General features: G+C 38.3%; 2 protein-coding genes across 2 annotated transcripts; both read right to left on the bottom strand.

Annotated features, from left to right (window-relative positions):
• Positions 1 to 44,100: 44,100 nt before the first annotated feature.
• Positions 44,101 to 51,985, bottom strand: LOC107814464 (transcription initiation factor IIB-2). The gene is made up of 7 exons (XM_016639885.2): positions 51,463 to 51,985; positions 49,350 to 49,374; positions 48,435 to 48,564; positions 48,215 to 48,345; positions 47,983 to 48,071; positions 44,997 to 45,073; positions 44,101 to 44,625 (listed from the first exon to the last, which is right to left on the bottom strand). The coding sequence occupies exons 1-7, from the start codon at positions 51,810 to 51,812 to the stop codon at positions 44,492 to 44,494; spliced, it is 936 nt and encodes a 311-aa protein (XP_016495371.1). The 5' UTR covers positions 51,813 to 51,985; the 3' UTR covers positions 44,101 to 44,491.
• Positions 51,986 to 62,777: 10,792 nt separating this feature from the next.
• LOC107821873 (transcription initiation factor IIB-2) lies at positions 62,778 to 68,266 on the bottom strand. The gene is made up of 7 exons (XM_016648328.2): positions 67,766 to 68,266; positions 66,705 to 66,729; positions 65,061 to 65,190; positions 64,852 to 64,982; positions 64,673 to 64,761; positions 63,533 to 63,609; positions 62,778 to 63,318 (listed from the first exon to the last, which is right to left on the bottom strand). Exons 1-7 carry the CDS (start codon positions 68,107 to 68,109, stop codon positions 63,179 to 63,181), a joined length of 936 nt encoding a protein of 311 aa, XP_016503814.2. The 5' UTR covers positions 68,110 to 68,266; the 3' UTR covers positions 62,778 to 63,178.
• Between the last annotated feature and the right edge of the window lie 3,823 nt (positions 68,267 to 72,089).

The raw sequence follows: 72,089 nt of genomic DNA, 5'->3' as shown, positions 1-72,089 counted from the left end.
ACATACCTGACGAGATTGCCAAAGAAGTTGAGAACTTTGAGAACAGACCTAAGTCCAACCTGGATGAGACCGAAATTGTCAACCTGGGAGATGTAGAAAATGTCAAGGAAACGCGAATCAGCATTCACCTACCTCCATTAGAGAAGAAAGAATATACAAAATTTATAAAGGAGTATGAGGACATATTCGCCTGGTCGTATAATGACATGACTGGTCTGAGTATGTCTATTGTGGCTCACAAACTGCCAACCGATCCAATGTGTCCACTGGTAAAGCAAAAGCTCAGAAAGTTCAAGCTTGATATGAGTTTGAAAATCAAGAAAGATGTCACCAAGTAGATCAACGCTAAGATTCTCAAGGTAGTAGAATACTCGACATGGTTAGACAACATTGTGCTAGTGCCAAAGAAGGATGGGAAGGTCAGAGTTTGTGTCGACTACCAGGATCTCAACTGGGCCAGTCCGATAGATGACTTCCCTTTGGCAAATATACACATCCTGATCGACAATTGCGCCAAGCATGAGCTACAGTCATTCATAGATTGCTTCGCTGGTTATCATCAGATCTGGATGGATGAGGAAGATGCTGAGAAAACGGCTTTCATTACGTCGTGGGGAGTGTACTGTTACAAGATGATGACATTCGACCTGAAGAATGCAGGGGCCACTTACATGAGGGCCATGACTACCATTTTCCATGATATGATACACAAGGAGATAGAGGTATATGTGGATGATGTTATTATCAAATCCAAGAAGGCCATTGACCACATAGAAGATCTGAGAAAGTTCTTTAATAGACTGCGGAGATACAACTTGAAACTAAACCCCGCAAAGTACGCATTTGGGGTTCCTATTGAGTAATTGCTTGGGTTTATTATGAGCCGCCGAGGAATAGAAATAGATCCATCGAAAGTCAAATCCATTCAAGAACTACCATCGCCAAGGAACAAGAAGGATGTGATGAGTTTCTTAGGAAGGCTTAACTACATCAGCCGATTCATAGCACAGTCTACAGTTATCTGTGAGCCAATCTTTAAGATGTTAAAGAAGGACGCCGCCACCAAATGGACCGATGACTGCCAAAAGGCCTTCGACAAAATCAAGGAGTACTTGTCAACACCACTAATCTTAGTCCCGCCCGAGCCAGGTAGACCCTTATTGCTCTACCTTGCAGTGTTAAATGGAGCTTTCAGTTGCGTTCTAGGGAAGCATGATGAAACAGGGAGAAAGGAACAAGCCATTTATTATCTCAGTAAGAAGTTCACCCCGTACGAGGCCCGGTATTCTCTATTGGAATGCACCTATTGTGCTTTGACTTGGGTAGCTCAGAAGCTGAGACATTACTTCTGCGCCTATACTACATATCACATATCGGAAATGGATCCCTTGAAGTACATCTTTCAGAAGCCCATGCCCATCGGCAAGCTATCCAAGTGGCAAATCATGTTGAGTGAATTCGACATTGTTTACGTAACTCGGAAATCGGTCAAGGGACAGGCACTGGCAAACCACCTTGCTGAAAACCCCATGGATGGAGGATACGAACCCCTGAAAACATATTTTCCTGATGGAGAGGTATCATTCATAGGAGAAGACATTGTGGAATCTTATAACGGTTGGAGAATGTTCTTCGATGGAGCAGCAAATTTCAAAGGAGTTGGCATAGGAGCAGTCCTAATATTAGAAACCAGTCAGCATTATCCGGTATCTACCAAACTCAGGTTCCCCTGCACCAACAATATGGCCGAATATGAAGCCTGCATCTTAGGACTCAAAATGGCCATTGACATGAACGTTCAAGAGCTGCTAGTGATTAGAGATTCAGACTTGCTATTACATCAGGTACGAGAAGAACAGACGACCAAGAACTCCAAGATACTCCCGTATCTGCATCATGTACAGGAATTGAGAAAGAGGTTCATGAAAACGGAATTCCAGCATGTTCCCAGAATCCAGAATGTGTTCGCTGATGCATTGGCTACCCTATCATCTATGATACAACATCCCGACAAGAATTTCATTAATCCCATTCCACTAAAAATCTATAATCAACCAGCTTATTGTGACCATGTTGAAGAGGAAGCAGACGGAAAGCCTTGGTTTCATGATATCAAGGAATATTTGGAAAAGGGAGAGTACCCGGAGCTAGCGAATCCTACTCAGAAACGCACACTTCGGACCAACAACTTCTTTCACATCGGATGAATTCTGTATAGGAGGACTCCTGATTTAGGATTATTAATATGTGTCGACGCAAAGGAAGCATCCAGGCTACTAGAGGTAATTCATGCTGGGACCTGCGGTCCACAAATGAACGATTTTGTCTTAGCAAGAAGATACTCCGGGCTGGTTACTTTTGGATGACTATGGAAACGAACTACATCCAGTATGTACGGAAATGCTATGGCTGTCAGATACATGCATACATGATAAAGGTACCTCCAAGCGAGCTCAACACGACAAGCTCACTGTGGACGTTTGCCACATGGGGAATGGACATTATTGGACCAATCAAGCCTGCTGCTTCCAATGGCACAGGTTTATCCTAGTAGCCATCGACTATTTCACCAAATGGGTCGAAGCAGCATCTTACAAAGTAGTGACTAAGAAAGTCATTGCAGACTTTGTCCGCGACCACATTGTTTGTTGATTTGGAATTCCAGAGTCAATCATTACTGATAATGCCTCCAACCTCAACAGCGATTTGATGAAAGCTATGTGCGAAACTTTCAAGATCAAACACAAGAATTACACAGCCTATAGGCCTCAAATGAATGGAGCTGTAGAAGCCGTCAACAAGAACATAAAGAAGATATTGAGGAAAATGATAAAGAATCACTGACAATGGCACGATAAGTTATCATTTACTCTTCTGGGGTATCGTACCACAGTCCTCACATCAACCGGGGCAACCCCCTATATGCTGGTTTATGGTACAAAGGTTGTCATTCCCACTGAGTTAGAAATTCCTTCCCTAAGGATCATACAAGAAGCCGAGATCGATGACGCGGAGTGGTTAAAAATTCGTTATGAGCAACTAGCCCTTATAGACGGAAAAAGAATGAATGCAGTTTGACATGGTCAACTCTATCAGAACAGAATGTCTAGAGCCTTCAACAAAAGAGTCAAGCCAAGACAGTTCGCACTGGGACAGCTGGTGTTAAAGAAAATTTTCCCGCATAAAGATGAAGCTAAAGGGAAGTTCTCTCCCAACTGGCAGGGTCCATACATGGTTCACCTGGTTTTGATAGGAGGAGCCCTCATACTTGCAGAAATGGTTAGAGAAGTCTGGCCAAAGCCGATCAATTCAGATGCGGTCAAGCATTACTATGTATAGTCTTTATGCTTTCCTTATATGATGTAAATTGAAATACGCCTGACCTGATTCCCGTTTAAGAGAGGATACGTAGGCAGCCCTATAGGTTCGGTCATAATTCAATAAAATTTCATTTTACCCCGCAATTGGAAACTGGGGCAGAATTTTGAGGAGGACCCTCAAAATTCCGAAGTAATTTTAGTCGATCGCCTCAAGAGCAACAGTCAGAAATGTCAACCCATCAAACTGGGGCAGAATTTTTGAGGAGGACCCTCAAAATTCCGTAGTAAGAGAGGTTCCAATGTCCTGAACTATGTCACAGTCGTCAGTTCATCTAAAAGTTATTTTTTAATTTATGCCATACTTTTACAAAATCATGCGATTATTATTGAAACTACTTTGTTTAGCAATGCTACCCCAATAATATAGACGGTATCACCAGATCAAAGTTGAACGAGTCAAGCAAAGCTAGTTGGGATACGAACTAACCTTCCCCCTTACAAAACTCATGATTTTTCTTTGGATGCAGGCACTAGGATTGCGAATTCATTAAACATACTGTACGCCAACGGGACAAACATTGTTCAAGAATACGATTCTCAGAACCGTTGCACTTGCCAACATTTGCTATCAGCACACACCAGTGACGTTCTGTATGTCACAATGCTCCCAGTAATCACAACGCCGTGATCGGCTATCAGCTAAGAAAACTCTACTGTCAGTTGTTATCTTATTTATTGCATAAGGCTACCATTCTGCCTTCCGAGACTAAACTCTGTCTCCATATGCATTCGCATTGCATAAGGTTACTATTCTGCCTTCCAATCTACATAAGGCTACCATTCTGCCTTTCGAGACTAAATGTTGTCTCCATCTACATTTGCATTGCATAAGGCTACTATTCTGCCTTCCAATCTGCATAAGGCTACCATTCTGCCTTCCGAGACTAAACGTTGTCTCCATCTGCATTTGCATTGCATAAGGCTACTATTATGCCTTCCAATTTGCATAAGGCTACCATTTTGCCTTCCGAGACTAAACGTTGTCTCCATCTGCATTCACATTGCATAAGGCTACTATTCTGCCTTCCAATCTGCATAAGGCTACCATTCTGCCTTCCGAGACTAAATGTTGTCTCCATCTGCATTTGCATTGCATAAGGCTACTATTCTACCTTCCAATCTGCATAAGGCTACCATTCTGCCTTCCGAGGTTAAGCTCTACCTCCATCTGCATCTGCATTGTATAAGGCTACTATTCTGCTTTCCGAGGCTAAGCTCTGCCTCCAATTTTCTTCGAAACTAAGCGCTATCCCAACCACTATTTATCTCCCTTCTCTTACGAGCTAAGCTCTTCCCTTCAATTCGCAAGACCTAGCTCTGTCTTGTCCACATCATACTACTGCATCCTTCATGGGCTGAAATATCGCCAACTTATCCAAAGGCATCATCATTCGGAGGCACCATCTTCATAGCCCGAGAACACCATATCATGGCCTAAGGATCTCTTTCAATCTTTTGTATATCATTATTCAAAGCGTCATGGTTCGGAGGCACCATCCTCATAGCCCGAGAAGATCATCTCATGGCCTGCGAATCCTGCATCAAACAACCCATGGCCTAGGACATTATGGTCTGAGGACACCATTCCTAACCGTCCAAAGACAACATTCATGGTCCGACGGAAATTTGCATCATGTTTAAATTTATGCACATTATACGCTTGTATTGCTTCTATTTGCAGGTAAGACGGTGATCAACAACTATCCCAACAGGAGCGATCCCGCTCCAGTTCCCTCAAGCCATATCAAACCTAACCATTTCCATAAGTCGTTCACTCACCCAGCCCTAGATGTTGCGTCCGTTCTTGAAATGGCTTCATCGGTATACTCCGCCGATGGATCCTGAACTACATACGGCCTGATTTCTGGGATATGTAGGAAACTCAGAAACCAGGGTGCAGCCTAAATCTCTTCAAACCATTTCGCTCGGTCAAAATTGGACATCATATCTTTACCCGACAACTCTTTCATCCTTCTCGGGTAAAGAGGGGAAGTTGTTGATACCCAATATTTCCTCAAATTATTTTAAATTTGCATATAAGCCATCAAAATTAGGTTTTCATAACAATTGGTATTTTTCTATAATTTCCTTATATTTTAGTAATTCATTTTTTATGTATCCAGTATTTTATCCCTAATAATTAATTATAATATTGCATTATAGATGATTTCAAAAGCATTTCTTGATTTAATATATCATTTTTTATCCTATTAAGACCAAATGTATTTCACAAATTAGCTAAATATGCACTATCTAGTTATAATTGCAATGACTTCGCAATTATGGCCTAATTATATATTTTGTGCTATGTTTTTACTCAATAATTAGTCATTTATATTTTAATACTAATTAATCATTTTAATTTAGTTTATTAAGCATCAATTTAATTTTTTATAATTATTAGCCATTTTTATAAATTATTTATCTATTTTTATGGGGTATTTAACAACTAGCCATTTTTAAATTTCAATTCTAGCCTAATTAACCCAGACCCCTAACCCAATAAACAAGCCTAGTTACCCAACCCAAACTTAAAATCTTACCCGGCCCAACCCTCGTTCGATCTGAGCCGTTGATTAACTCAAATCAACGGCCCAAATTAATACTTACAGTATTAACCCCTAAATGAATACCCCCTTTCTCATTTTTCCCCCGTCTCACTTCTCACCCATCTCTCGGAATCCTCTCAACTCTCTCTAGAACCTTCATCTCCTGAGCTCTGTCTCTCTCCTCTCCGGCCATCTCCTCGCCTGAAACCATGATGTTTCCACCTCTTATCGGCCTTATGGATCCGTCTTTCACACTTGTGTCACCGGTGGTGGATCTCAAGTGACCCTGAGGGCGGTGCACTCCCATCTCCGGTCTCATGCCATGTTTTCCGGCCACCTATGGCCGTTCGAGTAAGATCTCTACATTTTCCAGCCAAAGGCCGGTGATATTTTAAGCTCTCTTCTCCTCCTTTGGGTTTTCTCTGGAAACCCTAGCTTTAAATCCTCCGATCTTTTTAGATCTGTGATGGATCTATGTGTCTTTTAAGGTTCTCACCTGTTTTCCTTAAAAGATTTCTTTGATTTCAAACAATTTCCTTATTTTCCAGACTAGGGTTTCAAAACCTTTTGCAAAAACGATTTCTATCTGATTTTTAGCAATTACTTGGTGACTTTTAGCATGTTTAAACATCAATCGAGTCTTTCCTTTTGCTCGATTCATTTTTGTTAAGAAACCCTAATACTTTTGGGTTCGATTTGAAGTTTGAGTCTTTTTGTGATGTGTTTGCATGTCTCTCATGATCATTCTAGGTTTCATGTATGTTCTATATGCTCTTGTGCTTCCTGCTCTAATTTGTTCTTAGGGTTTCTCTGATTTTGTTCAACACATGTTATTTATCGTTTAATAGGTCCGACTATCTGTTTTATTGATTGTTCACATAATAATTTATACTGATTTTTGTGTAATCTCCTTAGACCTGCGATATCTTCCCTGAATTTGTGATTTTGTGTATTTTCCTTGTAATTTTGTACTGATTTTTCAAATTGCTTCCTTACTTTTGTGATACTTTCCTTAGTTAGCATTGATTCCCTGTGATTTTTAATCTCATTCGTGATTCTTTGAACTAACTTTCAGAATTAAAATTGTACTCTACCTTATTTATGTGCACAAATATGTTGTTAGTTATTTAACGTGTACTTTCCTTATTTGAAAATATTTTGTACTTAGTCCTTATTACATGCTAAATGCTTTTACTACTCCTATTATGGTAAAATCAGTCTTATAAGTAATTCTTTTCCTAATTTGATACAACTTGTACCCGTTTCAACTATGACTCCCTAATTGAAGGGAGTCCGGGTCTTTAATTGATTCTAATTTGTATTATTTCTATAATTGTTCTAAGTCAATACTTATTACCTTATTTTCCTGTCTGTTCTTAAACTATAAATACTCTGCCCTCTCTTTAGCAAAAGAAGGAACAATTCCACTGTTCTGAACTCTCTCTTACACGCATACATACTCTCTTGCTTCTTTTGTTGTTTACTTGATACTCAGTCGGCTGCAAGCCAAAACTAAGTGATTACACTTCTCTACTGCTCTATTGTTCTACTGCTCTACTTCCCTTCATTGTACTGCTCTTCACTCCTCACTCTGCACTTATTCTCTCATTTTTACTGGTATGTTTTCAGCTTAACTTACAGCATCTAAAACAATATGTTTCTATTTGTATTGCACTTCCTTTTGTTTCTCTTATGCTTCTACTTGTGGTTCTGATTTCTCCCTTGCAATTAGCATGTCTATTTTGCCATGTGATTACCCCTTCCCTGTAATTCAGCATGTCTACTGCTTTCTTACATTTTCTACTAATATTCTGCCTTACCCCTAACCCCCAATACATTATAAGCATGTGTTCGTGATACCTAGTTACTATGTAATCCTGAATCATTCCCCCTAAACCTAATGTGTACCTCCGTTTAGCACCTTTTAATCTAATACTGTTAAGCTCCTGGCATGAACACTTTGTGATAGACTACTACTATGACTATTTAAGTTCTGTAGTACTTCTCTGGTGTTAACCTGTGTGCAAATATGCTTTCACATATGAACCACTTGTCCCCAATTCCTCCTTTCCTTGTTTGTGTTTGAACTATGTATGTTGATTTGGTTTTGAGTTTCTAATTATCCTGTTTCTTTTCTTCTTCAAACTGGTTTTCACCAAGGCAAACTCTTCTATTGCTTTCCAAAACTTATTTCAAACTAATCATTATCAAAAATGTTTCCAACTCAACTCTTTTAAATCTATGTCAAGCACTCTCACATATACTCTTAGATGTCTAGGTTCTGCCTCCTTAATATGTGACTGCTTAGGGACCCTTGTGAGCTCCCTCAGAACTCTGACACATTAAGTCTGGCTCTTCCACACTGCACTTACTCAATTTGGTTATGAATCTGGGTGTGAGCACTACCCGGGATCCTTTGAGATCCTTAGGGAACTCTGACACACCTGGATCATGTGACAGGCTGTGAACCAATGGAATTTGAGGCATTCTGGAGATTCTGGGCCTATTAGTAGGCTCCCTATAGTATAACTTCTTCTTTTATTATTTCAATTATGTAATTTGTGCAAACGGTTTGTCATAATTATTGTAAAAACTCTTTGGGGATGGATAGTGAAAAGGGATGGGGTAAATATGCATGCTATAGTTGTTAAGAGTAGAAAACAAGTTATTAGGTTTATATTCCTAATTGCGCAATAGAAACCATGCTTAGGATTCATACATGCATTAGAAACCATGCTCTAGGAATTCTGCATATTCTGCAAGCATTTTGTATTTTTCATATGTGCACATTAGATACCCTGTTTTAGGATCTTGTTCACACTCGCTCAGTCACACCTAGTTAAACTACTGATGCATGAAAAAGGGACATAAAACAGTCTCGTGTTTGATTATCCCGTTTAAGTAAAACTGGTCACAATCCCTGTATGTCTTTGGAACGTTTAGAATAACATGCTTTAGGTAAAATAACTTCCAAACTGTTTTAATAATTCTAGTAACTGCTGCATATTACTTTATGCTTAGGCAAGTCTTAGGTAATCAACTTCAAATAAAATCAAAACCATCTTTGTGATTATTGTTTGACTGTCATCATGTTAAAATTAGTAGGCAGCCTGATTAGAACTTCCTATTTGAGTTATATCATAAATTTGACTATGCTATTATCACTTTGTTACCATGTTTAGGATCTGAATTTAGACCTTAATTGTGTATGAGCCATGCTTTTTATGTGTACTGTGTGCAAAGGTATATTTGAGCCTTTCATTTGTCTTCCATGCTCCCCTACTATTTGAGCCATACTTGTTTATTTGCTAATTGTACAAATTCACAAAAAACTCTTTGGCCGAGAACCACACTAGCGGATCGTGAGGGGTGCCTAACACCTTCCCCTTAGGATAATTTCAAGCCCTTACCCTGTCTTTGGTTACCAAACGTATTTATAAATGAACCCTATAGGTGTCCTAACGCACCTTAAATCGTTAGGTGGCGACTCTTCAAAATGTAAACCCCTATCCAAAAGGAAAGAGTTGTTCCAACCAAAATGTCATAAACCCGATTTCGCGAGAAAAAAGGGGCGCGACACCGCAGACCGCACAAAATGAAGTGCGGCCACAAAGAGGCTACCGTGGACCGCACAAAATGCACTGCGGTCCGTACTGAGGTGGGGTTCAGACTACCCACTCTCTGAATCTATGCACCGCGGACCACACAAAATGCATTGCAGTCCGCATTGAGGCACCGCGGACCGCACAAAATCCATTGCGGTCGCGGTCCTCAAATGTCAGCTTTCAGAACTTAATCCACCGCGGTCCGCACAAAATAGTAATGCGGACTGCACACAGGTATTGCGGACCACACAAAATCCACCGCGGTCTGTGGTGAGTGCCCAACAACAACACTAACCTAGGGTTCAAGTTTTGTCCATTTTTAGTCCAAATTGTTACCTATTAATGATTCCCTAGGTTTTGCATCAGTGTTGTAACTAATTATTCCTAATTAAACAGGATTAACTAACCTATGCTACTAAATTAAAAGAAAAACTAAGAGAAAATGAAAGTTAAAAGAAAATAGCAAAATTAAATAACTAAAAAGGAATTCAAATTATAAGAAATGAGATGTACTGATGATTAATCGAGACTAAACAGTTGAATTCGTGCAATTTAGAGAGTGAACAGTAATTTTTAGGCTTCTGAGAGTAAAAAGATCGAAAAGTTCAAATGGAGGTCCTCAGGTCCTATTTATAGAAAATGGTCCTGTCCCCAGCTCACCTACCCACCGCGGACCGCACAAAATGGCACCACGGTCCGCGGTGCTCAAAAACATGAAGCACTAGGAGATTGGCCACTGCAGACTGCAAGAAATCTAGTGCGGCCGCAGTAGTCCACTGCGGACCGCACAAAATGCAATATGGCCACGGTGGAAAACCTCAGAGACTTCCTACTTTTGACAAATCACTCTGCGGTCTGCATTGATTTCTTGCCCCCGCACAAAGGCCTTTGCGGTCGCACAAAATGTAGTACGGTCCGCATTGCAAACTTCAGAGAGTGATCATTTTTCAACTTGGTCCTGCACTGCATCAACACAATCCTACAACATCTCACAACGAGTCAGTCCAAAAATAAATCCTACACTGAAAAGAGAATCAAAGAAAAACAAAAAGAAAGACATATGGGTTGCCTTCTAAGAAGCGCCTGATTTAACATCGCGGCACGATGCAGGTTACAATCAAATCACTTTAGATGAAGAAGTACCACCACGTGGCTTTCATCAATCTTGCCCAAGTAGTGCTTGACCCTGTGCCCATTCATACTAAAAACCTCACCATTTTTGTTCTTCAAGTCAAGTGCACCAAACAGGGTCACAAACACCACTTCAAAAGGTCCACTCCATTTCGACTTAAGCTTTCCCGGAAACAGATGTAACCGAGAATTGAACAAGAGAACCAAATCACCCACTTTGAACTCCTTGCCACGAGCATATTATCATGAAGGTACTTCATCTTGTCCTTGTACAAGGACGAACTGGAGTAGGCATGGAATCGAAATTCATCAAGTTCATTAAGCTACTACACACGAAGATTTGCTGCCATATCCCATTCAAGATTCAGCTTCCTCAAAGCCCACATGGCCTTGTGCTCTAACTCAACCGAAAGATGGCAAGCTTTCCCAAACACCAACCGATACAGAGACATACCAATCAGAGTTTTGTAAGCAGTCATATAAGCCCATAAAGCATCATCCAACTTCTTTGACCAATCAGTCCAATTTGCATTGACCGTCTTTGACAATATACTCTTGATTTCTCTGTTTGAGACTTCAACTTGGCCACTCGCTTAAGGATGATAAAGAGTAGACACTTTGTGGTTGACACCATACTTTGCAAGCAAAGTGTCAAAAGCTCTATTACAAAAGTGAGACCCCCCATCATTTATGATTGTACGAGGAGTGCCAAACCTTGAAAAAATACTCTTCTTGAGAAATGCAACAACACTCCGGGCCTCATTGTTAGGTAAAGCCGTGGCTTCAACCCACTTTGAAACATAGTCAACCGCCACAAGAATGTATGTGTTCCCACACAAGCTAACAAACGGGCCCATAAAATCAATGTCCCATACATCAAAAATATCAACTTCAAGGATGGAATTGAGAGGCATCTCATTTTTCTTCGAAATTCCACCCGCTCTTTGACATTCGTCACACCTCTTCACAAGTTCACTTTCATCTTTGTACAAAGTTGGCCAATAAAATCTAAAACTAAGAACTTTGGAAGTCGTCCTCGCCCCGCCATGATGGCCACCATAGGGAGAGGAATGACAAGACTCCAAGATACTCAATTGCTCTTCCTCCGGGACACACCATAGGATCACACCATCCGTGCAAATCTTGAACAAGTATGGCTTATCCCAATTGAAATCCAAACTATCACGTTTGAGCTTCTTCCTTTGGTTAGAAGAGAGCTCACGTGGGATTATACTAGTCACAAGGAAATTAGAAACGTCCGCAAACTATGGCATACCATTCACCGACACCGAAAGGAGTTGTTCGTCGGGAAATGAATCATTGATCTTTAGGACATCACGAGGCCTCCCCTCCTCCTCCAAGCGGGACAAGTGGTTCGCTACTTAGTTTCACTACCCTTCCGGTCCACAATCTCCAAATCAAACTCTTGAAGTAACAAGACCCGTCACATCAATCTAGCTTTGGAATGTTTCTTCGTCATCAAGTACCGGAGTGCGGCATGATCGGTATGGACTATGACCTTGGCACCTATAAGATACGGCCGAAATTTCTCCATTGCGAACACAATAGACAAAAGTTCTTTCTCGGTCACCGTGTAGTTCACTTGAGCATCATTCATTGTCTTGCTCTCATAGTACACCGGATGAAACATTTTCTTCACTCTTTGACCCAAAACCGCCCCAACCACAACATCTCTCGCATCACACATGAGCTCAAATGGCAAGCTTCAATTAGGTGTGGTAATGATATGAGTGGTGGTCAACTTGTGCTTGAGAATTTCAGAGGCTTGCATACACATCTCATCGAACACAAACTTGGCATCCTTTTCCAATAACTTGCATAAGGGGTTCACTACCTTCGAAAAGCCTTTGATAAATCTCCAGTAGAACCCAGCATGCCCAAGTAAACTTCTAACTCCATTGACAGAGGTAGGGGAGGGAGCCTTGAAATCACATCAATTTTTGCTTTGTCCACCTCGATACCATGCTTTGAAATTTTATGCCCAAGAACTATGTTCTCTTCCACCATGAAGTGGCATTTCTCCCAATTAAGAACAATATTGGTTTCTTCACAACGAGCTAACACTCTATCAAGATTTTTCAAACATTCCTCAAATGAATCACCCACAACACTAAAGTCGTCCATGAACACCTCCAAAATATCTTCCACCATATCGGTGAAAATGGCCATCATACACCGCTGAAATGTAGTCGGTGCATTACACAACCCAAAAGGCATCCTAGAAAAGGCAAAAGTGCCATATGGACAAGTGAATGTGGTCTTCTCCTGATCTTCCGGAGCAATCAAGATTTGGTTGTATTCAAAATACCCATTCAAGAAATAGTAGAAGGCACGCCTAACAAGTCGGTCTAACATCTGATCAAGAAAAAGCAATGGAAAGTGATCCTTACGGGTCACTTTTTTCAACTTGTGGTAGTCCATGCATACCCTCCAACTTGTGACGGTTCTATTAGGAATCAACTCATTTTGCGAATTTGCAATGACGGTCATATCACCCTTCTTCTGTACACATTGCACCGACGAAGTCCAAGAGCTATCAGAGATAGGGTACACAACCCCGGCATCCAACCATTTGATCACCTGCTTTTTCACAACTTCTTGCATTGCCTCATTCAACCTCCTTTGATGTTCTAAGGAGGGCTTTGCATCATCTTCCAGAATAATCTTGTTCATTTAGAATGCAGGGATTATTCCCCGAATATCAGCTAAGGTCCATCCAATTGCCTTTTTCTACTTTTGGAGCACCGCCAAAGTGGCATCAACCTGCATGTTTGTAAGACAAGAGGAAAAAATAATTGGCAAAGCTGAACTAGGGCCTAAGAACTCATACCTGAGGTGTGGAGGTAGCGGCTTCAACTCCAACACCGGAGGTTCCTCAATTGAAGGTTTTGTTGGTGGAGTCTTCCTATTATTAAGGTCCAAAGATAGTTTCCTAGGCTCATAAGAGTAAGAGCCCATTCCACGTAAAGCATTCATGCACTCCACTCGGCCTTCATCATCATTTACATCAAGATTCAATAATACAACCTCTAGAGGATCCTCCACATTGATCATTGCACTAGTATCATCAACTATCACTGCTGTGACAAGGTCCACAAAAGATCACACCTCAGAACTGTTGGGCTACTTCATTGACTTGCACACAAGAAAGACCACTTTCTCATCACCCACCCGGAAGGTGAGTTCCCCTGCTTCTACATCAACTAAGGCCTTCCCAGTAGCAAGTAAAGGTCTTCCTAATATGATTGGAACTTCATAATCTACCTCACAGTCCAAGATCACAAAATCAACTGGCAAGATAATTTGTCCACCCGGACAAGAACATCATCAATAATACCCAATGGTATCTTCATAGTTCTATTCGCCATTTGCAATCTCATGAAAGTCAGTCTCGGTTGCCCAATACCCAAAGTCTTGAAAACTGAGTAGGGTATCAAGTTGATACTTGCCCCAAATCACATAGAGACTTAGCAAAATCCGCTCTCCCAATGGTGAAAGGAATGGTAAAAGCACCGGGATCTTCAAGCTTCGGGGCCATTGAATGCACTATTGCACTAACTTGGTGGGTGGTCATCTTGATAGTTTCACAATCCATGGATCTTTTCTTTGTCACCAATTCTTTCATGAATTTAGCATAGCCCGTCATTTGTTCAAGAGCCTCCACCAAAGGCACATTAATGGATAAGCTTTTCATCATGTCAATGAACTTTTTAAACTGATTCTTATTTTTTTGCTTCGCGAGCCTTTGAGGATAAAGTGGAGGTGGCCTTGGAAAAGGAGCCTTGGCTTTAGGCATAACTCATTCTGAGTCTCCACCTCGACATCTTGAATATCAATCCTCACTTCTTCATTCACATTGTCATCAATCACATTTTTAACCACCAAAAGAATTTCATCTTCTTGCAACTTAACTTCATCGCTCAAAACTACTTTTTGCTTGGAGGCATTCATATCACTGACTCTTCCACTTCTCGTAGTCACCGCCATCACATGATTGTTCCTACCCTTTGGGTTAACTACCGTATCACTTGGTAGTGCCTCCTTAGGGAGAGTATTCAAGGATTGTGAGATTTGGCCTAATTGAATCTCCAAGTTTCTGATTAAAGTATTGTGGGAAGACAACTGAGCATCAGAGTCCGCATTCTTTTTCATCATCTGTTCAAACATCATTTCAATTCTCCCCATTTCGTTGTTGGAGGAACTAGGACCTTGGAATGGAAATGGGGGTGGATTGTTCGGTTGTTGGTACATTGGGGGCCTTTGAAAGTCTTGCCCCCGATTTCCTTGATTGCCATTGTTCCAACCTCCCTGATTGTTGTTACCACCCCAGTTGTTGTTGTTGCCATTCCAATTACCCTGATTGTTCTGATTATTGTTGTGATTGCCCTAATTGGAATTTTGGTTGTTGTTCCCCCAATTCTTATTCCCTTGTTGTTGTTGATTGCCCTAATTGCCTTAGGGTCTCCATTGTTGTTGGTTGGAAAAATTGCCCCTTTGGACTTGATAGTTGTTCACGTATTGTACTCTTCATTCTGCCCATCATAACCATCATCTTGGAATCCACCACAATCATTGTCAAATTGATCTGAACTCCCTTGGTTCTGTTGTCCTCTTTGTCTTCTTTTGTTCACTAGCATGTTGATACCCTCCATAGCATTCACTTGGTACGGATTTTGAACTTGTTGCAACTGTGCCTTTGCTAGCTAATTCATTGTAGTTGTCAGCTCTGCTATAGCCTGCCCATGGTCATGTAGCTCTTTGTGCAAGTGAGTGACCATGGGGTCACCCTGTGGCACATTGGCTCTACTTTGCCAAGCGGAGGAGTGTCAGCCATCTCGTCAAGAATGTCACAAGCCTCATCATACGACAGCTTCATGAAGTTACTCCCAACAAGTTGGTTCACTATGCACTTGTTTGTTATGTTAATGCCCCGGTAAAAAGTCTGTTGGATCATCGCCTCGGTCATATCATTGTTGGGGCATTCCTTTACCATTATTCTATAGCACTCCCAAATCTCATGTAATGGATCGGTAGGCTCCTGCTTGAAGGCTAAGATCTCATCTCTCAATGCTGCCATGTGCCCCGGTGAGAAGAACTTTGCAATGAACTTATCCGCCAACTCATCCCAAGTAGTGATGAAATGGTTGGAAAGTCGCTCAAGCCAATCCAATGTCTTCCCTCTAAGTGAGAAAGGGAAGAGTCTCAACCGAAGTACATCCTCGGACACATTAGTTTGCTTGCTCCCCCAACAGGTATCCACGAAACCCTTGAGATGTTTGTAAGCATTCTGATTGGCAGCGCCCGTGAAATACCCACGCTACTCCAACAATGTCAGCATCACTGTGGTCTTATGACTAGATCCTAAAAGGGTTTTGTCCAGTATTTCCTCGATGAATGTTCTCGGGTCATCTACGACCTTTCTCTGGCCAGCCATGGCTATTCGAGTCAGACTTTTGACTCTCCTACTTATATCGATGGTTTTCAAGGCCTTTCTCATCACTTGGGGTTCTTCTGAAACCCTAACCTCTAAGGTTCTTTTGATTTCTCTTAGATCTGCTTCAAATCTATTTTTGCTTTGGACTTCTAAGCGTTTTTCTTGAAGTTTCTTTTTAAAACTCTGCTTTCAAAACCCCTTATCTTTTCTGATTAGGGTTCTTGTTAAGTTATTTCAAAACTTTTCTCTGATTTTTGACATGTTTTGCTATGTTTTCTCATATCGTTCTTCTACCTGAGTTTGCATGTTAAAAGCCCTAATTTCTTTTGACTATTTACTAGACGAATGCTTGTTTGCTTGAGTTTTGTCTGATTTGTTTGTTTATCCTCTTTTAAAACTGTACTAATGTTGAAAATCCTATGGCTTTTAGTCTGAGACTGTTCGTTTAAGTGCATGACTCGATTTGAAGTTCTTTATTTCAAAACTTTTTATTCCTTTGTATGATTCTTCTGACTCTGATTTCTATCATCTCTAAAACTGGATTATGCTCGAAACCCTAATTTTTAAGAGGGGGTTTTCCTCACCTGCTACTGTGAGATCTTCGCATGCCTTTGATATTCTATGTTTTCTTCACTACTGATTCAATGTGACTTGACCTTCTAGACTATCATGCTTCGAATGTTGCTACCGACTGAATTTTGTGCTACTATTGTATGTTATTTCCTTTTGCCAACAGGCTTGGCCTCGCATGTATCGTGTTTATGCACCTTATTTATATGCTGAGTTTCCTTCTTTGACTGATCTTCAAACTTGTGACTGATTTCAAACTTTTCCTTTATGAAATTCTAATTTCACTCGCCTGTTAAGGTTAACTGATTTCTTTTCCTGTTTTTCCTTACTGAATCCTTTCCAAAATTAGAGTATGTATGTACCTAGACTCGATTGCTTACTTAATATTTTACTACTTCTTTTATGGCAACTGTCAGCCTGCTGACAAATTGATTTCCTTCCTTATTTTGAACCTGTCACTGCCCGTTAAGCAAGTGATCCCTTAATTAAGGGCAATCACTTGTATAATTGATTCTGAATCATGATTGTTTCCATGTTTGTAGCTTATTACCTCTCTCTTACTCGTTTTCAAAAACTATAAATACCACGTACTTCTTTTCTTTCAAGGACACGAACACAAGGCATAAACACTTGAGTTCAAACACGCACTCCACTAAATCTCTCTTTTTTCTCTGTTACTACTATATTGCTGCCTTACCTAGCCGGCTGAAAGCCAAGGTTAGGCTGTGGGAAACTTGCTTATTTTTCTATGCATTTGCATTTCTTACTGGTATGTTCTAATTAAGCCTCTGCACTAATAACAATATGCTTATTTATTGTTTCTTGCATCCTTGCTTGTCTACTGTTTGTATTTAACCCAGTATCATTATTAAAGCATGCTGTAACTTCCCTTTTTTCCTGTTCTGAATTAATGTATATGACTTGTGAATCCTAAATTCCTACCCCAATGTGTTTAATTCTTGTGGTTGGATTGGGGCATGACAACATTGGACATTGTTGTGCATGACCCAAACCTTATTCCCCTAGGATCATAACCTCTATGTTTATCTCATATGCTGTGATTGGGTTACAGGCATGTCAGCACATCCCATTGATGTGCATGCCCAATGCTAACCCATACCTAAGTGTATAGGCTCATTGCAATGGACTCCCAATCCCCTGACCCCTTTGTATGAAATTGTTAACTCTAAAAAATGCTAATGGTTGTCTCCCTATCATCCCTTCCCCTCCTCTATTGCCTCAGTTCTTGAAACTCTGTTTCTGCACTTTAACCATCTTCTTAGACTTAAGTTCTGCCCTCCTTATGTGACCCCTGCCTTGGGACCCATGAGATCCCTCTGAACTTGGACACATAAGGGCTGGCATTTCCACACTGCACTCATCCCTATTCTAGTTATGTAACTTGGGTGTGAGCACTTCCCGGGGTCCTATTGAGACCCTTAGGGAACTCTGACACACTTAAGTTCGAGAAAGGCTTTGGATCAATGACATTTTTGATGTGGTTTATTACATAACTCAGAGAGGAAGTCAAGAATCAAGCTTCCTCTGGTTGTAACTTTTCTTTGTACTTTTCTGATGTAATTCACTATTTCTAGTTTGTAATAATTTGTAATAAATATTTGGGGGCTGGCTAGGGAAAAGGGTTGGGTAACTATGTATGCTCAAGAGTAGAAAGCATGCCTATAGGACTGTTTTAAATTCTTTGTGTTCAATTCTGCATTTTTGAGACACCATGTCTGTAGGGTTTATCTCAATTCCTTTCATGATCAATTTCACACCTAGATGACCTTCCTATAGGTCTTATTTAAATTTTGCACGCCACTTAGATATCATGTTTTAAGGTTCTAAATGGCTACGAGTAAGTGTCATGTTCGTGAGGTCGAAATCAATATAACATATAGAAATCATGCCTATAGGGATTCCCAAGTAAATCTAGTTCATTTCCATTCACATTCAATAGTAGATATCATGCCTATAGGATCTCATCTAAACACTTAGGCAAGCCTTAGAGTAATAACCATAAAAAATTGAATCTCACTTTGTTAATTGCTACAACCAGCAGGCAGGCCTGATTCGTACTTCTTATCTGAGTTATGTAATAAACAGATCTGCTTCAATAATCAAACTCCTCTCCTCTTTAGTATTTTAATCAGACCTAAAAAGTATGTGCAAGTCATGCTAGTTATGTGCTTTTGTTTAAGGAGGTGTATATGGGCTTTTATCTGTTTATATGCTTTCCACAACATGCAGTATGTGTTTTGTATGTCGCCTTAGATATTTACCCTTTGAAACCAATAAGCCTAATATCCTTCCCCTTTAGGAATAGTAGTTCTAAGATCCTCCGGGACTGATAGGAATGGGACAGGTAATAGCATGCAATAGTAATCGAGACCAATCTGCGCTTTAATACCTTAACGGGTGGGAAGGATAAATATGGATATGATGATCGGTGCGCTAATACCACGTGTATCCCCTCTTTTGAGGAGTGTCATACCGGGTATCGCATTGATGTGATCCATATTAAATATAAACCTAGGACCCTCTTTCCCTTTATTTGCAATCCCTTTTTTTAAAACTCTTCTTTTAATTGTTCTTTCTTTTTATGCGTTTAAATCCCCTAATATTTGAGCCCATACTTGTCTATTTGCTAAATTCACAATAAATTGTCTGGCAGGGAACACCACTAGTGGATCCCGAGGGGTGCCTAACACCTTTCCCTTGGGATAATTTCAAGCCCTTACCCTATCTCCTATTATTCAAATGAAACTTAGAATTGAACCCCATTGGTGTCCTAATGCACCTTAAATCATTAGGTGGCGACTCTTCAAAATTGCAAAACCCAGATCCCAAAAGGAACTAGTTGTCCCATACCAAATGTCATAAACCCAATTTCGCGATAAAAAGGGGGCGCGACAGCATGGCGACTCTACTGGGGACTTTAGGCTTTTACCATTTCAGACTGTTATTGTGAATTTATACCTCTTTATGTGGCAATTACTTGTTTAATTTCTTTAAGCATTCAATTCTCTTTTCAATTGCAAAACTGACTTGTCTTCTTTGTTTCTTTCCTTTACTACTACTTTAAATTATGAAACTGCTGTATTTACTGCTTTCTTAACGTGCAAATACGTGTCAACATGCTTTTAATTATTGCATAATCATGCTCAACATCATATTCCACTCGTTCCCAAACAAATACCATAGCAACTACTATAATGAGTGGTTGCTCTCTTCCTATATTATTACCCCTAAATTTGGAAAAGGCATATTTGCGGTAAAACCAGTCGATCAACGGTGTAGTCGATAGTTTCGTGCCTTTCCCCCTTGATTTGTTCGCTCAAGGGTACTAGTCTAAAACCCCATAGAAACCTCACTCTATTTAAATTGTGCATGCATCATGGTCAAACCTAGCCGAGTCAGTATGTTGTCCGCATAATGACTCTTTAAGATAGCCTTATCCGAAGTCCACTGGGTTTCCCTAAACCCAAACGGACATCCCCATGTTCTGTGCATTTATTTGGAGAACTAAATGCTTCATGCTAATTGCTGGTATTAAATAGTCGAGTCTGGTGGGGGTAAGGGCCTAACCTTATTTGTCTTGCAGAAATGAGGCACGAAGTCCCTAGATTCGGCATGGTCACCAACATCTACCCAAGATTGCTAAGCTGGTGGAATCATCTTCACTCCAGTGATCAAACTCTTGTTCGAAAATATTTGGGAAATCTGCCTTGTCTCCTAGAGATCCAACCTAACAACAAGATCATAGAAGCTGCTACTTTGTTCTGGGATTGTGAGAGGGATGTATTCTTCTTAGGGGACATTGAGATGACACCCTTGCTAGAGAAGATAAGAGGATTGGCCGGTATGGTATGGGAAACTCTGGATTTGTTAATGCCTGAGAACCGCAAGGGTAGGGGCTTCCTCAAAATGATGGGTTTGAAGAAGAACCCAGAACTGCCATGTTTGAAAGAATCCTACATCCCTTTTAACTATTTGTATGAGAGGTACGGGCACAGCAAATCCTACCATACCTATCCTGACGAGTTTGCCATCACATCATTGGGGCACATTCACCGAAGAGTCTTTGTATTCATGTTTTGTTTCCTAGGGTTGATCGTGTTTCTAATGAAGAAAGCAAGAATCCACACCAGGCTAGATATGGTAACTAAGACTCTAATGGAAGGAATTGGTGGGCAACCCTTCAGCATTGTGCCCATGATCATTGTGGAAATATACCGAGCCTTGGAAAAGTGTCAACAAGGAGCCAAACACTTCGAAGGCTGCAATTTTCTACTTCAACTCTGACTCATGGAGCATCTCCAAAGGGGTGAATATCAACAAGAGATTCAGCGAAGGGACTGGGATGATCATATCGCTTTCCATCATCCAAGGCGAATGAATTACATGCCCAATAGGTTCGCTCAGCCAGAAGATACCAAAGGATGGGTAGAGCTATTTAACAATCTAACTGAGGACCAAGTACAATGGATGCTTGAGTGGTTTCTTACCGAGGAATTCATCGCCTGATCCAGAGATGCACCTTTCTTGATATTGATCGGCCTCAGAGGAACATACCATTGCGTCCCTCTCCGGGTTATGAGGCAAGCTGGTAGGAAGCAGGTTATACCAGGGAAGATGAGTCATTTCCGGGCTGACTTCCAGAATGAGGACAGTCCTTATAAGTGCCAAGCTCAACATATGTGGCACTGCAAGATCGTCATGGGGAGAGATACCATCGAGCCAGAAAGATACCACGCTGGCTGCCCTCCCTACTATTCAGGCTGGTTGGAAGATAATCACGATGGTTTGGGCCAGCCAGGGTTTGCTAGGGGCCATAGGATCATAGATGAAAGGGCCGAGGCATAGGTCAAATACAACCAACTGCGCAAGAGGATCCGTGAGTGCGAAAGTGAGCACCGGACATACAAGAAGCCAACAAGAAACTGATTGAGGAATGGAAGGATATGGTTGTCAGTGCCAACAAGCCACTGGAATAACTGGAGCGAGGCATAGTGGAATTAGAAAGAAAGTTTCTCAAAAGGGTCGAAGACTGCCAAAATGATAAAAGAAAATAAGGCAGACAGCTAGCCAGAGCCTACCTATTGCTGGGACTTCGCGAGCTGGAAAAGCTGTTCGACAGAACTAAGGATGCCGAATCTGGGGAAGGTCCTTCTAGGACCAAATAGATAGGAGTTTGTCTTTTTTCTTTATAAAATAAGGCCAATGGCCATTAGTGACATTTATTTCCTATTTGTTTAGTGTCGATTTGGGATTCGTCTTATTTTCTATCAATAAAATGAGGCATTTAGCATTCTAAGTTCTCCAAATTAATTTATCGCTAGGCTTACCTCAAGCACAAAGAGGTTCCCAAATTAGGAAACGTTTTACATTCTGCACTATGTGTTTAAATATTGCAACATTTTTATGATCCTCACTAACTTGTTACCCTTTTGTTTTTACTTTTGTTTTATTATTCCCCTCCCTAAAGGTTAGTTTGTGCACTCTGGCAACATCATCTTATTCCACGAGATCTAGGGGCCCTCCACCCACTCCTCCTCTTAGTCCTGTCAAAAACAAGAACAAAAGGAAGATGGAAGATTTGAACAATGTCAGAAATGAGAACTCATCTAAACGGGTAGAGGTCACTCATGGTCATGGTACTCAGGTTTCCAAATAAAATGCATCCCAACTCAAACAAAGCTGCTGAAATTCCAAGAAGAACTTGATCAGGTTCGGAATCTGGCAAATCTATCATTTTCCCTCACCACTCCAGATATCAATTTCCTAAATGCTCAGAACCCCACACCATCACAGAATATCCCAAAGCAACAAAACCATCTCGCACCTCACCATCACTGCAACACCTGCCATACCTCAAACGACACCCCGTTACTCATGCCAGAACTCCAAAACCCCACAAATGACAACTTTCACACACACCATAACACCCTTATCTACGTGGAGACTATGCCACAGTCTACCCAACCCATCTCAAACACACCCAAGTCTGATGACAAGGATTTGCTCATCAGAAATTTGGTTGAAGAACTTAAGAAATTGACTAGCCGAATTCAACGCGTTGAAGGAAGCAAGGGAATTAAAGGGCTGAACTATGAAGATTTTTCCATACAGCCCGATGTCGAACTGTCCGAGGGGTACAAACCTCCGAAGTTCGAAATGTTTGATGGTACAGGGGATCCAAGGGTCCATTTGAGAACGTACTGTGACAAGCTGGTTGGAGTAGGGAAAGATGAGAGAATCTGCATGAAGCTTTTCATGAAGAGCTTGAAGGGAGGTACTTTGTCTTGGTACATCAGCCAGGATCCAAAGAAATGGTCAAGTTGGGTAAGCATGGCGTCCGAATTTATGGACAGGTTTAGGTTTAACACAAAAAATGTGCCGGATGTGTTCTATATTCAAAATCTAATGAAGAAGCCTACAGAAACATTTCGCGAGTATGCCACTCGCTGGAGGTCTAAAGCTGCTAAGGTCAGACCTACCTTAGAGGAGGAACAAATGAACAAACTCTTTGTCCGGGCTCTGGACCCGCAGTATTATGAATGACTAATGATGATCGAGAGCCATAAATTTTTTGACATTATCAAGTTGGGTGAAAGGATTGAAGAGGGCATCAAAAGCGGTATGGTTACAAACTCCGAGGCCTTGCAAGCTACAAATAAGGCCTTGCAGTCAGGTGGTGTGTCCAAGAAAAGGGACATAGGAGCCGTAATGGTTGCACAGAGAACCAAATCTCATGTCAAATAGCAAATTTACCCAACACCTCCACTCACATATCAACCAACTCCGAACTACCAAACACCCTCACCCTCCTACCAAACTCTACTGCCCACTTATCAATCACCTCCACCTCCCGCATATAATCCTACTTCACCCAGATAATCGCAACCCACACATGTTTACCAAACCTACAATGCTCAACTATCCCACTATCAATCACCTCCTACACACCAAAACTTCCCTAGACCTCGACCAAATTTTGATCGCAGACCTCCAAATCAATATACAACCATTGCTGAACCTATTGACCAATTGTACAAGAGACTCAAAGCTGCTGGTTATGTCATCCCCATCCCTGCTGCAACTCCTGAGAACCATTCTCAGTGGGTTAATCCGAACAAATCCTATGCATACCATTTCGGCATGAAGGGCCACACCATCGATGAATGTCGTTCTCTGAAAGACAAGATCCAGTCTCTGATTGATAGTAAGATTATTGTGGCAAAGGAACCCGCTCCAAATGTCTGCAACAACCCTTTGACAGACCATAAGGGTGGAGGCATCCACATGATTGAAATAGAGGATGATTGGGATCCCGAGGGATCAATCAGATTGATAGAAGAAGGTGATGACCCAAAGAAGCCAATAGTTACTCTTAATCCGATCGTGTCCAGATTCATCCCTCTAGGGACGTCGAGGTAAATATGTTCGTGCCACTTGAGTTTGAAGCAACGTCATCTACAAAGACACTAGCACCAATTGAAGTCGAATTCGTGTCTCCAGCAAATGCACCCACAGCATTTGAAGTTGCAGTTTTACCACCCAAGGCACATGCTCTATTCAGAGTAAAGATATCCATGCCAACTCTAGTGGCGATGTCGACATACAGCCGAGGCAAAGAGTAAAGGCAAGGTTAGGTTTGAAGAAACTATTGCGACACAGGGTATGACAAGAACTGGCAGAGTTTATACCCCTGAACACTTAGCTGAGTCAAGCAAGCAGGCCTCCAATCAGCTACCCATCATTGAGACAGGGCCGGATGATTTTTGGATAAAGATACAGGCCAAGGAATACTTGATCGTTGACCAGTTGAACAAAACACCGGCGCAAATCTCCATCCTTGCTTTGCTACAAAATTCTGAGGCACACAAGAATGCTCTGTTGAGGGTGATGAGTGAAGCATACGTGCCCAAGCAACATCACTGGTGGGGAAATGGCTAACATGGTAGGACAGGTATTGGAAAGTCATAAAATTACTTTTCATGAGGATGAGCTGCCACCTAAAGGGTTGGGTCACAACAAGGCACTGCACATCACCGTGCAATGCGAAGACTATTTTATCACCAGAATCCTGATCGATGGAAGGTCCAAACTCAACATTTGTCCGCTGGTTGGGTAAGGGACTGCATGAAATAAAGGAGGAAGCTATCAATGTGAAAGCTTTCAACGGCTCCCAAAGGTCCACCATTGGGGAGATTAGTTTGTGTTTGCAAATGGAGCCAACTTGGTTCGACATTGATTTCCAAGTGATAGACATGCCAGCATCTTACAATCTACTGTTGGGATGGCCGTGGATTCATGCTGTTGGGGCCGTAGCATCAACACTGCATCAGGAGGTAAAGTTTGAATGGAATCACCAGGAGGTGATCATTCACGGTGACGGTAGCAACCCTATATACAGTTGCCAAACCATTCTGTTAATCGAAGGAAGAAAGAAGCTAGGTGGAGAGACTTACCATCACATCGAACGGGTAAATGCTGTTGACAAAAACAAATGGTGGGATAACAAGATTGAGAGTATACTAAATTGGAGTGGGTACGAACCTAGCAAAGGGCTCGGCAAGAACCTCCAATGAATCACTAAGCCCATAAAACTCAAGAAGCATGGCACCACTTTCGGTCTGGGATATGAGTACACCTTGGAAGAATTCAACAACTGGTCACCACCATGGTGCGGTCATTACTATCCACTTGAGCAGTCGATACCACATCTGGAGCAGACTTTCCAACCGACCGATATTATTTATGGGTCAGATGAAGAAGAAGCACTAGCAGCGATGAAGAACTTGTTCTTAGAAGACAATGGCATGGACTGTTGTGTTGTTCTCGTGGGGGAGGGGGAGGAAGGCCCTTCCATATAGGCTGTAAGCAGAGGAGCATGCCTCAATTCAGGACAACTAGAGCCCGACGAGCCTCGGGGTAGCAAGGCTAAAACAAGGATCATGCACTGTTTTATTTACTAAATGATTTTATTTTGCATTTTAATTTCCGCAATAAGAGCTCCAATGTTCCAAAACAATTATGCAATTTATCCAAGCATTTTAACTTTTCTTATAATTTGACGCTTATTATTATTTTTCTCTCATTACTTTACTTATACAGCATTACTATTACTTACCTTGATGAGCCAATGACTATTACATGCAATGAGACTACGCAACAAACGGACATAGATTTAGAGGAAGATGACATAACAGAAGAGATTGTTAAGGAAGTTGAGAATTTTGAGAATAGACCTAAGTCCAACCTAGACGAGACAGAAGTTGTTAACCTGGGAGATGCAGAAAACGTCAAAGAAACACGAATCAGCGTTTACTTATCGTCGTCAAAAAAGAAGGAATACACAGAATTTCTAAGAGATTATGAGGACATATTCGCCTGGTCGTATGTTGACATGACTAGTCTGAGTACATCTATTGTGGCTCACAAACTTCCAACCGATCCAACATGTCCACCGGTAAAGCAAAAGCTCAGAAAGTTCAAGCCTGATATGAGTCTAAAAATCAAGGAATAAGTTACTAAGAAGGTCAAAGCTAAGGTTCTCAGGGTAGTAGAATACCCGACATGGTTAGACAACATCGTACCAGTACTAAAGAATGACGGGAAGGTCAGAGTCTGTGTCGACTACCGAGATCTTAATCGGGCCAGTCCGAAAGAAGACTTCCTTTTTCCAAACATACACATCCTGATCGACAATTGCACCAAGCATGAGTTGCAATCGTTTGTATATTGTTTCGCTGATTATCATCAGATTTGGATGGATGAAGAAGATGCTGAGAAAATGGCTTTCATTACACCGTGGGGAATGTATTGTTACAAGATGATGCTGTTTGGGCTAAAAAATGCAGGGGCCACCTACATGAGGGCCATGACCACCCTTTTCCACGATATGATACACAAGGAGATGGAGGTATATGTAGATGATGTCATCATCAAGTCCAAGAAGACCACTGATCACGTGGAAGATTTGAGGAAGTTCTTCAATAGATTGCAGAGGTACAACCTGAAACTGAACCCCGCAAAATGCGCATTTGGGGTTCTTGATGGGAAATTACTCGGGTTTATTGTGAGTCACCAAGAAATAGAACTGGATCCATCAAAAGTCAAAGCTATTCAAGAATTACCACCACCAAAGAACAAGAAAGATGTGATGAGCTTCTTGGGAAGGCTCAATTACATCAGCCGATTCATAACGCGGTCTACGGTTATTTGTGAGCCAATCTTTAAGATGTTGAAGAAGGACGCTGCTACCAAATGGACTGATTACTGCCAAAGGACTTTCAACAGAATCAAAGAATACCTGTCAACACCACCAGTCTTGGTCCCGCCCGAGCTTGGTAGACCTCTATTACTCTACCTTGCAGTATTAGATGGAGTGTTCGGTTGTGTTCTAGGGCAGCATGATGAAACAGGGAGGAAAGAGCGGGTCATCTATTACCTCAGTAAGAAGTTCACCCCGTACGAGGCCCAGTACTCTCTGTTAGAGCGCACATTTTGTGCTTTAACTTGGGTAGCTCAGAAGCTGAGGCACTATTTTTGTGCCTATACCACGTATCTCATATCAAGGATGGATCCTTTGAAGTACATCTTTCAGAAGCCCATTCCCACTTGCAAGCTAGCCAAATGGCAAATCCTCTTGAGTGAGTTCGACATTGTTTACGTAACTTAGAAAGCGGTCAAGGGACAAGCACTGGCAGACCACCTTGCTGAGAATCCTGTGGATGGAGAATACGAACCCCTAAAAACGTATTTTCCTGATGAAGACGTATCATTCATAGGAGAAGATATTGCAGAATCCTATGACGGTTGGAGTCGATGGAGCAGCAAATTTCAAAGGAGTTGGCATAGGAAAAGTCCTAGTATCAGAAACCGGTCAGCATTATCCGGTGTCTGCCAAAATTAGGTTCCCGTGCACCAACAACATGGACGAGTATGAAGCTTGCATCCTAGGGCTCAAGATGGCCATTGACATGAACATTCAAGAATTACTAGTGATTGGAGATTCGGACCTGCTCGTACATCAGGTGCGTGAAGAATGGGCAACCAAGAACTCCAATATACTCCCGTACCTGCATCATGTATAGAAATTGAGGAAAAGGTTCACAAAGACGGAATTTCAGCATGTTCCCAGAATCCAGAATGAGTTCACAGATGCGTTGGCTACCCTATCATCCATGATACAGCATCCAGGCAAATACTTCATTGATCACATTCCAATAAAGATCCATGATCTGCTAGCTTATTGTGCCCACATCGAAGAAGAAGCTGATGGAAAGCCTTGGTTTCATGATATCAAGGAATATTTGGCAAAAGGCGAGTACCCAAAATTTGCAAACCCCACTCATAAAACGCACACTTCGAAGATTGTCGAACAATATCTTTCACATCGGAGGAATCCTGTATAGGAGGACTCCCGATTTGGGACTATTAAGGTGTGTCGACTCAAAGGAAGCATCCAAGCTACTAGAGGAAATTCATGCCAGGACCTGCGGTCCACATATGAACGGTTTTGTCTTAGCCAAGAAGATACTCCGGGCTGGTTACTTTTGGATGTCTATGGAAACGGACTACATTCAGTATGTCCTGAAATGCCACCACCGTCAGATACATGGAGACATGATAAAGGTACCTCCAAATGAGCTTAATGCAACAAGTTCACCTTGGTCGTTCGCCGCCTGGGGGATGGATGTTATTGGACCAATCGAGACCGCCGCTTCCAATGGACACAGATTTATACTGGTAGCAACCGACTATTTCACCAAATGGGTCGAAGCAGCATCTTACAGGGCAGTAACCAAGAAAGTCATGGCAGACTTTGTCCGCGACCGCATTGTTTGTCGATTCGGAATTCCAGAGTCGATCATTACTGATAATGGCTCCAACCTCAATAGCTACTTGATGAAAGCGATGTGTGAAACCTTCAGGATCAAACACAAGAATTCCACAACCTACAGAATTTAGATGAACGGGGCCGTAGAAGCCGCCAACAAGAATATCAAGAAGATATTGAGGAAAATGATAGAAAAGCATAAACAGTGGCACGAGAAGTTATCATTTGCTTTACTGGGGTACTGCACCTCAGTCCGCACATCAACCGGGGCAACCCCCTATATGCTGGTTTACGGTACAGAGGCAGTCATTCCCGCTGAGGTAGAAATTCCCTCCCTAAGGATCATGCAGGAAGCTGAGCTCGACGATGCAGAGTGGGTGAAAAGTCGTTACGAGCAACTAGCCTTTATAGATAGAAAAAGAATGAATGCAGTTTGTCATGGTCAACTTTATCAGAATGGAATGTCCAGAGCCTTCAACAAAAGAGTCAAGCCGAGACAGTTCACACCGGGATAGTTGGTGTTATAGAAAATTTTTCCACATCAATATGAAGCCAAAGGGAAGTTCTCTCCCAACTGGCAGAGTCCATACATGGTTTATCGGGTTCTGATAGGAGGATCCCTCATACTCGCAGAAATGGACGGAGAAGTCTGGCCAAAGCCGATCAATTCAGATGCAGTCAAGCGTTACTATGTGTGATCTTTATGCTTTCCTTATATGATGTAATTTGAACTAGCCCTGACCTAATTCCCGTTTAAAAGGGGATGCGTAGGCAGCCCTATGGGCTCGTTCACAATTTAATAAAATTTTCATTTCCCCCGTAATTGGAAATTGGGGTAGAATTTTTAGGAGGACCCTCAAAATTCTAAAGTAATTTCAGTCGATCGTCGTAGGCAACAGTCAGAAGCATCGACCCAATAAACTTGGGCATAATTTTGAGGAGGACCCTCAAAATTCCATAGCAAGAGAGGTTGCAATGTCCCGAACCACGTCACATTCATCGGTTCATCTAAAAAATTATTATTATTATGTCATATTTTTATGAAATCATGCATGTTTATTACTAAAATTGCTTTGTTTAGCAATGCTACCCCAATGATACATACAGTATCACCAGATCAAAGCCGAGGAGGTCAAGCAGAGCTAGCGGGGATACGAACTAACCTCCCCCCTTTACAAAACTCATGATTTTTATTTAGATGTAGGCACTTGGATTGCGCAATCATCAAACACAACATACACTCACGAGACGAACATTGTTTAGGAATACAACTCTCAGAACCGTTGCACTTACCCACATTTGCTATCCATACACACCAATGACATTCCGTGTGTCACAATGTCCCCAGCAATCACAATATCGCAACCTGATATCAGCTAAGAAAGCTCTATTACCACTTGTCATTTTATTTCTTGCATAACGCTACCATTCTGCCTTCCTAGACTAAACGTTGTCTCCATCTGCATTTTCTGCATAAGGCTACCATTCTGCCTTCTGAGGTTAAGCTCTACCTCCATCTGCATCTGCATGGCTAAAAGATCTCCACCTACTACAATTGCATAGCTGAAAGATCACCACATCATCTATGTTTGCATGGCTAAAAGATAGCCACCTACTACATTTGTCTGGCTGAAAGATTGCCGCCTCATCTACATTTGCATGGCTGAAAGATCGCCACATCATCTATGTTTGCATGGCTAAAAGATTTCCACCCCATCTACATTTCCATGGCTAAAAGATTTCCACCTACTAAGTTGCATGGCTGAAAGATCGCCCCCTAGTTACTACATTACATGGTTGAAAGATTGCCTCATACTGCATCTGCATGGGCTGAAAGATCGCCACATACTGCATCGGCATGGCTGAAAGATCACCTCATACTGCATCTGCATGGCTGAAAGATCGCCTCATACTGTATCTCATAGGCTAAAAGATCGCCACATACTGCATCTCATGGGCTGAAAAATTGCCAAATTATCCAAAGGCGTCATCGTTCGGAGGCACCATTTTCATAGCCCGAGAACACCATGCCATGGCCTGAGGATCCCTTTTAATTTTCTCGCATATCATTATTCAAAGGAATCATGGCTTGGAGGCACCATCCTCATAGCCCGAGAGCATCATTTCAATTCCTGCCAATCCTTTATTCATGGCCCAGAACATCATGGTCTAAGGATATCATTCTCATCGTCCGAAGATGACATTCATGGTCCGACGGGAATTTGCATCATATTTAAATCTATGCACGATATATGCTTGTATTGCTTATTTGCAGGTAAACCGGCGAGCAACGACCATCTCGGCAGGAGCGATCTCATTCCAATTTCCGTAGCCCTATCAGACCTTCGCCATTCACCCCGTCCTGGATATTGAGTCTGTTCTCGAAATAAACAGTTGAGTTCAAACACGCACTCTACTAAATCTCTCTTTTTTTTCTCTGTTACTACTATATTGCTTCCTTACCTAGCCAGCTGAAAGTCAAGGCTAGGCTGTGGGAAACTTGCTTATTTTCTCTGCATTTGCATTTCTTACTGGTATGTTCTAATTAAGCTTCTGCACCAATAACAACATGTTTATTTACTGTTTCTTGCATCCTTGCTTGTCTACTCTTTGTATTTAACCCAGTACCATTATTAAAGCATGTTGTAACTTCCCTTTTTTCTTGTTCTGAATTAATGTATCATGACTTGTGAATTCTAAATCCCTACCCCGATGTGTTTAATAATTGTGGTTGGGTTGGGGCATGACAGCATTGGACATTGCTGTGCATGACCCAAACCTGATTCCCCTGGGATCATAACCTCCATGTTTATCTCATATGTTGTCATTGGGTTACAGGCATGTCAGCACTTCCCATTGTTGTGCATGCCTAATGCTAACCCATACCTAAGTGTATGGGCTCATTGCAATGGACTCCCAATCCCCTGACCCCTTTGTATGAAATTGTTAACTCTGTAAAATGCTAATGATTGTCTCTCTATCATCCTTTCCCCTCCTCTATTCCCTCAGTTCTTGAAACTTTGTTTCTGCACTTTCACCATCTTCTTAGACTTAAGTTCTTCCCCCTTATGTGAGCCCTACCTTGGGACCTATGAGCTCCCTCTAAACTTGGACACATAAGGGCTGTCATTTCCATACTGCACTCATCCCTATTCTGGTTATATAACTTGGGTGTGAGCACTGCCTGGGGTCCTATTGAGACCATTAGGGAACTCTGATACACTCAAGTTCAAGAAAGGCATTGGATCAATGGCATTTTTTAGGTGGTTTATTCCATAACTCAGAGAGGAAGTCAAGAATCAGGCTTCCTCTGGTTGTAACTTTTCTTTGTACTTTTCTGATATAATTCATTATTTCTAGTTTGTAATAATTTGCAATAAATATTTGGGGGCTGGCTAGGGAAAAGGGTTGGGTAACTATGTATGCTCAATAGTAGAAACTATAAGATTGTTTTAAATTCTTTGTGTTCAATTCTGCATTTTTTAGACACCATGTCTGTAGGGTTTATCTCAATTCCTTTCATGATCAATTTCACACCTAGATGACCTGCCTATAGGACTTATATAAATTCTGCACGCCACTTAGATATCACGGTTTAAGGTTCTAAATGGCTAAGAGTAAGTGTCATATTCGTAAGGTCGAAATCAGTATAACATATAGAAATCATGCCTATAAGGATTCCCAGGTAAATCTGGTTCATTTTCATTCACATTCAACATTAGATATCATGCCTATAGGATCTCATCTAAACACTTTGGCAAGCCTTAGAGTAATAACCATAAAAAACTTAATCTGCCTTTGTTAATTGCTATAACCAGCAGGCAGGCCTGATTCGGACTTCTTATCTGAGTTATGTAATAAACAGATCTGCTTCAATAATCAAACTCCTCTCGTCTTTAGTATTTTAATCAGACCTAAAAAGTATGTGCAAGTCATGCTAGTTATGTGCTTTTGTTTAAGGAGGTGTATATGGGCCTTTATCTATTTATATGCTTTCCACAACATGCAGTATATGTTTTGTATGTCGCCTTAGATTTTTACCCTTTGAAACCAATCACCAATATCCCTCCGTTTTAGGAATAGTAGTCCTAAGCTCCTCCGGACTGATAGGAATGGGACAGGTAATAGCATGCAATAGTAATCGAGACAATCCGCGTTTTAATACCTTAAGGGGGTGGGAAGAGTAAATATGGATATGATGACCGGTGCACTAATACCACGTGTTTCCCCTCTTTTGAGGAGTGTCATACTGGGTATCGCATTGATGTGATCCATATTAAATATAAACCTAGGACCCCTTTTCCCTTTATTTGCAATCCCTTTTTTTAAAACTCTTCTTTTAATTGTTCTTTCTTTTTATGCGTTTAAATCCCCTAATATTTGAGCCCATACTTGTCTATTTGCTAAATTCACAATAAACTGTCTGGCCGGGAACCACACTAGTGGATCCCGAGGGGTGCCTAACACCTTCCCCTTGGGATAATTTCAAGCTCTTACCCTATCTCTGGTTATTCAAACGAAACATAGAATTGAACCCCATTGGTGTCCTAATGCACCTTAAATCATTAGGTGGCGACTCTTCAAAATTGCAAAACCCAGCTCCCAAAAGGAACGAGTTGTCCCATACCAAATGTCATAAACCCGATTTCGCGAGAAAAAGGGGGCGCGACAGTAGTCAAAGAAAATAACACAGGCTCAAAGGAGTGACAGAGGGTGTAAAGTGTTTGGGTAGCAGAAAAAGGGCCTCCCAACCTCGAGAACGCCAAACATAGTATCTTTTCGCGATCAGAGCATTGACGAACATGTCTGTCTTCTTGGTTTGTCGTGGTCACAAGACACTTTCCATGTCTTAATGTCAAACTTTCTAACAAACTTCAATTGATTAAACATCCTCAAGCCTGATCTTCACAATGATTTGAAGGTGAATTTTACTCGGCCTTAATTCCAAAGTATTTCTCCTCTTTATTCATCCTCAAAAGTGTTTTCTGTTTCTTTTTTTTCAATTATCCAACTCCAGATTAAATTAGTTTCTAAGAACTGGCCCAAAATTTCCGCATACATGTCATGTCATTAGAACTAGTGAGAAAAGAACTAAGAAAAGAATGACACAAAAGGACAAACTATATTTCCTTGAATAAAGGATGAAAAGGGTTTGACAACATGACAAACAACCTAAGATCCATGTTACAAACCTAATGTAACGATAGGAGGGTTTGACTCAATAAAACAAATAAAATCTGGATCACAACCCTGAAATAACCCAGATAACAGAAAAAACATCAAAACAAGTTACCAAGATTCCTTCCTAGTGAGGAGAGAATGACCTTTCAATTGCTAAGCTTGATATTTAGCCATAAATTTGCTCATCAGAATCACCATGGCCTTCTCCAATTTCAATCGACAAGTTTCCGAGAAGATTCTCATACTCCATGTCACTAGGCATCATTCCCACAAAGTGTGTTTCATCATGTGCAGGTAAAGGATTCTGCGTGATATTCTGGGTGTCATTGTCCTGGATCACAATCAACTTTTCCAGGATCATCCTTTCTATTTCTCTTTTCAAATCCCGATAGCTTTCAATATTGTGCCCCTAGGCGTTGGAGTGGTATTCACACCTTTTAGAAGGGTCAGAGCTTCTTGCACGTAGGTCCACATGATTTGGAGGAATGAGTGCAATCATGTCATAATGCTTTAACTTCTCAAATAAGCTTGCACAGGACTCTCATATTGGTGTAAAATTATCTTTCAACCTTTGTTCCCCTTTATACCTTTGGCTTGGATGTGGGTTATAGGGCACCTGAAAATTTTGTGGAGGCTGGTGGAGATTTTGTGATGCTCGTGCTCGCCTTCTGGGGTGTTTTGGTGGCTGGACAACATACTGAGGTGGAGCGACAGAGTATTGTGGGTTCTGAGGGTGATAGTAATGCTTAGGGGAGTTATTGGAAAACAGATGAGGCTGGTCATACCATCAAGATGTTCTCCTAGGACCTCTTCTTGACCCTAATGTCATCATGATATCTTTATCCATCTCATTTGTGTCACCAGATTCAATTTGGACAGCTTGAGTTGCAGCTTTGAGAGTTGTTTGACTTATAATTCTGCCTGTCTTAAGGCCATTCTCTACCATTTCTCCTATTTTGATTGCTTTCGAGAAGGATTTGCCAACTGCGGACATCATGTTTTGAAAGTAATTTGGCTCTTGCGCCTGAAGGAAGACAGTGATTAGCTCGTGGTCATCCATGGGTGGCTTAACTCTAGCTGCTTGCTCTCTCCATTTAATGGATATATCCTGAAACTTTCACTTGGTTTCTTCTTCAAGTTTGAAAGGTAATTGCGGTCTGGGGCAATGTCAATGTTGTATTGGAACTGTTTGACAAAGGCATATGTCATGTTATCCCAGACATACTAGCAAGATGTGTCTTGATCCATAAATCATTCGGATGCTACTCCTGTATGGCTTTCCCCAAAATAAGCTATTAACAATTCTTCATTTCTTCCTGCACCTCTTAGTTGATTACAATACATTTTTCAGGTTGGCTATGGGATCTCCATGTCCATCATACTTTTCAAATTTGGGAGTCTTGAAACCAGGCGGCAAGCGGACATCGGGGAACATATATAGATCTTTGAAGGCAATACTCTTCTGACCTGCCAACCCTTGCATTTTTTTCAACCGTCGTTCTAAAGTTTTCACTCTTTGGGTCATTTCCTCATGTGCCATCTTTCGGGAAGGCTTCTCAATGTTTGCAGGAAAATCAAACAAGTATGAGTGGTACTCAGAAGAGTGGTACTGCTCTTGCTGGAGAGCAAATTGTGACTCATGACAAGGCTGTCCTTGGCCATTGGCGCATGCTCGACACATTTTGGCCATTTGCTGTTTCAGTATTCTATTTTTCTCAAACAAAGTAGACTCTTGTCGAACCCTCTGACCCTTAGTCTCTTGAGCACTTGTAACAGCTTCGATGTCATTTATCATTTTTCCTTGGATCTTGTGTTGTCTGCTTACCACAAACCGACCACCTCATACTTTCTTCACAATTCAAAACAAAAGACATGTTAGAATGGACTCAATCAGTCCTTATTATTATCATCATTTTTTCACTTTTGTTTTTCATTTTTTTTCTTTTCTTTTTTTTCTTTTTTTTCATTTTTTTCTCATTTTTCTTTTCAATGGTTGATTGAACCTGATGTGGGTTGCCTATGTATCATGTGGGAACATGAATTAGATCTTGCGTAGTTCGGGAAGATCAGGAATAAAGTAAATAAACTAACTTTTTTTGGATTTTGAATTTTTCATTTTATTTTTCGAAAGAAAGACTTATAAAGAAGAAAGAGAATATTTTTGGATTTTGATTTTTCTTCAAAATTTTTGCAAAGAAAGACTTCTAAAGAAAAGAGACATTTTTTTTGAATATCGACCTTTTTTCTTTTCTTTTTTTTGGAATTTTGAAAGAAAAACTTCTAATGAAGAAAGAAAATATTTTTGAATTTTTGGAATTTTATTTTGAATTTATGAAAGGAATACGTCTAAAGAAAAAAGAAAATATCTTTGATTTTTCTTTTCAATTTTTGAAAGAAGAATAAAATATTTTGGATTTTGAGAGGAAATTAAAAGAAAATATTATTGTATTTTTAAAAATTGGGGCCTAAAACATTTACTTATTCCAAGTTCATGTATACCTGTATAATTTAATTAGAGTTTGGTAGATTATGGTAAGACAAGAGGGGTTGCTCTGATGGTAAGCAACCTCCACTTCCAACCAAGAAGGTTGTGAGTTCGAGTCTCCCCAAGAGCAAGGTGGGAAGTTCTTGGAGGGAAGGATGCCGAGGGTCTATTTGGAAATAGCCTCTCTACCCTAGGGTAGGGGTAAGGTCTGCGTACACACTACCCTCCCCAGACCCCACTAAGTGGGATTATACTGGGTTGTTGTTGTTGTTGTAACCGATGAGGTTTGCCTACGTATCTCATATCTGATGAGAATCAGACTCGCGTAGTTCGGTAGTTTTGACACAACAGGAAAATATGACTTAATTTGAAATGATTTTTCCTTTCTTTTCAAAATTTCGGTAGAGTTTCAGGATAATTCAAATAAATATCTCTCACTCTCTTTTCTTTTTTTTTCTTTTTTTCCTCTTTTTTTCCATTTTCTTTCCTATTCTAGATGCTAGTCAACATGCAAGCCGAAACAAACAGATACGCAAGTAGCACGTAAGATGCATCAGGATGGTCTTTTAATTTGGGTACACCTGTCCTAGACGGACTCAACCCCTATGTTGAGTCCCCAAAGTCAAATGCACATGATGCAAACAAGCGTACCTACTAAGGATCCGGCATGAGGCTATGTTATTCTAAGTTTAAAATCTTGGTGTATTGTTCTAGACCTGGCATACCCGAGCGGACAACTCGAGCCGAGGGAGGGCAACGTACCGGTAACCAAAAGGACATCCGACTTTGTAACTGATCCGATCCTCGTTCTAAATTAGGGTATGACACTAACAGAAAAGAAGTCACACCAACGTGCACTTCCCAGGAGATTAGAGGAGAGGGGTTTCGTAGCAGTTTATATACAGTTCAAATAATATCAAAGCGGTAAAAAGAGGCATTTAATACATTAGGCCCAAACACGTAGGAAATTAGATGATAAACAAAAGTCAACTATACCAGTTATTCTAAGCTCGAACTCTGAACCCTGAACAAAAAGTTCTGGATTCTTTTCCCCAACAAAGTCGCCAGAGCTGTCACACCTTATTTTCCAACCCGAAAAGGGTATATGGGAGTTTTTCCAATTAAAGTGAGAATAATCGAAACGGGATTATTTATTCAAATTTAGAGTCGCCACTAGGGATAATTTATGGTGTCCCAAGTCATCGGTTTAAAATCCCGAATCGAGGAATTTTGACTCTGTTTTACAGTCCGCGAAACACAGAGATCCGGGAAAGAAATTCTGTTAACCCGGGAGAAGGTGTTAGGCATTCCCGGGTTCCGTGATTTTAGCACGATCTCTCAACTATTATTAATTGGCCTAATTATCTGATTAATTATATATTTAAAACATATGTGCATTTTATTCCTTTAAACCGCTTTTATTTATTTATGGAGTTATTTCTAGAACAAGTTACGATTGTCGTACACTTGTTTCCTTTTGTACATGTTGCAAATTGTGTCATGGGAATCGTACCCACAATCTACAACACGTGTATTTTATTATTGTTCGAAGTTATGATCGGGTCACATGAAATGTGCACCCGAATTTAGAAATTATGTACCATGACCATGCCACAGAAACCGTACCCATAGCCGTGATGATTATCATTATTTGTGCCTAAAGCAAACTACGAAACCAACTTCTCAACCACTCCCAATGTCTTTCCCCCTTTCTTTGTTTATAGAAGCTCAAAGCTAAAAGATGGTATCCGGTAATTTGAAAGAGACACGTCACACTTTGTGATAATACACGTTTGGCTTCTTAAGTACATTGTTTATCATTTTCTTATAAAAGATATGTTCTAAGATATCAAATAATTGCACCAATTATCCCTCCATCTCAGTTCCACAATTTTCCTGCTTGAGCATGAAGGTACAACTTTTATGTTGTTTTAATTGGTTAAATACGTTAATCACCCCCATAGAAAAACTTAAATAATAGCGAAGAACCAGCAGAGGGATGTTTTAAACTAATTACAACTGATGAACAGTATTATGTAATTGTGATACAACAAATACAAGTGTTGTCCCATAAATAGTGGAAGAAAGAAAATTGTTATGCAAGACAATCATTTGCAAATATAATGTCTGCAAGAAAGGTCCTAAAAATAGTATATGAACATAAATTAGATAATTATAGAGATATGTCTCTCACTGTCAGCAAGAAAGTCTGCAAGGCCCAAGACAATTCCGATATAAGAAGTAGCAATTGCCAAAAGCGAAAAGACATCAACTATTGGCCCAACAATTTCATTAGTAGATCGCAATAGTTGCAACGGATATACAATCTTGTCAGATTCAGTACCAAGAGTTAAGATTGTTCCCAGAATTACACCATCTCGAACAAGAAACAGAGCAAGGAGATCGAGAGTTCTTCTCACGGTGTGCAGCTGTGGAATTTTTTCCGTAGGGGGTCTGCCGTTTTTCTAGCTTTTTTTAGGAATTGGGAATTAGGGTAGGGTTTCTATAATTGGGTATCTTATATGGAGGTGGGAAGGTATAATGGTCATTCGATTAGAAAGAAATAGATGACTAGGATTAAATCTTGCACTTAAGTGGGTTAATGGGTTGGAAAGAATGGATCTTTGTCTTGTTGGGCTTAAATATGGTAAGAAGACTAAAACAATGTAATATACTTATAAAAATATAAATATAAAAAAAATCACATCTTAATTAATAAAATGAACTACTAAACTAAAACTAAATATAAAAATTGAAACTATTTTTTTTTTGTATTTTCTTTTAATTTTTAAATACTAAAACAATAAAATTAAACTAATAAAGTGGTGGTAAAAAATGAATTAAAAATCTATAATAACTCAAGTAAATATTTAACATACTACAACTAACTTAAAATTGTGCCGGTCAAAAAATACGTGCTTATAGACCCTATATGAGATAACTAAAGATACGACAACTTGTCTTCCAAATCGATATGCTCATGATATGTGCAAAAATCTGAAGGCATCTAATCTCAACCTTTCACGAGTGAAACCACATAGCTAGGACATCTTAATATTGGGATGAAATCATGTATTGGTTAGAGGGGTTCTAATGGTTAACATGATGCTCCGGAGAGAGACAAATAACACTCATCCACCCAGGTAGGTGGAATACCAAGGTTAGCAAAACTCCCTACACATGACAATGACATAGTCAATGATTCTAGAAGTCCAGTGTGTAAAGACACCAAACCCATGAGACAGTATATAATAATCATGGAAGGTTTGCAGATGTTCATGATGAGTTCTCCATGGATTTTGACTTGAGAAGTACCCAGATGCTAATGAAAGACAGAAAAACATTAGAAGTAGGCGTTTTGCTATGATAACCCCGCATATTCTCTCATGGTTATCGAACAAGTGTTGGGAAACTAACACAATGAATTCACTAACTAAGGCACACAATTAACACGTTATGGAGGTATAAAGAGAAAATAATCATTTGTCATGAGCTGGACATGCTTCTTCTATACTAACTTCCAAACTGCAATATGAGACCATGTCACGAACAACCACAATACTAGGAACAAAGTGAGCTACTTACTGCGGGATGTCCCAAGTGGACACGAAAGTTATACTAAGATGGTGACACAAGATCCTCATATGACGGAGATGTGAGGAACTCAATTTTCAGAGAGACTTTAGGCATACGGTGACCATTTCGATTGACATGAACTCATATGATAGGTGTTGATGTATGCTCTTATGTTACTAGATAGTAAGGAGGTTTCATGATGATACTCGAAAGAGAGTAGAGTGATTGTTCAAACCATAGAATTCATATACACCAGTGAGTAAAAGAGTGACTCGAGAAGTATCACAACACTGGAATGCTTTACATGGAACTCGACATCACATAGGTAAACTTTACGATGGTGGATGCATAGGCACAAATGAGCAGATGTTGTTTATTTAAATAAAAAGATCCTGTAAGAAATTTATCAGGTATAGTCCCTTGTTTAGAATATAGGAAAGTAAGTGGGAAGTATTAATAGTGTTATAACTCAATTGAAGAACATAATTATAGAGCTCAATTCCATAGGAGGCTGTAAGTAAGAGAACTGTGATCAGGAGGCTTCATGAATAATACGTCTCGTTCAAAGAGTCGATACATGCAATGTTTTGTGATTCAACATCTTATTACGATAAAGTTCATGAGAACTCTTCAATATGGGTGCATATATAATAAAAGGAAACTGTGCGGTGATCATAATGATATAGCAAGGAGTGACTTACTTGGTTAGATGGGGCAATGCCTTAACTGATGCACCCTAACTCCACATCTATAACATACATTGGTAACATACTGATATACTACATGATCTGGTGGCACAGTGACATTAATAGGAACAAGTGTATTTCCTTTGGCAACAAGTTCTACCAATCCCTCCATGGCTCAATACATTCTCCTAACAAACTCTTGGTCAATCTCCCTCAGATTCAATGGTGAGGTCATTCCCTCCTTACTGTTTCAAAGTTAGGAATTATAGTTTGAAGACTACTCATTTTGAGAGTAATACATAGCAAGGAAATTAGCTCCCTATTTTGGGTTCTACTGCACGATCTGGAGTATCAAAGAAGTGTGAAATTCCTAAATGTCCGAATAGCCTCCAACTTATAGATGTGGTCGATAACACACCGATAAGAAGGACTCTACTAGACACGACTCCGAGATATCCTATGACACTTTAAAACCTTAGGCTCTGATACCAAGTTTGTCATGCCCCAAAAACCGAAGAGCGCAACCGGCGCTCAATCGAGTAAACCCGACTGAGCAAGCCTGTTAGGTTTCATTCTACCCAAACAAATTCATGAATAAAGTGGAGATGAACTCCATAAATCTAATCATACTTTTGTAAATATTTCATTACGATCTGTTTCGAACGACATGATTCGGCTGAATATAACGTTTGGTGGGAGGAGATCTACAAAATTTCTTTACTATGGGAAACGTGTCAGTCTAATAGAAAGAAAAAATAATTAAAATAAAAAAGCAAAAAATTGTACAAGACAAAATAAGATTTACGTGATTCGATAATTTTTGCCTACTCTATGGTCACCCAAAGAATAACTTTTTATTACTGAAGAGAAAGAAGAAGTTATGAGGAGGGAATGCCTATTGATAAGCATAGCAGCAAATGTGAAAACATAGCAGGGTGAAATCCAATCCATTCCCTTACATTCCTTTAATGGTGAATTTGATCATAGACTATAAAATAATCCATTTGTACAATTATACTTGAACGATTACTAGTCTTTGCTTTCATATGATAGTATATGTCTTCCACTTGAGAAACAACGAATAATGTCATTCACGGGTAGGCCACCGCCTATTAATTATTGCAGACACCATCTTTTATAAGTTTTGTCACATATTGAGTCAACGACTGACTTAGCAACTTTGTCCTTAATTTTTGTCAGTTGTTTACGTTGGAATCTTCAATGATATACTGCCACTTATGCTGATGAAAGTATATAATATTGTGTGCGAAAAGAACCATTAAGATGAAGAAAAGGGACAAGTGACAGAGAGAGGGGCAAGTGACAGTGCACGAGGGCTGTAACAAAAAAGAAAAATAATGCACGGGTTTGCCTCCTGTATGTAACTTAAAAAGTTTTTGATTAGCTACATACAGTGATTAAAAGAAGATAATGATGATTTGTGGGGAAAAAATGCGATTTGCTTGTATGCATCTTATGGTTATGGTTATAGTATGAGCAATAATATTGAAAGAAAATACATCTTTTTTTACATATTTCAAATATACACTTGAAAAACATTGTAAAAGAGATTCAAGAAATATATGACCATCAAAATTCAAAAGTGGTTAAATTGTGCGTACATGCATACACGTTCCGCATTTCATGTCATGAATTTGCTCAAAATGCATAGATGACAATTTGTTAGAGATAACACGTTTCATATTTCATATGACGAATTTGCACTTGAAGTGGCAATATTTGAAAGAGGTTATAACAAATATGATAAATTGATTTCCTGCCTTCTTGTTGATGAAAAATTACAGAGTTACATCACGACTAGATATTTTCTATTTCATTACTAAGTCATACCATGAAAGTCTGAGAGAGTGGTAGAAATGAGAGTGCGAAGGACGGTGTCTATTTCAGACAACCAGTTCGGGTTCATGCCGGGGCGATCTACCACAGAAGCTATCCACCTTATTAGGAGGATGGTGGAACAATACAGGGATAAGAAGAAGGATCTCCACATGGTGTTTATCGATCTAGAGAAAGCGTACGACAGGGTTCCTAGGGAGGTCTTATGGAGATGCTTAGAGGCTAAAGGGGTCCCGGTTGCCTACATTAGGGCGATTAAGGACATGTATGATGGAGCTAAGACTCGGGTTAGGACAGCAGGAGGCGATTCCGATTATTTTCCGGTTATTACGGGGTTGCACCAAGGGTCTGCGTTCAGCCCTTTCCTATTTGCCCTGGTGATGGATGCTATAACGCATCATATTCAAGGGGAGGTGTCATGGTGCATGTTATTTGCTGATGACATAGTCCTAATCGACGAGACATGACGCGGCGTCAGCGAGAGGTTAGAGGTTTGGAGACATACCCTTGAGTCCAAAGGTTTCAGGTTGAGCAGGACGAAGACGGAATACCTTGAGTGCAAATTTGGGGCAGAGCCGACGGAAGCGGGAGTGGAAGTGAGGCTTGATTCTCAAGTCATCCCTAAGAGGGGTAGTTTCAAGTACCTGGGGTCATTTATTCAGGGGTCCGGGGAGATCGACGAGGATGTCACACACCGTATAGGGGTGGGGTGGATGAAATGGAGGTTAGCGACGGGAGTCCTGTGTGACAAGAAAGTGCCATTGTTACTGAAAGGTAAATTTTATAGGGCAGTGGTTAGGCCTGCTATGTTGTATGGGACCGAGTGTTGGCCGATGAAGATCTCACACATCCAGAGGATGAAAGTTGCAGAGATGAGGATGTTGAGGTGGATGTGCGGGCATACAAGGAAAGATAAGATTAGAAATGAAGATATTCGAGAGAAGGTGGGTGTGGCCCCATGGAGGACAAGATGCGGGAAGCAAGACTCAGATGGTTCGGGCACATTCAGAGGAGGAACACTGATGCACCGGTGAGAAGGTGTGAACGACTGGCGGTGGTGGGTACGAGGAGAGGTAGAGGGAGACCTAAGAAGTATTGGGGAGAGGTGATCAGGCAGGATATGGCGCGACTTAGGGTTACTGAGGACATGGCCCTAAACAGGGAATTGTGGAGATCGAGCATTAAGGTTGTAGGTTAGGGGAAATTGTGATGTCTTTTCTACAGCGCACTAGAGTGAGACTAGCCAGTTAGGAATTAGTCTTAGGATGTTATTGATCAACTACTGATGATGGGCTTTATCTGTTGTGTATTAATACCTTACATCTTTCTCGTATTTCCTATATCTCTTATATTGTTGTTACTTTGTTATTTTATGGTATTTATGTTATGTTATGGATTTTATGTTATTTTTATGTTGTTTTATTATGAGTCTATTGATAGTACTAATATAGTGTCTCTTGTTGCCTCTTTGAGCCGAGGGTCTCCTGGAAACAGCCTCTCTGCCCCTCGGGGTAGAGGTAAGGTCTGCGTACATATTACCCTCCCCAGACCCCACTTGTGGGAGTACACTGAGTTGTTGTTGTTGTATTCTTTGAAGTGAATCTAATAACTTTCTAATAAATGCTATAGTTACACATCCATTCCCCTTAATTAAATGTGACGATATTTACTAAAATTCATAAAGAGATCAATGATGGAATAGAAAAGAGATCGTTTCGTTGCTCAAGTCAATAGATAAATTCTACTAGGCTCTAGTTACCAACAAAAAAGAAAGTTATTAGTTTAACATCAATTGAATATTTCACATTCAAATGGCTCTAATAAATCAGAAGTAGAAAGAGAAAGATTATGATTGTACAATTTTTCAACTTGTACCTGATAAAAGAAAAAATTCCAACAAATATAAAATCCTCTTAGTTGCTTTAAAAAAGATGATGCACATCAAATCTCAGTGTCACTTTAAGAAAAGCATTTACAACTTGCAGTTTAAACTTGAACATCTATCCTAACACTTCTCTGTTGAATGAAAGCTAAATAAATTCATGTGTATTAGCCCCAATCTTGGGATAATAAAAGAAACTTCCATCCAGTTACTTTCCTCAATGTATCATCCACCACCAACATTCTTGAAAAAGTTTGTTACTTGCTGCCATGGTTCGCTTAATCAATCAAGGACTGCTGATGTTTTTAAGGTCTTGACCCTGGGCATACCAATTTGGTATAATCTTTGAGAGATGCGGGTATAAATCCTTGAACGAATTCCGGATCGTGCCTTCAGCAACTCCAGTTGCAAGTGAGACATCTGCATCCATGCAGTTTTATGCATGAGATATCGGATATTCAATATGCATATAGAAACTCTATAGTAACACGAGTGGCGTTTAACCACCAATATAACTACATCAACCCCCCGCGACAAACATGATCAATTTAAATCATCATAGAGTGATAGTGCATCAGATAATCTAGAGTCTCCGCGCTAATATAACAACATAAAGATGTCTAGGATTTGAAGATGACATTCACTAGATATAAGAAGGGAAACTCGTTCCACTGAGGTTTTCCTGAATATATCTTAGCTACGTTTTATGCAATCCCGATCAAAGAGGGAATTGGTTTCTTAGCATACATGTCAGGACAAAAAGGAGGAGAATAATGGTGATTTCTTATTACCTTTAACTGGCTTCTTTTCCTCCGAAAGCTGAGTGACTATGTAGATAACTGCTGCAGCAATAGAAATGGGACTTCTCCTGCATTAATGAATTCAATAGAGTAAACAAATTTGATCTATCCTGTTGGTATCAAATGTTTGTTCAAGCATTTTAGAAATTGAAACAAGTACCAAGACCAGCTCTTAGAAAGCTGCCAAGCAGTATTAAGTGATAATTGCATCTCAAGAAGGGCAACAGACTTATAAAATTCCTCATTCTTGTGTAAGAAAATCAAAAATCACTAAATTGTAAGAAGCTACATAGCAACAACAATTATGCCTCAATCCTTGTGATTGAGGTCGGCTTTATGAATCCTTACTAACAATGGGATCTCAAAAAACAGTATTCAGGTAGAAGAATCACTCTCTAAGCCTGTGACTTCTTAATACAAGTGAAACCAGAACTTCTTTACCTAACTAATACTTTAAGATCCTATGCCATGCTTCAGGAAACAGTCAATCTCAACTTGTCTCAACTACGAGTCTGGGAATTCATACTTTAGCAACAAGGCATTTGCTTCAGAAAAGGAAGCAGGTGTTTCTCTCTCAACCCTGTAGATGTCTACTCAGGGAACTACACGACAGAATTTGACCCAAAAACTCGAAGATAAAGAATTAACATCTGCATGGTTTAGTACAACCACAGAAAATACTATGAAGCACCTGCAGTTTTCCCTTATACTATGAAGCACCTGCAGTTTTCCCTTATACTATGAAGCACCTGCAGTTTTCCCTTCTCAATTAAAGATCAGTATTTGCAGTTATACTTGGTTCCAGATGCCATGGATCACAAATATTTGTGGGTGACATTGGTCACTTGTGAAATCGAATTTATTCTAAGTCCACAATCTGAATATTCCAATACCCTCAAAATAAGCGAACCTAGGCTTGCTTCTACACAACGGTTAAAGAAGGTCTAATATTGAAATTAAAAAAAAACAGGGATTATGTCTCATTTAGGACTTTGCAGTATATCTTTCACTAAGCTTTCCTCTAAAGAGAAGCTCTTTTGACTTGCGCAACTTTTACAAAGATTATACGTCTCCTTTTGCATCATCAATGAAAATCTTTAATGAAAGGGAAAAAAGCTGGAAGAAGAAGGGACATCTAGCATGGCCCCAAAATTAAAAATATCATTGCATGCTGTAAATTGCACTTCAGAAGGATATCAGTAACATATATATAATGGAAACAAACCAAATACATCTATGAATCTAGCAAGCCCTTAAATATAAGGATTCCCTCAATTAATACAAATAAAAAAATGTGGCAAGGGCCTCTAAATTCTAGAGCACAGTCATATTGATAATATGCAGTCATGTATTTCTAACCTTTCTTTTTTCATTCACAGAATTCAGTATTAACGCAAGAATTTCATATAAACACCTACTCCTCCCTCCTCCCCCACCCCCCACCCCCACCCCCCAAAGGAAAAATAATGCATGACTTAGTTTAACAAATTCAAATCACTTATAAAGTAGACTTTAGGTTGCTGGTATTTCTTTTCCATTAATCAGTCTCATAATCTTAACATTTTTAGCCAACTAAACATTGTCAAATTAGTGAACTTGGACAATGACTCAGTCAAGAATATACCAATAATGTTTCCCCCTGCATTCCCTCTTTTATATTGTAAAGGGGATATCAAACAGTTAACAGAGTATTTGAACAAATATATAGGGTAAGACATATGCCTTCAGATTACTAATATAACTTCTTGTAGGCAAGAGATGAAAGGGTAAAAGGTGAAAAGGCCCTTTAACAGATGCCTCAAGTTATATCTTTATTCCCAGCTTCTATTTTGTCTTTGACGTACTCAATCATAGCATTTGTTTTTAGATGGTCCTTCTATTCATCATAGACCAAGTTGGGTTCAATATATGGAAGCAGGTAAGCAACGTGTGACAGATTGAAGAGCGATTTTGAAACTAAAAAAAGCTATCTAAAAGTAAAGAAAAGAAAACCAAAGGAAAAGGTAGAGAAAACAAAAAAAGGAGGAAAGTGAGTCATAGAGTCAGAAAGGGACCCATCTAAGTTCTTCAGCAACAGGCTTCCACCAGTCCCCCTGCTGGAAAGTTCAGCACAATCCTCCGTCAGCATTCCCGTTAACCCTCACCCATCAGCCTACAAATTCAAATGCTAGTCACCCTTCACCTCCAACTTCGCAACTGCCACCTTTGCCATCCCTCTCCCTATCCATTGCAACCCACCCCGACACATACTTTTTCCCCCTTCACCCTGCAATCTACCCTGTCCCTTGCAACTCCCTTCTTCCCACCTTCCCAGTACTTCACTAGTCTCTTCTCAATATCAGACCAGCATCCTGTTGGCATCTCCTTTCCTTAGTCTTCTTCCGCCCTTCTCTTAACCATCTGTAACCACCCCTTTTCCCACACTTAATATTAGAAGGTTCATTCCCAAACAATCAAAAAGTAGAACAATCTAACAAAAAATCTGGGATTTTTACCCCAGAAATTTTGATATTCCCCCGACTAAAGTCATCCTATAGTCAAGCTAACCATACAAGGTAGCAGATAAAATGAAGACTAGGTTCATCTTCTGAACGTGATGTGAAAACATAATTCACACACACATTCATTGCTGCTGCTAAGCGTCATGGTTCTGCTATATAGTTTAGTTATATATAATCTTTTGATACCAAAAACAAACACTATTATCATGATGTATATACCAATTAACAGTACCATGTCTATGGTTTTGTCTTCTCCTGGAATATACTAGCATGCAAGGCACAAAAAAATTAGAACTAATTAACGATCTTACATAGTCATAGAATTGAAGACTTCCCTCATTCACCCACTTATTTCAAAATATATGCTCCACTATTTGGAACAGATGAGATTAATTATAGTAAAAACAGCATTTAATTGAATACTTAATAAATTTGAATAAGCATCTGCAGATCAGCATAGATACAAGCAGAGCTACCTTATGTCAAACTCTTCAGATTTTTTGACTGCTTCTTGGGCAGCTTTAACTGTTTGATTTGTCATCCCAAGATTTGAACAAAAGCGCCGCTAAAGATTAAAAGCATGTGTCAGTAACCATGTTAAGAGAAACAGAAAAGGTTCTGATTTTAAAGGAAATCCAATTCAGAAAAATACTGGTTAGAAGGAGAATGATGTCTTTTTCCCTTTCTTCTAAAAAATTAAAACCTCACCATAAAATCCCCAGCATGTATAGTTCCCATTTCCACTGATTGACCCATCTCGAGCTCTAGTTGTTTCACTATGTATTCCTTTGCTCGGCCAATTTCCTTCTTTGTAGCTCCATTCGCAACAGAGCAAATTTCTATTTCCAATCCAGAGTTTCAAGAAAGCTCATTCACATTGAAAGTTAAATCAGGAAGCACCAAAATGACAAAAGATCTTAGCCTGTACCCTTCACAGTTCGAGGCTTGTCTTCTTGTCGACAAGCAATATATAGGCAAGCAGCTAATATAGCATCCTGGTTCCTTCCTCTACTAGATTTTTGATCTTCTACCTTCTTGTAAATCTCATTAGCTCGGTCCTTTGAACAGAATGTAAATCATTATAACAAAATACTGAACAATAATGATCTATGGTTTTTGGTGTCAACTTACTTTATATGAAGTATAACAACATTTTCAAATTCATCTTTCAAAAGAAAAATAACATAGAGTACTTGAGCAGTTCCTTATTTTTTGTACATGTTTAATAAAAAAAATTCCTATTAATGTTGAGAAAACAATACTGTGAAGTACATTAAAAATTTGCCAATTCCTATCAAAATGAGAAGTCTTGCAGAATATCAAATATAAGGTCACAGAACCAAAGACAACTTCCAACCCCTGGAAAAACATACTATACTATTTAGGTCACAAGCAAAAATGTTTTTGAAAGAATACACAAACAGCTCCGGTATTTATATATATGGTCAAATCAATCAGTTGCTACTTGCTAGTAAAACGAGAACCTCCAGTTAATGTATTGGCAAATACAAAGAGCTCATCAAGGAAAGGTTCATCTCTTCATGCAATGATGCACATGGAGGAGGGGAGTGGGGGGTGGACAGTAAACCCATTAACATTGTCGAGTATTGGACAGCTTATCCAACTCTGTGATAAAACGAGCAAATGAATCGGGCAGGCTTTATTTAATGACCATAGCAAAAGAGATAGCATGACTCTTCATACATAATGAATGAAATTGGAAAGAAAAAGTAATTGGCCACTTCTTAACACATTTACATATATCTGCACATACTTGATACTTCCTGACATCTCAATGTCATTCGATGAAACTGAGTATCAGGACTTCAGGAGTAGAACATACCTTTATGGTTGCAACCAGGCCCAACCTGAAAAAGATATAATTGCATCAGCCATCTCTTGGAATTCCACATTAAAAGTTCAGTTAAAGTCAATAGCCTGACCAAACACATACTGAGAACGAATATTACAGGTTTCACATTACAAGTTCATTTTATTCAAATAGGATAACATAACAGAAAGAGACGGTAACAAACACATACATAGAAAGAATACCACAGTGAAGAGCGTAGTGTGAACGATAAGTTATAATTTCTGACCTACTCAATTACTTGAGAGCAAAAAGTGAATGTTGTAATCATTTATTGCCTAAAGTAGTTGCCTTGAAGAATAGTAATGACTAGAAAAACAAAATCACAACCATATCATGTTCTCTATGGCACAGGGAAATTATTCTTGGTGCACCGAGACAACTTTTCAGGTGAAAAGACACATGACGCTTCCAGCCACTTAAGGCAATGCAACAATACATGAAGGCATGGATAGGAATTTCCCAAATAGTATAAGGGCGGAAGACACTACATGTCTCGGCCACGAGAGCTCTTGGCAATTTCAAACCAAGCAAAGGCCTTCAATCTTTTAATCACAAAATTGTTGTAGATAGACAAGTATTTTCTTTTCATAGTCTGCATGATACACATGCATCTTCCATTATTGGATGCCATCTAAACTAATTTCTTCTTCGCATAAAGAACGTTTAATTTTTGTGTAAAAGAGATGAAATCTAAAACATAGCCTTTTTCTGATTTAATAAACCATAACACTATTTTAATTTTTAAGGCAATGCAATGACTTTGGACTAAACATTCCTGATTCCTACACAACACGGAAGCATCAAAAACAGAAAACATGAGCATTTTCAACCAAGGAACATACTAACAGGCAAGCATAAAGACCCAAGTTAGTACAAAATGGCAAGGTCTAAAGCTAACACTTCACATTCCACTTTCAACTTTAAAGTGCAATATCTGCTTCTTCTATCACCAATATTTTGGAACCAAAATGATGTGCCCTTTATATACAGCATTCATTTAGTCTCATCTGACTGTCATTATCTTGTCTATTGTTTCACTTTGTAAAATGCACAACAATGGTCCAGCCTTCTAACTAATGCAAATGTTTGCAACCCTTCATTTTTTTGATAACTCACCATGGTAATCCTAGCTAACAACCGTTGCCAACCTTAAGGATTTTTCAAGCAATCAAGAGTACAAACTGCACACACCACTATGAGCATTCACCTCCTCAAGAAAATCAATAAATACAAAATTTGCGCATATGCTCCTGCTGCTTAGACCAATAAAGAAGCAACAAGCACTTCAGCCTATAATATTCACACTGTACCACAACTTAGGCCGCTTGTAGCAAAAGACAATAGGTTGAGCAACTAGTAAAGATGCAAACCTTTTGCACACCAACTATGGGTCTTTTTTTAACAGTAATGAATCCAGAAATACAATTTTTACCATGATGGTCAACAATTCCACTCAGTTGGCTCCAAGTTGAGCGCTAGAGTACCCAGGCACATACTCAAACCAGGACAAAGAATGGAGAGGGTAAAAGAGTACCAACTTAGTAAGTAATTCTACTCCAACACAGGCAATCAAATAAACCAAATGTGTAAATCTCCACTCAGGGACTCACCTAGCTCACCTGCACCAATCACACAATGGGATTTAAAAACACAACAGGTGTCACACCAAGGATTTAAACCTGTTATCTAAACTAGTTCTCTTATGCAAGGGGATTCAACAGTTGATATATAAACAAAAAAAAAATGGTTGTTGCCTTATATACACTGTATAATTTTCCAGCGAAGGGGATTCAATTAATACATCTACGGGTAAGTTTTTCCTTCACCCCATATCCCACATTCCAACAAAAAATTAGTGAAAACCCATATAAAAAAATCCAACCTTTACATCAAAAAGCAAATGACAAAACTAAAACTAAAAGCCAGAACAATCAAGGAAAAGATTATAATGCACCTATCAGACATAACACCAATGGATAGAGCAAAAATCAGAGTAACCCCATATAAAAAATCCAACCTTTATACCAAAAAAATAAAAAAATTAAAACCCAGAAAAATAAAGTGAATCAAGATTGTAAATTACCGATCAGACATAACACCAATGGCTTTAAAAGCCAAGATAAGGGATCGATCGGAATTAGAGCCACGATTCTGCCAACGGCCCAAAGAGGAAGTCAAGAAATCACTGGTAGTTCCATTGGGTTTAGAGATCACAGTGGATAAACCACCATCGGAAAGCAAAGGGTTACTGGGCCCACCAACTCGATTCGGGTCATTATCCCCTGACTCATTAGCAAAAGTTCTCCACTCAGATGTTTCATCAATTGAATGAGATTCCAAAACTAGCCCACATTCTGAACACACCATATCACCTGCTGAATGATCAAACACAACTTCTGTACTCTTTTTACAGTCTGAACAGTACGCATCCATTGATATACACTACTAGTAAAAATAAATTGGTGAATTTTTTTTTTATTACTTCTGTTTTTGGGTGTAAAGAAGATATGACACAGTTGTTTTTGTTGTGATATATATAGTTGGAGGCGGAGGAAGTGGCGGGGGAAAGGGTGAGAGTAGGAAAGTCATGCGGGACTTGTGGAGTTAGTTCAGTTTTGAAATTGTGACAAAATAAGGGGAAAAGTAAGAAATTGTGACATTTTTTGATTGTGTCCTTTGTTTGCTTCTCTTGGGAAAGAAGAAAGAAAACTAGTGTCACCAGCTTCTTTTTCTTTTTTTCTTTGTCCAAGAATATGATGGGATTTTTAAGTTATCAAAATTAAAAAATTAGTGATAGGAGAGTTCTCTCTATGTAGCACCAATTCGAATTAGTCAGACATTAGTTATCGGATGGTTAAACAAAAATATTTTACAATTTCAACTAATTTGTTATTAAGGTTTATTAATTTTAAGTACTCTACTAATAAAAATAATAGATATATATATCCATGTGTGTAGTTCGATCAATAGAATACACATGTATATCAAATTGATAATGCTTTTGAAAGAAAAAAAAAGATTCTATGCATCCATGATTGCTAAAAATAGTAGAGTATGAAGCCAAGTTTTTTTTTCCCCTTCTTTTTTCGTTTTTAGCTCAAAATGCCAAAAATGTGTCTGTTTCTACTCGAGGATAATCTTATTTTCTTTCACATGGTTTTCGAGGTATATTGAAACTGAAATGTAATTAACTTGATTTAAGACTAAGAGAAGAAATACAATTGACTGTCTTATGAACTTAAACGTTACTACCAAAATAAATGTATTCTTATTAAAGTTCTTATATCAGGACAGATAAGAAAGATTTTAAGGCGCAATAAAAAGAGACCATAATACTCAGGGCGGAGCTACCATATGAGTTACGCGTTCGGATGAACCTAATAGCTTTTGTTTAGACTTTATATTTGTATTATTATATCCAAGGGTGGTCAGATCCCACTTGCTTTAGGCCCCAAAAATTTAAGTGCCCCAAAATTACTATTTCTCTCTATATAGCAGTATATTATTTATATAACTATTTCTTATTGTTGATAAATTTATTTCCTTATTGTCATATTAATTTTTAATAACTCAATTTCTTTCACTAATTAATATAACCAAAATAGTTTTTCTGTCAATCTTATTTTACGTTTCTACTCATTTATATTTCTCCATTCATTAGTTAGTCACTGTGACGACCCGACCCGTCGTCTCATGAATTACTACTCCGTTTTTCCCATTTTCAGCTTCCTTATGCTTCACTATCCATATCTTGTGTAATCGAGTTGATTTGAAGTGGTTTTAATAAGAAATGAGACACTTAGTCTCTTTTAAGAAGCTTTAAGTTGAAAAAGTCAACCGGACGCTGACTTATGAGTTAGAGTGCTCGGAGGTGAATTCTGATGGTTCGGTTAGCTCCGGGAGATGATTTGTGATTTAGGAGCGTGATCGGAAGTGATTTTGGAGGTTCGGTGTAGAAGTTAGCCTATTTTGGCGAAGTTAGGATTTTGGCGAAATCCAGTTGGTATGCGAGATTTTGATCAGAGGGTCGGAATGGAATTCCGAGAGTTTCTGTAGCTTCGTTATGTCATTTTGGACTTGTCTGCAAAATTTGAGGTCATTCGGACTAGTCTTCATGTGTTTCGGCATCGGTTGTGAAATTTTAAAATTAAATAAGTTCTTAGGCTTGAATCCATGCATAATTGGTGATTTTGATGATATGTGATGTGATTTGAGGCCTCGACTAAGTCCGTGATGTGTTTTCAGACTTGTTGGTGCTTTTGGTTGAGGTCCCGGGGGCCTCGGGTGTGTTTTGGGTGAGTTTTGAGTGAGTACGGACACCCCCGAACTTAGAAAAATGGAGAGGGCAGCAGTGGCGGCGCGGACCGCGCTCCTTCTCTCGCTGGGCGCGCGGCCGCGCAGGGGAAGAATCTGCAGGTCACTGGTCCTACTCCGGAGGTTCATATCTTTTGATCTATAAGGAATTTTGAGGTGATTCAAAAACGAAAGTTTTAGAGCTTTGAATCTAGTTTTCAGAAACATATTATAATAGGAATTTGGACATTTGTAGAGAAAGTTACGGCCTAAATAGTGAAGCCTGTCACTGCAGTCAAATTGCTGCGCGGCCGCGACCATTTTTGTGCGGTCAGCACTCCCTGGGCGCGGACTGCGGTCATTTTTGTGCGGTCAGCACTGTCGGAATCCGAGGGGTACTCTATAAATACGAGATTTTGGGTTTTATTTGATATTTTGACCTATAGAGCTCGGATTTTGGCGATTTTTCGAAGGTTTTTCAAGAAATTCATCGGGGTAAGTGATTCTAACTCAGATTTGGTTAGAGTACATGAATATACCATTGAATTCATCATTTAATAAGTGATTTGAGATGGAATTTGGGAAGAACTAGGGCTTGAGTTTTGAGATTCTAAATTGAGGATTTGAGGGGTCATTTGAACTCCGATTTTTACATTCTTGGTATGTATGAACTCGTGGAAAGATGAGGAATCTAAATATGTAAAAATTTCTGAATTTCGAGAAGTGGGCCCGGGGCTCGGGTTTTGGTAATTTCAGAATTTGTGCTCGAATTTGATTGTTTTCGCTTGGGCTTTGTTCCCTTAGCATATTGTGATATATTCGCTCTATTTTTGGTTAGATACGACGCGCGTGGAGGCCGGGTTGAGGGACAAAGGCGTCGTGGGCTAGAGATCTCACCGGTTCGAGGTGAGTAATACTTGTAAATGATATCCTGAGGGTTTGAAACCCCGGATTTGCACATCATAGTGTTGTATTGAGGTGACTTGCACGCCGGATATGAGCGTGGGGTAGAGCACCATTGGGGATTGTGACTTAGTTCGTCCCGGTTGTTGATTTTACTGCGTATTTGACTTAAATTACTTGTTATCATCATAATTTGGGCTGATTGCCATATTTGGGGCCTTGTGCCAACTTGTAGAATCCTTCGGGGATTGATATTACTGTTTTAGCATAATTTGCATATCATACGGTCTCAGACCAAGGTTTTGAATACTGTTTTGCAAACTCAGCCATATTTCTAAGTTTTGAAAACTCAAATGATATTTTAAGTGTTATTTCGGGCTGAGGACTACTGTTTTATAAATGCCCATGGGGCCCATGATGATTTTTGAACTGTGCATGGATCGGGCTGCGCGCCGCAGCAATGTATATATATTGGATCGGGCTGTGCGCCGCAGCAGTGTATATATATTGGATCGGACTGCACGCCGCAGTAACATTGCGTTTGGGCTGTATGAGCCCCTCCGGAGTCTGTACACATCCCCAGTGAGCGCTGTCGACGTCAAATTGATCGGACTGCACGCCGCAGTGGGTACCGGAGTGTACCGTCATATGCATTGCATTGCATTCATACATTTGTGCACTATTTGTTGTTTATGTCATTTCTTGAGATATTTATTTGTTGTTCTGAGATTGTCTGATCACTTTCAAAGTGGATAAATTTGAGACAGTGGTAACAGTGACACTGTATAATGTATATGGGTCAGGTAACAGTGGTTGACCAGCGGTAAGAATATTGCCTGAAGGGCGAGTTATGAGTTCAATTAGACATGCTTGCTTGTGCCCGAGAGGCTGACTTTCGTGCTAACTTGCACTACCTGTCCTGCATTTACTGGCTTAAATTGTTGGATAAATGATATTTTCGAAAGTGATTTTAAACTGAGGCAGATATTTTCTAAGGAATTTTCCAGGACTTACTATTTTCTCAAATGGTTGTGTTGCCCCATATTGCATGGTGGAGTGCTCTTACGTGGTTTCTTGCCTTCAGTTATTATTTACTCTTATTACCACTGAGTTGGAAGTACTCACTTTACTCCCTGCACCTCGCGTGCAGTTGTAGGTATTGTTCGCCCGGTAGCGGCTTATTAGCGGATTGAAGATTTGTTATTGTAGCTGAGCCAGGTGACCGCTAGCGTCCGCGGCACCGGATCTTCTCCCTTATTTTATGTTGTTCATATTAATTTCAGACTTTGTTTCCCATTTCCGGACTTGTAGTTCTTTAGTGAATTCTGTAGTAGCTCATGACTAGTGACACCCCGATGTCGGGCTGTGACGGGATGGTTCCCAGTTGTTATCGTTGTTTTCCGCGCTTTTGATTATGCTAATCATGTTTTAGCTTTATAAATGTTAAATAACTGTTAAAAAGAAGCGTTTGTTTTGTTGGCTGGCCTTGTCTTCACGAGAGGCGCCATCACGATCGGGTTTGGGATTTGGGTCGTAACAGTCACGTAACTATTTCTAATAGGCAGAATGGCCTAGTAGACTCCTATGCTTGTTCAGGTTTGTCATCCCGATCCTTATATTCTGTGAAGTTTCATCTAAACACTTTTAGTTTATCAAAACCTATTTCATAAATTCCACTGACCATTGATCGAGCTTAGTTAGCATTTGTTTTGCTGAGTCGGATAATTGCGTGGTTACACCCTCTTAAAAGCGTGTGCGTCAATTATTTTGATTAAAACAATTATTAGAAAAATCATAAGGAAAAGAAACAATAAAAATAAATGAAAAAAGATTGAAATAAACCCAAAGACCCCAATCCCATTCCACCTCTGCATTCCCGTCATGGCCCCTTCCCGTCATAATCCCTTCCAACACTCATGTTCCCCTCTTCCTATCTTCTTTTTCCCCATTCCTTTCCGCCCAACACATTTTTCTACCTTCCTTTTCATTTATTAGGCTTTGATATTAAACAAAATTACCAACAATAAAATATTTTATTAATTTCACTTTTAAATTCCCTGTTGTCTTTTTCCCCTTCGTCATCCTCCATTTTTAATTGTCATCCACTACCAAGATTGAGGCTCTTCACTAATGATTTGTCACTGTCAAATATTTTTCGATCAATTAACTTTGATGAGTTTCTTACGAAGAATATGAAGGTTTATATTGTTTTGGTAAGTTGTATGGATTTTTGGGTGAGAGTGAATGCAAAAAAGAGATAAAAAAAATCGAATATGTTTTATCTTTATTTGAGATATGTTTTCTGCCTAAAACGTGATTTCATATCTGTTTAGAGGGAACTTTTGAGAAAATAGAATAGATGAATAGATTATGAAATAGAAAAGGAACGGAAGGAAGGAGTTAATGGTGGCCGGAGAAAATTTTCGGCCATGACAGTGGAGAACAGTAAGAAGAAAGTGATGGTGGGGAAGTAAAGAAAAATAAATAAAAAGTCAAAAGAGAAAAATGGTAAGTCAAAGTTATTTTAGGTTTTTTGTCTAAATAAAAAATGATCTGGCATATTTTTATCTGATGTGGATTCTGACATAGCGCGATTAAAAGACACACAACATCAGAAGGATTTGACACACTCGTTTTGATCAGGTAGAAATGATCGGAATAAGTACAAGTGTCTAATAGACTATTCTGCCTTTCTAATAATCTAACTTATCATTTATTTTTCTTACATAAATTATACTCTCTCCGTTTCAATTTATATGAAAGTATTTGACTAGACATGGAGTTTATGAAATAACGGAAGACTTTTGAAACTTGTAATCTAAAATAAATCATAAAAATTTGTGGGCTAGAAATCATCTCATTAGGGTAAAAAAAAAAACTAAAGTTGAATTGTTACCAAATATAGAAAAGGGGGCTGACAAAAAAAAAAGAGTCATATAAGTTGGGACGGAGAAAATATGTTTTCTGGGTTCTACCATTTCAATGGTGATACAATCAACGTTAAATTCATTCAATTTTTTGTACTTTATAAAATCAAGTTCTTTTTGTACTTTATAAAACCAAGTTCTTATTTTTTTCATTTCACATCCTCGCTTGTCTAATTTTTCAAAAAACGATGCTCATTAAATTATTATACATATATATATAAGGCCTCTTATTAAGGCTTTGCTTTAGGCCTCAGATATTGTTGAGTCGCCCCTGCCACCAACTATGTTTAGTATGTATAATCATTTAATCATGAACTCAGTAACTAAATGAATTATGGGTTCGATGGCTAATTCAGAACTCACAAATTTTATATCCTGGCTATGAGATACTTTACATCGGAGAAATGAAACATATTTGAAATGTCAACTGATTTATGCAATTGGACACTTTCTTAAATATCCTATTTGGTGAAGCTCAATTCCTGCCACTTTTCTAGCAGTAACTTACTAACTTTTTTCTTATTTTGATAAGTCATTTTCCAGCTTCCTGGAAAATAAAAAAGAAAAAAGATGAAATCACAAGGGACCAAATACCCTTTACTTTTAAAAATTATTAAAAATAAAAGGATGGTAGTTTTTGATAAGTCATTTTCCTGCTTCCTCCTTTTTGTGCTCTCCCTAGTTTTATTTATATAATGAAAATGAGCAGTAGTTTCTTTTCATCAATATAAACAAGACAAAGGATGGGAAGCCAAGAAAAGAATGATTGTATGGAAAGGAAAAGAAAAGTGAAATTGAAGGACAAAAAGAGGAATGGGCTTGCCTAGTGTGCATGCAATTGCCATTAATGTGATATATGCCAAAGGACGCAAGCAAATGGATAAGATATTATAGTTGAGAAGTCTTTGATCATATAAAAAGGTCATAAGGGAAATGGATAAGATACTGTTAATCTTGCCTCACAGAGATGACAAAGACGCTATTCGGCATTGGTGTTAATATATGTTTTTTCTATTTGTATTTACAAAAAAGAGCTATTATTATGTTTGTCTAGGTGAAAGACTACTATCTAATTATATACTCCTAAACCATTATTATTTATCTTTTAACGAAAATAAGCGGACTAAAAGATATAGAGTATGTGTATGAGCATGTTATACAAGTATTTTGGGTTGTCCAAAGAACGTGTAACTAAGATTGCTCCAATGTTAGAGGTGTACAAAGAAAACCGATAAACCATACCAAATCGATAATTCAAGTTAAATTTGGAGAAAAAAATCGATTGTGATTTGATTTGATTTAGTTTGGTATTGGGGAAAACCCCCCGACTATAATTGGTTTGGTTTGGTTTTAACTAAAAAAGTCAAAACGAAATCAAACCAACCCGATAGTACATTTATACAATTTTTAAAATATTTTATACATATAAATATTTCTTAAACTTTTTCACAATTTATCTTTTAACGTATTTTCAAGTTTGGACTTAACATTCTTGAATGGTAAATAAATTTTATAGACTATAAATGTAGTAACTCAAACAAAGTTCAAATTAATATTAGTACTAACAAAAGAAATTCAATTTGACACTGGGAATAACGATAGTGTTGGATATCTATTTTTTAGTTTTACATTGGTTTATAATGAAAATATATAACTTAGTTTATCTTTTTCTTTAGTGCTTAGTTATATAATTAATATTACTTATTAGCTATACTTGTTTTAGCATGACATATATAGTATTTTTAGATTATGTTAATTTTTATTATGGCTTATTAATTAGCAGTATTTGTTTTTATGTAATTTTATTATATTTTTTATTAAATATTTTAGTATAATGCTATGACTTATCTCATATAATTGTATTGTTTTCTTGGAAAATATATTATATAGTTGTATCTTACTAGGATTAAAGAAATATTTGGAGCACAAGTTACATATTTGTCCTATGAAGACTTTACTAGAAAAAAATACAAAACCCGAAAAATCCGAAAAAAATCAAGATTGAAAAACCCGACTTTGTTGATTTGGTTTGATTTATAAATTTAAAAATCCGACACTATTGATTTGGTTTGGTAATTGAAAAATTCTAACCAACCCAATCTATGTACACCTTATATCCAATACAATTATTTTGGAGATCAATTTTATGATCCATCACAAAATATTATTTAGTTTTATGATTTTTTCATATGAAATGAGAAAAACTGTAGTGAATATAACCAAAAAATGTCATTTTCTTCTATTATAACTTAGAAGATCTTAAGAGATCATTTCTGTAACGATCCGACCGATTATTTTGAGAGTTATAGCCCCCTCATTTACTGCTTTCCTCGTATCTGTTTCAGCTTATGTGACGTGCCGGGAGGTTTTGTTTTGGTTTTTGGAGTGTTTTGGGACACTTAGTCCCTAAATAGAGGCTTAAGTCTTAGGATTTGGACCGTAGTCGGGACTGTGTAAAGACGACTCCAGAATGGAATTTCGTCGGTTCAGTTAGCTCCGTTGGGTGATTTTGGACTTAGGGGCGTGTACAGATTATGTTTTGGAGGTCTGTAGCTGATTTAGGCTTGAAATGACGAAAGTCAAATTTTTAGAGATTTTGGACCGGTAATGGAGTTTTTTATATCGGGGTTGAAATCCGATTCCGAAAGTTGGAGTGGGTCCGTAATGTTGAATATGACTTGTGTGCAAAATTTGGGGTCAATCAGACGTGGTTTGATAGGTTTCGGCATCGGTTGTAGAAATTTAAAGTTTCAAGTTTTTTAAGTTTGAATTGGAAGGTGATTCGTGATTTTAGCGTTATTTGACGTGTTTTGAGGGCTCGAATAAGAAGTCCCGGGGGCCTCGGGTGAGTTCCGGATGCTTAACAGATCATTTTTGGACTTTGGAAGATAGCAGATTTTCTGGTATTTTTGTTGCAGACATTTCTTCATCGCGTTCGCGAGAGAGATCTCGCGTTCTAGGGCATCTGGGAGGCCAGCTGGGTTTGTTCTTCGCGTTCGCGATATAGTTCCCGCATTCACGAAGATATGGAACATTAAGGCTACATGTTCGCGATATGGACCTCGCGTTCGCATAGAGGAATGGTCAGATGGAGTTCCAAGTAAATAGCCTACGCGTTCGCGATGAGTGTCCCGCGTTCGCGTAGGGTCAGGCAATGTGAGCTTAGCGTTCGCGACTGTATGTCGCGTTCGTAATGAGTGTTTTTAGGACTGAAGTAGATTTTGCTTCGCAAACGCGAGGATGTGGCCGCGTTCGCGAAGAAGGAATTACCTGGGCAGATTATAAAGTTTCAAAAATGAGGATTTGGTCATTTTTATCAAAACTAAGTTTGGGAGCTTGGACTTGGACGAGATTTTGAGGAATTTTCAGAGATATCAATTGGGTAATGATTCTACACTTGATTTTGGTTATATCCGACTAATCTATCATTAATTTTATCATTTAATTTCGGATTTGGGGTGAAAAATTAGAAAAAATGGGAAAAAGATCTTCAACTAAGATTTTAGGTTTTGATTGGAATTTTGACGTCGGATTTGGATAATTTTGGTACGAGTGAATTCGTGGGTGAATGGGTGTTTATATTTTTTATAATTTTTATCCGATTCCGAGGTGTGGGCCCGGGGAGACTTTTTAGGGCGATTTTTCAATTTCTTGCTTTAGCTTCCATTAGCTAGATTAGTTTCTTGTAGTTATATTTATGTTATGTAATTATTTTGGCTAGATTTCAGCCATTCAGAGTCGGATATTCGTGGAAAAAACATTGTTACGGATTGATTTGATCTTGGTTCGAGGTAAGTGGCTTGCCTAACCTTGCGTGGGGGAACTTCCCTTAGGATTTGGTACTGTTTTGATATGTGAGCGCCGTGTACGTGAGGTGACGAGTGTGTACCTGGGCTATTTGTTGTATAATTCGATTTTTACTGAGTAATAACATGTTTCTTCTTATTTGAGTTCTATCAGCATGTGTAATTATCTTGTTTAGCTTAGAATAGCATATCTACGTGTCTTAAATGCTTATCTGAACTCTGTGCAGCAAGCCTAGTGAATTTTTTTTGCTTTTCTCTTGACTTGTACATGGTCTAAACTGTAGGATCACTGCTGTAACTGCTAATTTCATTGTTTGAGCTGCATATTTATTTTGGGACTACGAGACGGTATCTCGGGAGATCCCTTGTTATTATTTGTGTACTGTACTATTATCCTTTCTGTGATTTCCTTCCGTTTAAATTCCAATCTTTATTTTACTGCGATATTTTTGTTCTGTCTTACTTTATATATTTATACGAGTAGGGCCTTGACCTGACCTCGTCACTACTCGATCGAGGTTAGGCTTGACACTTACTGGGTACCGTTACGGTGTACTCATGGCACTTCTGCACATGTTTTTCGTGTGCAGATCCAGGTACCTCCTACCAGCCTCGAGTTTAGTTACATGGTTGCTACTGTTTAGGAGACTTCAACGTACATCTGTCCGCGTCGCAGACTTCAGAGTCCCCCTCTAACTCCTTATGCCGATTCTTCCCTTATTTCTTTAAACACTGATGTATAGAACAATTAGAAATTCTTAGAAGCTTGTGATTTACGGCGTTCCGGGTCTTGGGAGAGTTGTGTATATTTCGAGAGTTGATTATTATATATGCCGAGCAGCATCTCAAATGCTTATTTAAATTATCTTTTTATTTCCACAAATGTTAGGCTTTACGACAATTCACGGAGGGAAAATTTGGGTCATAACAATTTCTTAGTTATTTTTTGTTTTGAAACACGTCGTATCAATCTCTTCTTGATATATTCTCTTCCTTGGAAACAAAGCTCGCACGCTCTCTGTTGTCTCCATCCACTAGAATTAGTGTGTTCTTACCTTCTTCCATAAGGCCAAACTACACTGAGACCGTCCTTCTTCAGCAGTCTCAAGTTAATTCGTTCTTCCCTTAACAAGGATCAATTCAATCCATATGATGAGTGTTTTTAGTCTGCTTATATGTTCGTCTTACCATCAGCTTTTACTCGACTATATTAGAAACTTAGAACGTTTCTAGGGACGCCATCCGAGAAGCACAGCAAAGATTTAGAGTCTGACAGGTATATCCAAATGCATATATGTGGCTCTAGTTTGTAACAGCAATGAAAAATCATGGGGCAACTGAAGGCTGAACCTGACGTTTTGTTATGACCATTCCCCTTTCAAATGCATTGAACTAAGGAGAAAACGAGAAATTGTAATCTAATTAGTGAGTTACCTGCTGCTTAAAAATGGTCATTGGCAACTATAGTCTGAACAAACGAAGATATTTCAAAACATGAATAGAAGAAAAGCAAACATTATTTTGAAAAGTAAAGTATCTTACCACATAAATGGATCTTAGGGAAGAAGAGAACCTTTCACGTGACAATGTATAATTGTATAGCCATAAAAAATTGGACAATGATGGCCTATGAAATCTGTGATCGCTCAATAACATTTAAAAATCAAACTGCCTATCTGTGCTGAGGGGGGAAATGGAAACAAAAATTTAGATTACCCAGGACCTACATGACTAAAATGCATCTGTATTAGAATCCAGAAAACAGGATTGCCAACTTCCACGGCTAAACTCGGACATATAATGTTTTCTCTATTTGCCTTCTTACAGAGACCCTATAGCAGATGCCTATAGCTCAACAACTAGGTTTCTCTTATGCCTTTGGACTGCACAGGTTCTTAAGGTCCTTATCCTTGACATACCATTCTGGTATTATTTTGGAAGCATGAGGATAAAGATCCTTGTACGCATTCTTGATAGTCCCTTCTGCAACTGTGGTTGCAATTGAGATATCTGCATACGCAATCTGTCAAACCATATATGCAAACTAGCATAGCCACCCAAGATTAAAAGCAACTGTGCAACCCCACATGAAGAATTCACTGCAATCAATAGCAGATGGAAAGACTACAAATGCAAAAGCTCCTATTTAAGCAATGCATGCATTTATAGAACATAGACTCTATTTGGCCCAAGATTGCACAAAGAGGAAGGTAAATGTCCAAACCTCGCAGGGGTTTCCTCATATCTGTAAGTTGAGTTATCATGTATATTATTGCTGCAGCAATTGATATAGGACTCCTCCTGCAAAAAGGGGAATAACTATTAAGGATCTAATCTACCAACCTTTTGTGCATAATAAACTCTGTGGCCAGTGATAACACCCAATTCATGGCTTCTGTTCCCTTTTAGCAATTGTTTGACTGGTTAGAACTCTGAGGGGTCATTCATACAAGGATAAGGGAAAGTAATCCCAGGATAAAATGTGGAATTATTTTATCCTGCGTTCGGCTGAATTTTTTATTCCTGTATAAGCAATCACAAGATTGTATATACCACAACTGTGGTATTAATTTTGTAGCACACTCTGTGGGAATAACAATCTCGAGATCCCTAATCTCGGGATAAAATAACAGAATAACACAGTTGCCCTTTTCCAATATATCTCTCTCTCAAAGTTTTTAAAAGAGCCAGGGTCAAAATTGAATGTTTATCCAAGCTCATCTAGTATTAAAAATGAAACAAAATTTTTATATTATACCCGCTATATCTCATTTTTAGTCCAAAGAACCAACCATCTACTAATAAAAGTATATCCACAAAATAACTACATTATTATATACTCCATGTACTACAATCTCCACATTGTAATTCACAATATATCTTGTTCCCAAACCAAATGACCCCTGAGAGAGCAAATTAAGTCTAGTTGAGAAATATCCACTAAAATTTCTTCAGCTAGACTTCATATGTTTCTCATTAAAATCAAACCAGTATGGTTTGTCCAACCTTCTTCCTTGGAGGTTGTGCAGCGGGGAACACATTCAAGCCCAAGAAGTTGAACCAACTGACAAAAGTTCTTCACCCACTATACCCACTGATCCAACATCATTTTTTTTCCTACAAAATTCAGAACTTTTCTCAAAGTTCCAGAACAAAGTAATTGCCAAAATCAAATTTGCAGAAGGTTCACTCAATATGAAAGAAGAGCACTCAAGCCACTGCAAAAATCAAAGGGTTTCATCAGAGAGTTTTCATGCACATCGACAAACCAATGACTTTACCAGCCTCTGGATTATTCTGCGACCTAGGCATGGACTCACCAGATTAAGAACATAAATAAACATACACAACCAAAACTATGTACCTTATGTCAAACTCTTCCGACTTCTGAACAGTTTCTTGGACAACCTTAATTTCTTCATGGTTCATACCAAGGTTAGAACAAAAACGTCTCTGAAGATCAAAAATAGATAATGTCAGGATAGTATAAAGGCATATAAATATCAGATAAGTGGCACAACCCACAGTATTTAGTTCACTCACCAGATAGTCGCCAGCGTGTATTGTTCCCATCTCCATTGATTCTCCCATTTCAACCTTCAATTGTTTCACAATGAATTCTTTTGCTCGGCCAATTTCCTTCTTACTAGCTCCATTGGCAATTGAGCATATTTCTAATCAACACCCAAAGTTTTAGAGTTCACACAGAGGACTAAACCGTTAATCTATATGATCAGATAACATTGCCACACCTTTTACAGTGCGGGGTTTGCCTTCTTGACGACATGCAATATAGATACAAGCAGCTACCAAGGGATCAAGATTCCTGCCTCTGGTACACTTCTGATCTTCCAGCCTTTTATATATCTCACTTGCTCGATCCTGCACAAGATCAAAGAAAACATACATCTTAAAAGAATAAGAGAGAAAGAAGACTTGGTGCTACCATATAGTGCAAAACAATTGCCCTAGCAACATAGTTCAGTAAGGGCGAACAGAAGACTAATCCTAATAAGAGAAATAGCAATATCAAAATACTCGATGCGGATTTCAACCACAAAAATGGAAAAAAGATTATATCAGAAGACATCCCCTGACATATCAAGGGAATAAGTCCGCAGCAATAAGGACTATCACTTTGGAGCTTCACACAATATACTTGGGCAGAGAAAACTAATGGTTTCTGTTTACTAAGGCAAATCGTGATGGATAAGATGCGGAAATTGGTCGTAATCTACATAGTTAACTCATAAGGTAGACAGAAGAGCACTAAGCAGAAGAAGACTCAAAACAAAAATAACACTTAAAAGATTTAAGCACACAAATAAAATGAAGTGACGAAGATGCCAATGGAAAGAAATTCAGACTGTCGTATGCTTTAACTTAAAAGGCACGAGAGAAGCCAGAAAGCAGTGAGATAATAATGAAAAAAACCTCCAGAAAAGGGCAGAAGAACATAGTAGAGTAAGAGTCCTTATGACATGAATCTTAGCATGATCATATGAGGTCAGAAGCGGGGAACTAAATATGTCAAATCTTATATGATATTTAACAGGGTATATACAAAGATCTTTAAAAGATGACACTAAGAAAGTCAGTTTTACTTTCATCGCTCATAACAGATCCCCATTTTGTCCCTATGACCAACACAAATTCACAAACTATTTTTCTTGTATGAAAAAAAAAGAAACCTATCTGATATGCACAAGCAGGAGAATCGCATGAAACAAATCGCTCCGCTAAATCAGCCATTCAGAATCACAAAAATGACTTATTACTCACAGAAAGTCATTTTTCAAAAAAAAAAATAATACAGCTAACCGCAAACAAGCAACATGCATGCAATTCTGAAGATTGCTGTCATTATCTTCTGTTGCAGATGCTACACTTCAACTTCTATGAATTCCCCATTGTTTAATCAAAGATGTGATGCATGAGTTACTACAGATGTTTAACAAACAATTCTGTACACGCAAGACCAAGTCACCAAATCTAAGGTTCGATGAATGTTATAAAAAGTGCATCCCTATAATGCTTCATCCAGGGAACAACAAGACAAGAAGAATAATTCATAACATGGCAGTTAGTCAAGGTTGGACAAACAAACCACTTTGGATAACCAAAGCGTGTGTCCAACTTTTAGTGTCAGCCCATATTGTTTAGTTCACTATATGTAGTCATTATCAGGAAAGTGAATGATTTTACATTTTTCATTCAAAGTGAAGCCCCCACAGTGTGAGGAAAGTTTATAATCCTATTATGTGGGAAAGAAGCAGCAAACTAAGAAAGATGCAACACAAATTCTCAGAAACACTTTTATTGAAAATTAGTATTATTTCCAAGAATATTTCCATGTCTGATGCCCAATTAACTTAAAAGAGTACTAAAGAACATACCCTTATAGTAGAAACAAGGCTCAACCTGTAAAAAGGGAGGAAAAACTCAGCTCAATCAATTGATACAAAATTACCAACCTTACAAAAACTAGAACGAAGCATACAACATTAACACGCACAAAACTAGTTCAAACATTTAATGACTCCTAAACATCTCAATAATGTTTTCTACAAAGGCACAGATACAACTGGTCAGCATCATTACTCATGTCCTTCTAGCAATCTTAATAAGTTATCTCCTAAACCAGTATTATCAATTCAAATACAGTTGTAACACAAAGCTAACATAAATGCCATCTCAAACAATTTGAGTAATTACAGCACCAAAACAATCAAATTGTGAATTTATGTGTCATCCACGAATGTCTTCCATCCAAAAAGCTTAATGGAGGAAGTCCAGTTTTATTAACCACATTCTAACATGTGCAATTTCATTACCAGATTCTCTAAGATAAACCTATTTGATCCCAATAGCCAACATCACACAAGCCCTGAAGTCTGATCAAGGATAAAATTAGCCATGGGTTCTGACTCAAACTCTATATATGTGTTAACCACTAGATTAAATGAAAAATAGATTCTGAACCCAGTAAATCAAATGGGATGTGGTAAAATCCTGAACTCGAACCCATAAAGTTCAAATCCTGGACTCGTCTTAGATAAAGAATAAGCTCTTTTCATCTTCCAACCTACGACTACTACACCTCAATCCAAAACTAGTTGGATTAAGCTGCATATATCCTCCATATCCAATCCAATTCAAGCTCAATTCGTTTAAAAAATAATTAATTATAAAATTTCTTAAATTCACTCTTGTTTCTAGTTTCTACACAAACATACAAATATCAAGTACATAACCTAACATAAGCGCAACAATACGACTAAGTCTTCATAAAGGCTGCTTCAGTCCTAACCAAGTTGGGGTCATAAATCTTCACTGACTATGTTACTTCATATTAGCTCATCTCAGGCCAATAATATAAAAATATTAAAAATATTAATAATAATAAGCATTAGGGTTTCATCAACAAGTAAATAAAAGCAACCGGTAATTAACAGACCTATCAGCCATATTAGCAATGGTCTTAAAAGCTATAACAATGGCTCTATCAGGATCACCGCCCCGATTCTGCAACCGAGCAAGAGAACCATCCCCGTTACTACCATTAGGCCCTTTAGAAATAACAGTTGAAAGGCCCGCATCGCCAAGTAACGGGTTAACGGGTCCACCAACACGATTCGGGTCATGATCACCGGATTCATCGGCAAAAGTACGCCACTCAGATGTCTCATCGATTGAACGGGATTCCAATACCAGCCCACACTCCGAGCAAACCGTATCGCCGGCGGCGTGGTCGAATACTACCTCCGTGTTCCGTTTGCAGTCCGAACAATATGTATCCATTTTGATAAAAACAGCTTTGACCCGATTCGATCCAATTATAGGTCCGATGACGATGAACGGAAGAAAGGTAACGGAGAGAGAGAAGTAACAAATTACTATCGTGTTTTTGGGTTCTCTCTCTCCAAAATTGAGCTGGCAACGGAGAAGAGTAGGAGCAAAATAGAAGGGTCAAAGGGATATTTATAGACCTGAATTCAGAATGCGGGTCGGTAGAAGTGTCTTCGGCAGGGTCCACTACCTTATTTTTCTAACAAAAAAGAGACTGGAGAAAATATCTATTGTATATTTGATTGGACGAAGTTTTAGAAGCAAAAAATTATTTTCAATATTTGTAACTTAAAACAAGTATTCTTTCTGCTCCAATTTATGTAATACTTTTTTCTTTTCAAGAGTACAATTTTTTTATTTTAATTCTGTATTTAGAAGTAAATTTTTTAAGTATTTGAAATGAAATTTATATATTTAAAAATCATGTAAAAAATATTATAAATCAAAATAATTAATAGTTTACAATATTTAAAAGAAATATAAAAAAATTACGATAAGAAAATAACTCATTTCACTCTTAAAATCCGAATACTGTCACGTACATTGTGACAATAGAATAATAAATATTTACACAGTTATAGCACTTCATCAAACTCACCAAAACTCCAGTCCCTCTCCCATGAGGACATAACAAAGTCGTCCCTATCTTTGGCCCACAGTTTATAAAGCAGTTTGTTTATTATTATTTCTTCGAAACGTTAAATTATTTTTAAATATAAAGATCTATTATTTTTTTAATAAATAAAAAATATAATAATCTTTTAAGTTATCATATTAAACTTGCTATGGATAGTCACATATTATTATAACCAGTATCTATAAACGTGCGTTGCACGTTAATAATGACATGTGGTGATTTAATATTTATTTATATGAAAGAACAATAAAATTTAATTAATGAGAGAAAATTTATGTATAATAATACAACAATCATCTAAATACCGAAAATATTATTATATTAGCATAAAACGTGAGTTTAAAATAAAAGGACATCGTCAAAACTTAAACAAATGATCAATTTTATCATGTTAGTTAGATAATTATGTATTATTGTTTAAAAGTATTTAATGTGATGGTATCTTAACGAACACTTCTTTGTGGACAATATTTTTTGTGTATGTTTCCTCCTAATACGTTGGTTGCTCTGCCTTAACCATAATTCTTGTTGTTGATCTTTATATCCTTCGTGTAAGAAAATATATTCCGGTAAATATAATCCAATATTTAGGATGTTTACCCTTGTGCTTTATTTATTATATTTGCAAAAATAAACACACTAAAAATTATTTTTACACAAATGTAAAAGGATATTCCTTAGTTTGGAAAGACGAAAGTTGAATTCAGGGATAAGAATATACTTAGAAGTACATTGACCAGTATCATATATGACGTTATTGTCAAAATTTCTATATACCATCTGTGTGCTATTACATAAGCTATGCGGTGTATCTAAGTTTTTCAGTAGCATGACATATTTTTCTTCAAAATCAACCTATATACAATGAAAGATCAATTTAAACTTAGTCTATTATATATACGGTAACGCATGTAAGAAATAATAAACTTGATAACAAACATGTATCATAGAAGGCCATTTGGTATTAAAGTATTTAAGTATTCTTTTTGGTAGTAATTATTGGTATCATTTTCTGCTGAGTCAAAAACAAAAAAATATTTTGTTTTTACTATAAAAGTTTGCAATCAACCTTTTATTTAGCTGATCAACATATTCATTTCTGGTAGCTAAGATATCTTTTTAATTCTATCATGCGATTTGCACAAATTACGTTTTAATCTAATGATAGAAATATATATCTTATTAAATGCACCACTATTACCATTGGGATTGTTAACCAATATTCAAGAAGAACCAAATCATCTTTTATTAGATGCTCTTCTTCGTTTCCGACATGAAACAAGAAGACATTGAATACTATATCTGTTCTTACTTTATATTTTTTGTCATTTGAATATTTTTTATTTGCCAGAAGTATAACTTTGGTAAGTTATCTTTTATAGTCTCTGCTTTTGTCGATTTTAGAACACTGGTAGTTCTTGCCATAAATTACCTCACAAATCATTAATTTTTCATCAAACGATTCATTAATATCCAATATATCTCTAGAACTCCGAGCAATTATTTCGATCGTTTGATACTTGGCCATAAGTGCTTCATCCATATTATCAATTTTGCTTTCCTTATAAATTTAGCACAATTGTTCTACTTTGATATAGTTGTGATACCACTTACTATTATTGCTAACAGGGTCATGCCTCTTGATATGATATTTGCAAGTAATGCATGACATAGAAATATTATTTTGATTTCGCGGAGGCATCTACAAAGAATAATCCTATTATAGCAAAGTCGACTCTTTATAATATAGTCTTGAAAGCTTGTTCTTGTTTAGTATTTAACTTTGATTGTATTCCCTCGGACACTTGTATAACATTTTGATTCTTATTGATATACTAACCTTTTTACTTTGTGTTTTAACTCTCTTTTTGTGGAATAAATTTATGTACCTTAAGATTTTATTTTCTACTTGAATAAGAATTTTTACTCATGTGATGAATTTAAAAAATAATTGAATGAGATTCTCTTGCTAAATAATTAATTAAAAAATTTAATTATTTGCTTTTAACATATAAAATAATTTATTCTATGTTGATTCAGATCTTAATATTACTTCATCTCTTGTTTTGAATATTTAATCTTAATTATAATTTTATCCACCATAAATTTTATTTTTAAAGAGTAAAAGATTGATATGACATTTCACTTTTAGATATTTATGTCTCTAGAATCATTAGTGGTATTGACTCTTACAACCATTTTTTTCTCTTTCTCACACATTTATATTCGTAAATATTTTCTTAGTTGTTGTTTAATAATTGAGTATTTTTTAATATTACACAAAAAATTAATTAAAAAAATATTATTTGAGTAGTAAAATAGTTTAAAATAATATAAAAATATATTATCGTGGGGGTATTCTGTTTTTTCATTTTCAACTCTTTATGCAGTCCATTTAATATTACTTTTATTTTTTCTTGGTATTGGGCATTATAGAGTGGTAATGTATTGCCAATATAGAGGATTCTTATGAAATTGATTTTATTAAACCTTCCTACATATTTTTAATAACAATTTAATAGATAAAATTTTATTGATTTTAAAATCCTAAATATTAAAAATTAGCATAGAAGGTATTGTAATCCAAAAATTAGATTATTGCAGTTATCCTTTCTCTATGAGTTCTTCCGTTTAATATTTTAGGGCTATTTTGGTATATTAATATTGTATTTATACTTTTATAATAATAAAGGCTCTCTTTTTTCTAAATGTGTAGTATTATGTCCAAAAACTAATATGATTATAAGACTAATATCTAAAATTCCGGTTATATCCTTTTATGATGAGTTATTATTATTAATATTATAATGTTATTTTTGTAAACAACATTGTATTCATGCTTTTATAATAAATATAGAAAATATAGATATAGATATAGATAGATATAAATATAAATATAGATATGAATATAGATATAGATATGGATATAGATATAGATATAGATTATTTAATCACGAAGGCTTATAGTTTAATTGTACTGACCGAAATCCCAATAATAAGTGACTCTAATTCTCATTATTTCTTTCCTTTTGTTCCTTCTTCTATTCCCTTATGTTTCCCGTATGGAGTATTAAAAAAAAAGAATTTGAAGAGTTATAGAGTAGTTTCGATATTTCGCAAATTAAAACAAAAAGATTGATTTATAGAGTAGTTTCGATATTCTTATGAAATTGATTTTATTAAACCTTCCTACATATTTTTAATAACAATTTAATAGATAAAATTTTATTGATTTTAAAATCCTAAATATTAAAAATTAGCATAGAAGGTATTGTAATCCAAAAATTAGATTATT

Source organism: Nicotiana tabacum, chromosome 5 (assembly GCF_000715075.1).
Source record: "Nicotiana tabacum cultivar K326 chromosome 5, ASM71507v2, whole genome shotgun sequence".
NCBI lineage: Eukaryota > Viridiplantae > Streptophyta > Magnoliopsida > Solanales > Solanaceae > Nicotiana > Nicotiana tabacum.
Note: the sequence above shows the minus strand (reverse complement) of the source record. Positions and strands in the feature narration are given on the sequence as shown.

Excerpts from the sequence above, each read along its gene's own strand:
- LOC107814464 (XM_016639885.2), bottom strand. The coding sequence starts at position 51,812 with ATGGATGCGTACTGTTCAGACTGTAAAAAGAGTACAGAAGTTGTGTTT. Across the intron at positions 48,072-48,214 it reads TACATGCTGGGGATTTTATG|CGGCGCTTTTGTTCAAATCT; the intron begins GTGAGGTTTTAA and ends TTTAATCTTTAG. Across the intron at positions 45,074-47,982 it reads TCTGAAGAGTTTGACATAAG|GAGAAGTCCCATTTCTATTG; the intron begins GTAGCTCTGCTT and ends TCATTAATGCAG.
- LOC107821873 (XM_016648328.2), bottom strand. The coding sequence starts at position 68,109 with ATGGATACATATTGTTCGGACTGCAAACGGAACACGGAGGTAGTATTC. Across the intron at positions 65,191-66,704 it reads GCCTTGTTTCTACTATAAGG|GATCGAGCAAGTGAGATATA; the intron begins GTATGTTCTTTA and ends GATCTTGTGCAG. Across the intron at positions 64,762-64,851 it reads TACACGCTGGCGACTATCTG|AGACGTTTTTGTTCTAACCT; the intron begins GTGAGTGAACTA and ends TTTGATCTTCAG.